The 61980-nt window shown below is 39.7% G+C and overlaps 2 protein-coding genes across 4 annotated transcripts; one reads left to right on the top strand and one right to left on the bottom strand.

The window, feature by feature from the left end:
- The first annotated feature begins 1459 nt into the window (after positions 1-1459).
- On the top strand, positions 1460-14143 carry LOC135509358 (repulsive guidance molecule A-like). Its single transcript, XM_064929956.1, has 4 exons — positions 1460-2081; positions 5359-5477; positions 7936-8453; positions 10873-14143. The coding sequence occupies exons 1-4, from the start codon at positions 2068-2070 to the stop codon at positions 11575-11577; spliced, it is 1356 nt and encodes a 451-aa protein (XP_064786028.1). The 5' UTR covers positions 1460-2067; the 3' UTR covers positions 11578-14143.
- A 5574-nt stretch (positions 14144-19717) lies between these two features.
- On the bottom strand, positions 19718-60923 carry LOC135509357 (chromodomain-helicase-DNA-binding protein 2-like). Of its 3 annotated transcripts, none has more exons than XM_064929953.1 (42): positions 60712-60923; positions 59014-59079; positions 58807-58866; positions 57171-57223; positions 52724-54480; positions 52244-52355; positions 47083-47308; positions 46781-46867; positions 46498-46559; positions 40084-40191; positions 39255-39407; positions 39010-39143; positions 38111-38336; positions 37910-38010; positions 37731-37772; positions 37433-37614; positions 37160-37284; positions 36756-36972; positions 36566-36655; positions 36213-36403; positions 35889-36077; positions 35597-35756; positions 35213-35365; positions 34463-34534; positions 33672-33821; positions 33293-33441; positions 29924-30020; positions 29676-29768; positions 29381-29554; positions 28668-28846; positions 28400-28581; positions 28170-28308; positions 27071-27221; positions 26839-26955; positions 26534-26656; positions 26223-26354; positions 25877-25990; positions 23816-23994; positions 23539-23638; positions 22265-22469; positions 21870-22128; positions 19718-21720 (listed from the first exon to the last, which is right to left on the bottom strand). In XM_064929953.1, the coding sequence occupies exons 6-42, from the start codon at positions 52300-52302 to the stop codon at positions 21429-21431; spliced, it is 5412 nt and encodes a 1803-aa protein (XP_064786025.1). In that variant the 5' UTR covers positions 52303-52355; positions 52724-54480; positions 57171-57223; positions 58807-58866; positions 59014-59079; positions 60712-60923; the 3' UTR covers positions 19718-21428. The 3 variants fall into 3 exon arrangements, with proteins under 3 accessions (XP_064786025.1, XP_064786027.1, XP_064786026.1); XM_064929955.1 differs by having other exon boundaries at positions 28677-28846; XM_064929954.1 differs by lacking the exon at positions 52724-54480.
- Positions 60924-61980: the final 1057 nt, after the last annotated feature.

The raw sequence follows: 61980 nt of genomic DNA, 5'->3' as shown, positions 1-61980 counted from the left end.
CAATGAGCCAGGCGGCCCAAACTGCTGCATATATCTGGTTCTGCTTGTACAGAATGCAAGAGAAGTGACACAATTTCCCTAGTTAATATTGCTTGCTCACATTAATTTATTTTAACTAACTATGCAGGTTTTAAAAAATATACTTGTGTATTGATTTTAAGAAAGGTATTGATGTTTATGGTTAGGTACATTGGGCAACGACAGTGCCTTTTTCACGAATGCGCTTGTTAAATCATCATCCGTTTAGCGAAGTAGGCTGTGATTTGATGATAAACAGGCACCGCATTGATTATTTACAATGCAGGACAAGCTCGTTAAACTAGTAATATTAACTACAATGTGTAGTTATCTTAAGATTTTTTTTTTTAAAGATAAGTTTAATGCTAGCTAGCAACTTACCTTGTCTCCATGCTGCACTCGTGTAACAGGCGTCCAAAAATGCAGATTACCGATTGTTATGAAAACTTGAAATTGGCCCTAATTAATCGCAAACATGTCTAAAATCATGTTTTCACTTGGTCATGATGGGGTATTATGTGTAGATGGGTGAGGGAAAAAATGTTTTAATCCATTTTGAATTCAGGCTGTAACTATATGAACATACTCCATGTCCCCAGTAGGTCAGGTTCAGATGGATAAATGTGATCGACTCAGAAATGTTGCATTATCTACAGTATGACATAGTAGCTGTCCAAGAGAAGCAATATATTTCTCATGTTTGACATGGCATTCAATGCACAAGTTTATGACTCCATTTGAAGAAATGGGCTACTTTCGCTGACATTTTTAGTGGTTCATGTCCAGTAATATGTTCAGATTCATAGGCTACCTGTTTCTGATGCCAGCCCATGCTGGTTATTTTTCTATCTAGCTACATCTGGAAAGAAGGCATAATAGCCTTCACCATTAGAGCTTAGCAAATGTCTGTCCCATGACTCAGTGATATGGTTGACTCCAATCACCTGTTTGATGGATTTTCCTGATCACAGAGCAGTGGAGGCAGTGAGAGCCTTCTCCCTAGAGGGATGGGGTTGGAGCCCGGCCTTGTAATGGCTCTCATGGAGGGGGTGGTCTGGTCACTCTGCTTGAGTTTGATCCTAAAACACAGGTGCAGTGTAATTCCCCTATTCCCCCCTCTATCTTTGATTCTGATCCATCCGTTACCTTCCCGTTTCTAAATTTGGCCATATCCAAAGCTACTTTTTAATATCTAATATATAGTCATGTTGGATTTGGACCCAAGCTCTAGTCATGCTGTGCTACTGTGCCTACTAAAACAGCGTATGCATCATTATTATTGTCGTTTGATAAGATCGTGGTTATAGTGTAGTTATTATAGTGTAATACAGAGTGGTGGGAGGTACGAAATGTGAAGGAGGAGCATGAATCTTAGTTATTGTGGTTTATTAAAATTAGTTGCACCAGTTTATGCATAATATTTGGAGAATAAATACACAGTCTAAACACTCGCAAATCGCCTGAAACGGCGCGAGGTGTCGGGGGACTGAAGAGGGGTCCCAGCGGCGTCATGTAGAGCCGATCATTGTCTCTCACACTTTCTAAGTATCCATTACACAACAGTGAGCAAGGCAAGGAGTCGGGCCAGAGATATCAACAGCCCATGTGAAGCAGCAGCGGTGCCCGGAGGGCTCTTCCTCTCAACGTCAACGAGAACCAACTCAACTAAGATCAGGAATACAAGCGTAGAGATGAGAACAACTGTTAATTATGGTAATATTTTATGAGACGTGAACGTTTATATCGTGGGAATGTTCAGCCAACGGAATGAGGAAGAATAGTATCCAAGTGTATGAGAATCAATGACCTGATCGATCGGGTGCGAATTATTGTGTGCAAAAAATCACTTTGATTTCACACTCCTTATTTGAGACACCTTCGAGGGAAACCATGAATGGAGGTCGGCATTTTCCACCAATTTAAACAACGGTATATGCGAAACATTTGGATTACTTTGCTGCACAACACCTATTTTGGGTGGAATTTCGGACTCGGGACTTCTCGCCTTTGCGCTTTCCTCGCGCTCAGCAGCTAAACTTGGAGGGATCCATGCAGTCGCAAAGGTTGGTATTGGTCGTTTCTCAACAGCGAACAATTAGGCTATTTACAGATTTTTTTCCAGGCTAAAATCCAACTTTATATTTTCGTGGAGGCTTCTCATAATATTTCTGTCAATGGGCCATTTTATTTTGAAAATGTTTGTTTTTGACAGTGGATTTATAGGAGACTACTTCTATTGTGAGGCGTAACGGTAATCCATATTGTGTGTTGATTACCCTTATAATACATTTGCCCGGCATTGTGTGCTACAGACTTTCTTTACATTTTTGGGCAAAAAACGGCAATAGCCTACATAGTAGGCCTACATACTGCAAAAGTGATCTTGCAATGCAAGTTGTCCAGCTGTAATAACATGTTTTAAATGTTATTAGGCCTATAAGCATTGACATAGGGTATGGCATTGCTACACAACTAGGATACTTGTATAGCCTACGGTCTATGGGTTAATGTAAATTCATAATGGTCATAATACGATTCTATTAGACAATATCGTTGGCTTCTCCTCTTTCACAATGCTAAAATCAAACCCTTTACGAATGCATTATTCAGAATAAAATGGAATTGGAAATCTATCAGAAAACTTCCAATCGAGCGCCTATCATATTTGTGTTTTGAATAAATAAAACATAGAACATGGGCTTCTTTATTCGCTGTGATAGAAAGGAAATGGGGTGGTAGGACCTAAAAATGTTGATGACTGACTGACATTTGTGGGCTACAGTTGCACTAAACCGCCAAATAATAGACCTGTGCACACATTTAATGACAGATCAACTTGTCCCGGTACTCATAATGCCATGTGCGTTTGTCATGATGTGAGGTTTGATATCTAGAGTTAATACAGGCGCCATCTGTTGGAAAGTGTGAAGTATCTTCACCGGGTGTCGTATAAGCCAGATCATACAGTATGTGGCTATGGGCCAGACGCATTATCAGTATAGGCCTATCTCCCCGAAATATATAAGGAAACATCTGGAACGCTGTAGTAATTTTATGAATTTAAATCGAAATTTAGGTCTAGGTATTTTAAGCCTAAGGATAGGCCCTACGTTTATATTTCAAGGTCAGTGATGACTAAAATGAAATCAAAACTAATTTTGGCCAATGAGACAACATCTATTTGTTCAATGGACGGGTTTAGCTTGGGGGGGGGGGGGGGGGGGGATTTGGTTTTAGCTGGCCTTGCAGGAGGCATTACATGGGGGCTTTATACTGTAGGTCCCCGTTGAGATGTGATATATTCACTGTAGCCCTACAGTGAAATGTGATTGAGTGTTCCACATGTCGAGGCTACATGTCAGTTACCACACTACAAGTCTAGGCTAAATGTCAGTTACCATACATTGTTAAGCAATCCAAAACATCTTCCAGTCCTTACAGAATATAAGTATGTTAAGAAATAAAGCACTATCAATGTAATATCACTCAAGTGGCACAACTAAATGCCTAAACACATCCATGTAGTTTCAACAAACTATGCCGTTTAATCTGGTTTAATAATCATATTCACTTATAGAACAATGGCTCTCTTTCCAGACAAATAGTTAGTCTGGATGGTGTTTGGGGTTTTCCAGTAGGCTAATGTTCCCATATTTTGTTATCAACCCCAATAGACTAGTATAGCCTACACAGTATGTATTTATGCCTACATAACTTCTTAGCTGGATATTATTCTTAAGTATTCTCATTGAAGTGCAATGGTGCATCAATATGTTCAATGTCTTAGGGCATCAGCCACCTTCATTGCCTGACATTCAGGATTTAAAAAAATTGATCAACATGGTCAGACATATTTTACACCACACAACAGACTTGACTTGCTTCAGTGACATTTCTACTGTCGACCTACAGAGCAAACAGCGTTGTGTAGAGCAGTATTGTACTGATGGGTGGTTGATCAACATGTGTAGTAGTTATTCATACAAGGCCTGGTGCATATTGCCTATTCATTATCCAAATCATGACATAGTGTATAGAACTAATAGACAGACAAATAAAACATTCTTAATGAACATCTGCTTACTTGTTTCTCAATTGTTTGCTGGCTGGCATATGTTTTCTTTCAATTGTGATTTCATAAAGATATTATGTATCATGTTACTAAAAGGCAAAGCATCAATGTTTGCTCCAATTTAAACCATACTAGCCTTCAATGTGTTTGTATCATCTGGATGATCAATTACCAACTATTGTGTTATGGAGGTTTCATTGACAGTGCACCAACCAGCGTAATATATCGTACTAGTTATTTGACACAGCTAAAAGAACACGTTTTGCTTGAGTACCTTTTTTGAGGAGAAATGCTATTATCCGTTTTTGCTGTTTATCTCCATCATTTAAATTAAATTTCAATTCTACACAGATTGTCACGAACAACACCTGACAAGAATTCTGTGTAGAAGTAATTCATTTTTGTAGGGAGTTAGTTTATTTAATCTAAAAGTGTTAAAACAGTGTTTAAAAAATGGTTTGCAATGACTTCCCAACACAATATTAGGTAGGTGTTCCTAATGTTTGGTATACTCAGCGTATAATCAGTCACGTTATCATTGATTATGAGTCTATTAAAGAAATGCCACAAAGACATAACACAATATGAGTCAATAATACAGTATTAGCCTAAAGGGCGTATAGCCTACAGGCTTATAAGTGGTAACTTTTGACATAGCCTATTTGCCATTGTGACGTATATGTTAATTTGTCTTTTGTACTACTATTAGCATGGTTTACAAGGTTAAACATTTTCATAATGGACTATAGGCTAAGTCAAGGCGCAAGAGAAGTGACATTCACCCATGCAGGCTAACCTCTGCCCCAACATAGATTTACGCAACATAGAAATATTAAGTTTAGCATGTTATATAGCAACAAAGCAAAACACTTTTGTTCCCATCAAACTGTCGAGGCCCAACGTGCTATAATGAACAAATCTACACGGTTGAGTTGTAATTTGAGACTCAGGAGGGGACGAAGGCTTTAACAACGGCTCCTCATTGGTCCAGTGAGTAGTATAAACTGCACCTTCTTGACACTCCCTAAATTCAAGATCGATTGCCAGCTTTTACTGTTTGCTGAGGAATTCGAGTGCATTGAATCGGCTCCTAGAAAGAGGGCGAAAGTTACTTCGAGATTTCGAAACAAGTACTTGATCGAGGACATGACTGCATTACGTGACTTCAGATCTCATGTAGCCTACTGCTCCGTGTTATTCAACAAGATAGACGATAGGAATATCTCCTAATTCATTTTTCTTCCACCTTCTTGATTTGATTCGACCAGGGAGAGGAGAGAAGTGCGACCCCGTGCTGGATGGACGGTTATGGGGAAGGGAGTAGCAGGACCTTCGGCGCTTGAAGTCGGCAAGATCCTTGTTTTGTTTCTTTGCCTGTTTCCTTCTGGTAAGACTTTGCAATAGAGATACTATTTAAATCATGCGCGTTAACTGTATTAATATGATTATTATCTAGTTATTACAACCCTTGTTTTGCCCTATGGTAACCATTTGCAGCTCACATAGCTTACTTAAACAACCTGCCATGATGTATAGACATGTACCTACATTATTTGTCAAACGAGACAATTAGTTGAGTTTATCAACAAAAATGGAAGACTGACTTTATAAATTGCATGTCAACACTGGTAAAACATATAATGTCAGAGTCCTGTGGAATCCACAGTGTCGGTACGAACCGCCAATGGTTTCGCGTTTCTTGTGCTCCATGTTGAGGTGGTATATTCGTAATAAAAGAAATCGTCACATGGGAGTAAGACTTTTTTGTTTCTATTGAATAATTTTACACAGCTCAAGCCTATGCTACCCAAGCTGTATAACCCCATAGTTGTGTTATGTTTGGGGGGAGGGGATGGGGTTTACGCATTCTAACCCTCTTTTCTAAAGTAACCTAACGGTACTTGCCTTTTTCCTTTTCTACCAGTATTGCGTCGGTCCAAAGAAAGTGAAGACAAATAGTTCGGGAAATCCATGAATCCCTGAATCCCAGGCGTTAAGCTTATTTTTGGTTGGATGAACAATGAGCAATTCGTAACCATGCTGAGGTTATTTATTATTCGACCTGCATGGATCTTTTTAAGCAACATTAAAACACCTTGATATAACACTGGTTATAATGGTCTTACTTGAGCCCTTCTTCCTTATTATGATATGCAGAAATAGCCTATCTCCATGGCCTCGTAGAAATCAATTTGTTCATTTACCGACTTTTATCAGTTTCTCTTTCAAGTCATTTACCGCCAAACCAAAAAGTGATAATGCAAGTGTTAATTGTTGTTAACGTTTATTCAAGATTAAGATTAGTTTATTGCCACTTATCAGATGCATGATAATAAATGCCTTTTGTTGCTGGGAATGGGAGGAGGGAGTGGTGTGTGCTGTGTGGAGGTTGGAATAGTTGGGGTGGAATGGTAGAGTCATCAGTATTAATAACTGAAAGTGTGACTACAAAGTGTTGTAAAGTCATTGGTCAATAAGTTCTGAGTGAACGTTTGGTGCAGCAAAGTAACATGTAGACTCGTCCTAAACTGAAGTTTGTTTATTAGGGTGAAGTTAGGAGATCCAATTGTATTTGGTATTTGCTATGAATTACATATATTCTTTCCCATGTACCCCCCCCCCATACCATGCCACCCAAAGCAACTTAAATTTCAGGTCATGTCATTTAAGTTCTGGGGAATGCCTGTTGGAAGTTGCATTACTCTTTGATTAAGGCCTTCTGCAATGGACAGGTGGATATCTAATATCCAGTTTGACCTGTGGAATGGTGAGGCCTCTCTTCTGTTCCGCTCTCTGGTCCTGGAGCTAGTTTCTTTCCTGTCTGAACCCCCCCCCCCCCCACACGATACAATCCATTGCTGATGAACAACCTGATCCCCTTACACAGGGCAAATTTATGACTGCTGGTCTCTTCACAATAGCAAAATACATTGAGTTCATTCACTCCCTCCCACATTGGCTCGCACAATATCATCCCCCTTCCAGTTCACCTCAACAATAGCTAAATTCTCAAAATAATAATTTCCTCACTACGTTCTGGCTTTTAGCCATGCAACAGAAGGATGTAGTATAGATGCAAACAATAGGTAGCTGTGAATTTATGCAGTTAACACTTCTGAGTAGCTTGTTTTGACTAATTAATGAGGTGTGTGTTGGTGCTTTTCCTAATGTAGCCCCCAATGTCCCTGTTGAAATCAAATTTGTATGTTTTTTATGACAAGTTTACATACCATGTCTCCCACCATTTTTTTTATGATGCATGATCTTTTGCAGATTCACTGAATCTCTTGGAAAAGGCTAAACTCACTGTGTGCTGTATGAAGTCTCAGTGCAGACTTGATTTGTGTGCATACACATCCCACTGGGCATACACTAGTTGAATCAACGTTGTTTCCACGTCATTTCAATGAAATTACATTGAACCAACATGGAATAGATGTTGAATTGATGTCTGTGCCCAGTGGGATGATGGAGTTGGCAAACTGCAGCCACTTGGAATCCACATATTTGGTGGAATTTTGGTTTTCGTTACACTTGAAGTCAGAGTTATTTGATGGAAATAAATGCTCAATTTGTCTCGAGACACTAAAAAAACATGGAAAAACTCAAAGAATGCTGCAGGGCTTTTTTGGATTATAGGAGTCTAAAGACTGGCCATTGCATAGGTTATTGTTTAAGGGTTTCAAACACACAGATAAGACTGTATAACACCTACTTTTCCTGTTTGTTTAGTACATTAATTGTTCAACACAATGTTTAGTGATTGGATGAACAGTCCATTGTGGGTATTGGTTTGCCATGGTTGTGTGATCTATGGTCCTAATGTTTTCTTCTCCTCTCTACAGTAAGTCTGCAGTGTAAGATCCTCAAGTGTAACTCAGAGTTTTGGGCCTCCACCTCAAGCTCTGGCCCGGAGGAGGAGTTCTGTACGGCACTGCGGGCGTACAACTACTGTGTACGCCGCACCGCACGCACTTGCAGAGGCGACCTGGCCTACCACTCAGCCCAACATGGCATAGAGGACCTCATGAGTCAACACAACTGCTCCAAGGAGGGACCTACAACCCAGCCTCGAGCCCGGACCCCCGCTCCACCCCCACCACCACAGCTCCAGCCTGACAGCCAGGAGCGCTCCGATGGGCCGGAGCAGTGTCACTACGAACGCAGCCTTCCTCGCCATTCCTCGCCACCCAACTACACCCACTGCGGCTTCTTTGGAGACCCACACCTCCGTACCTTCAGCGATGACTTCCAGACCTGCAAGGTGGAGGGAGCCTGGCCACTTATCCATAACAAATACCTGTCTGTTCAGGTGACCAACACACCTGTCGTGCCTGGCTCCTCTGCTACAGCCACCAGCAAGGTGAGAGTAGCCGCTACATCTCTCTATCATCTTGAATCAATGTGATATTGACTGTATGTTGGGTACACCACAGTTACAGTGTCTGGTGATGCTTGACATTGCTACTGATCCAAGTATTCTGTGATTATTTCATTGCTACAGACTGAATCCTTGAAAAGCTACTCTATTGAATTAGAATTTCACAACTTACCTTATCATAGAAATACCAACAGACCTTGCAGAACTGATAACACTGGTCTTCTCACCACTGTGGAGGAGTGTAGACATGCATCTAAGTAGAGAACAAAAATATAGCAAAAAGATACATGTAACTGCCAAAATAATGGAAACACTCGAGCAAATGAAGGATACAAAGTATATTGAAAGCCCGTGCTTGAACACAGGTGTGGTTCCTGAGTTAATTAAGCAATTAACATGCCATCATGCTTAGGGTCATGTACATAAATGTTGAGTATGCAGGCCATTATTTTGGCTACCATAGCCATTTTAGGAAAGGGAAAGTTTTGTTGTCTCCTGAGCAAGGCTGCTACTCCTCTATTTGACCCTTTTCTTACTAAAGAAAGCCCTTTCAGGTAATGGGAAAGAATATTTTTTTGCTTTGTTTGAAACACTGAATGGAATGTTGTTGGACAAATTGTACTGCAGTGATTTATTTGTAAGAGCTCTCAAATCAAGCAATATTATCTTAAGTAAGACCTTCGTATGTAAGAGGTTATGGGCCTCTTTAATGTGACCAGAGAAGTGGGAGCAGCCGTGGGAATGTTTTACTGTGGACTCTGGTTAATGTTTGGATCAGTTCCATCGCAGACCAATAGGCAATACACAGAACAATTGTTGGGATCCTGATAAGGTTTACAAAAGATATGCCAGTATTATACCCGCAGTATAAACATCATGTGGACAGCCAAGTCGAATTTTAGGCCCACCCTATGTGTAGCAGTCCATACCCTAGCATTGTGTGTATGTTAGTTAGAAACTGTTGTTTTAACTAAGTGCTCAAGCCATGCAGGAAACTGCAGATATTTTCTGCACATTAGTTGGCCCTGATACCTCATAAATTATCATTGTTTTGTTTCTACAGTACATTGGACAGCCTGGAGGGCCACCCCAGAAATGTATTTCATTAGAACATGAGGTGAAAACAAAGATCCCTGAGCATTTGTAGTCTGCAAAGTCATTTAATATTAGGTCCACATTTGGTACGATTTTGGCAGTCGTGGTTGTGTGACCAATAGGCCTCCGTGCACTGTATCCTGACTGCAGGGTTTACACTGACATTTTGTCCTCAATCACATAAAGAGAGAGACCAATTTTCCATCATCAGACCTAATGATGCACTTTCAGCATTCTGGCTTTTTTCTGTGTGCTTAAGGTAATGATATTTTTACACAGCTGTACTTGGAAGCAAATTACACAGCTTTTGAAGTTATTCAGTCTGGACAAAGGGAAAACAAGGCAGAAGCCTATGCCACCTGTACAAACAAGACTGGGTATTTCTGTAGCTCTGTTTCATATGGGCTCCTGCTGCAGTGTATGGAATGGTATGTTGTATGCACTACCTTCATTCAAGGGATGGGTTGATGAAACAGTTTGTTTCTTTATGCACAGGGGTTTTGTAGAGTTTTTTTCATGTTCTAAGATCATGTTATGCTTCGAAAAGAGAGGTCAGTGGCAGGTAAAAAAAAAAAACTTTGGGGAATGGGGGATTGTGGGGTGGGTTGGGGGCTGGGTTGGCAGATGACTTGACTGGGTAATAACAGGGCATTTTGGTGCTCTACTTCCTGCCCCCTATTTGAGATCAGAGCCTATCGGCTGTCCCGGGGTCACTTCTGAGACAACGGCTCACTGGCGTCCTAATGAAATCATGCAAGCAGAGAAGTGACCAGCCTTAGTTAATTAGCCACAGAGCAGAGCACGCTCTCCCCTCCTGGCTCAGTGCCACTCCCTGGAGCACAGTTCTGGGGTTCACAGGCAGGTTTTTCACCACTATGAATGGCTCGTCTTTGTGTCTGCACACTGAGGCCCGATTTAACATGGCCTATACCCGTGTTTTCTGAGAGCGTTTACTTTGGCCTCCCCCATGTTGAGGCAGAGCTGAAATGTGACACTGAACTGGTGTAGTGGTGTAGATGAGTCTGCATTATACAAACTACTGGTCTTCTTAATGCCAAAGCAAAAAGATTCCCCTCAGTCATTTGTGTAGCCCTACCACTAACTCTTGTCCACATAAGCATGTAAATATAGAGGTTCCATACAGTTTTTTTTTTAAATTCAACTGCTGTTCAATGATTTAATAATTTGATGTCTATATGTGCCTTGCTATTTTCATCCTCAAAAGGCCTGACACATATTGAAACATATTGGCTATTGTTGTGCTGACTGCTAATTCTAATCTTCTCCCCTCTCTCACTCGGTACAGTTGACAATCATCTTCAAGAACTTTCAGGAGTGTGTGGACCAGAAGATGTACCACGCAGAGACAGACGAGCTGCCTGCGGCGTTCGCCGACGGCTCCAAGAACGGTGGAGACCGCCACGGGGCCAACACGCTGCGCATCGTAGATAAGGTGCCTGGGCAGCATGTGGAGATCCACGCACGCTACATCGGTACAACTATCGTGGTCCGGCAGGTGGGCCGATACCTGACCTTTGCTGTGCGGATGCCAGAGGAAGTAGTGAACTCTGTAGAAGACAGAGACAACCAGGACCTGTATCTCTGCCTGCATGGCTGTCCCGCCAACCAACGTATCGACTTCAGGAAATTCAGGGACCGTGCTGTGGAGGGCCACGGCCTGGTCAAGAGCAGGACGGGCAGCCAGTCCCATGGGTTTACCTATCAGGCTGCCATGGCCAAGTGTAAAGAGCGCCTCCCAGTGGAAGACCTGTACTTCCAGTCTTGTGTGTTTGATCTGCTTTCCTCTGGGGACATCAACTTCACCATGGCTGCCTACTATGCTTTTGAGGACGTGAAAATGCTCCACTCCAACAAGGACAAATATCACATTTTTGAAAAGGATGCTTTTGGGAGTAATGCAGCACCGAGGGGATCAGATATGTTCTCGCTAGTTCTCCTCAACTGTCTGTCTATGTTGTTGTGGATTGAGTGCTGCTGGGTTCATCTATAGTGCCCTGCCAACATCATCCTCATTATGCTAGCTGTCAGTGGGTGTGAAACAAAGCCCTCACCGTGTCATACTTCACCTCTACTGCTCTGTTCTCAGTGGCTGGTGGCCAGTGTAGACAGCAGGGCTGTCCATGCCTCTGAGGGGACACAGCAGCTCATTTGCAATCAAACTCATCCCAGCCCATGCCTTTTGTTGTCACATTGTTGTCATCATGTGTTGACTTACATCTGGGGAAGAGGTGAGCTCTCTGTGCTCCCACCTATCATTGAGTTCATTCAGCTGGTTTAAGGACTGGTCCTTTGATTAAAGGAGCAGTGGTGAGAGAGGAGAGCCCAGGAGCCCCAGCACTTTGGATATCCAGCTGGGATTAAATCCTACATTCCCACTGGGACTGCATGCCTATGGGAAGCAAGACGAGATGATCTCTTACAGAAAGAAGAGTTTGCTGATCTCCTCTCCTCACTTGTGCCAAGCCAGTGGAGCTCTCTGTGGCTCATGGGTCTGGGCTGGAGGACATGACAGGGGCTTTTGTTAATGTCTGTCCAGAAGGAGCTCACTGTTTGATGAGCTTCCAGCTTTGGAAAAGCCGGAGCTTTTTGGAGAAAGTACTCGGGCCAAAAGGATGTCAAAGCAGCGAGTGACAGTCTAGTCTGCTGTGGAGGTTAATAGGTCATAATGCCAGGTCTTTTGTAAGATTGTGTGTGTGTGGTTGTGCCCCTCTGTGGTTTAGTGTGTCCGCCAGAACAGGCTGTCTTGAATATTGGCGTTTAAAGTGTTAATTATGATAAATGTATTTTTTGTATAGGGTGTAATTAAGATGTTCATAAGAAAACAGCCCTTTACAAACTTTACCAAGGGCACAGATAATGCAGAAACCCAGATCACGTTTACAGAGTATATCTCATCCCTTCATTCAACCAATCAACCAACCAACATGTACCATGGCCAAGAAATTAATTTCTACAGGTCTTTTGTGAGTTATTTCTCTTTTTCTAGGCAGTCAACAGTTCCACACAGATGTAGGTATCGTGGCCATGTATTTGGTTTGAGAAAGATAGTCTTTCTGACCACTCTGTAGAGAGCAGAAAGTAGGTCCTGTATCAGAGGAGGCTGGTGGGAGGAGCTATGGGAGGACGGGCTCATTGGACTGGCTGGAATGGAATAGCTGTCAAATCCAAAAGCAGCACCCGGCGTTATACCTATTGCGTACATTCCCATTGGATGCGCCGAGTAGCATTAGTAGAAATCCTATGCAGCTGTTTCAAGTTCGAACACTTGCATGTGTGATGTAGAGCGGGTTAATGCTTGATCTGATTGAATCTAAGTATTTTAACTTTTGATTGTGTAGAATGCTGGAATGTGCTAAATGATCTTAGTGGATCCCAGCCCATGCCTTTTGTTGTCACATTGTTGTCATATATTCAGAGCAGCATATGGCAAAGAAGTTGTCAGTTTTCGGTTTTGAACTGTACCTCTAGTCATATGCAGGACCCGTGTGATGTGCATACATCTACAGTACCATTTTGATTTGTTGTAGTTTTCCAATTGCATTGTTTGTGTTCATAGTAATAATGTCATTCACCAGTAAGCCTAAATCTTGAGGCTGAGGTACTAATACCCCGAATGCCTGCTATTTATGAACAAGACATTTAACCTACATTCTGGTTTGATCTTTATTTTAATTATTTGTTGTATACCGAAGTAAAGCTCAAAGGATACAACCTTGTCAGACGATTTGCTTCATTTTTTCCCTTCCTATTTCATCTCGGTAGAATATATTTAGATTTGACCATTCCCTTAGTACTAATCTATTCAACAACTTAACAAGGTAATATATCCCTACACTGAAGTGTTTGGCAGGCCTAACTACATGTACTGGTGCAGTTTGTTCTTAGTCTGGCAAAAAAAGTTGTTCAAATAAACAAACATGATTGTAACATTGAAACTTGTTTTTATAAATGTAACTTGTATTTTGAGTTTTCTATATGGTTCTACATGTGTAATGTGAGATTGTATATACGTTTGTGTGTAAAATATTGTATATTATCTGTATTGAATTTCACTACAGTTTTGAATATGAGAAAGGGTTTGGTGAATGTAACCTTTTTATTTTAAAATAATTTGATGAAAACGTGAACACCACATCACAAAGCTGTAGGGTCTTTAGGGGATAGTTTTCAGCTATCTATCAATGGCAGGGATCCTATCCTGGTTACTGTAGTTTCAGAGCATTAATTTTCTTGCTCAGGAGCAGACACAATTAACCTGGATTCCATCCAGGTGGATATCTAAAAAGGGAATACAAGAAAGTGTCCCTTTTTTGGTGTTCATGTTTTTAATTTTAAAGCACTTTATGTTCTTTTCACTTAGCTCTTACTTGGTTTGAACTTGATTGTGAATAGAGGTTGTCAGATTTGTAACGGTAGAAAATATGGCATTTAAACACTTGGCCGAATGGCAGAAGCCAGAAAGATCAAACTGTGTTTGTATGTAGGACACAAGCGGTGTGACACACCAACTGTTTATATTGTACATTATTTATTAAATAAAAGATGTGTCTTGCTAACTTTTGGGTGATGTCTCTATGTTGTGGTAAACCTCTTACTTTGTTTCATAGTGATAACGAAACACTGACCAATGAAGAGCTTTTTTTATTTTTATGATCTAGATTTCCAGTGGAGGAGGTTAGGCTACTTGATTTGCTTTGTTACACTGCCACCTGGTGTAAGCATTGTGTAAGGATATGAATACATTAAAAAAACAGCCCTGGGGAGCCCTGACATTCTTATCATACAACAGTGCTTGATAAACCATAATAATCCAGGTGGATGCTTGTAGTGATAGCCATGTATGTTTTATGTATTAGCATAATTGTTGTGGGGAGGATCAAGATCACCAAAGGCAAAGACATGTATTATAATCAGACCGTTTTAGGCTGAGGCCCAATTATAAATGTCAGACTGTTAAGGCTTCCGCATGCTTTGGTTCGTCTGGCGCCGAGCCGAACTCGGCTAGGTGAACGGAACAAGTGCGCTCGCATAATTCCCTTAAAAGACCTTTGCTTGAAAACCATGAAAAGGTGTCAATAGTAGTTTGTCTGTCTTGAGACGCAATAGTCGGTATTGACTTACTCAAAATAGTCAATCTAAGATGACTCTGAAGAAATTTGTTGCGCAATCTTACATTAAAATGTTTGGTGCAGTATTTCTCACGTTAAACATGTGCATGAAAACGAGTCCATCTATCTCAATGACAACACTTAATTGAAGAATTCCTACTATGGACCAACGTTGACTTCAGCTACCGAAATTCGGTTTGCCTCAAGAAATTGTTTGTGTGCAAGAACAGCCGAAAAAAACCCTAGTCTGAGGCCAAAACGAATATATATATACTGATACTGATACTGTGTGTGTGTGTGTGTGTGTGTGTATATATATAGTGCCTTGCAAAAGTATTCGGCCCCCTAGAACTTTGCGACCTTTTGCCACATTTCAGGCTTCAAACATAAAGATCTAAAACTGTATTTTTTTGTGAAGAATCAACAACAAGTGGGACACAATCATGAAGTGGAACGACATTTATTGGATATTTCAAACTTTTTTAACAAATCAAAAACTGAAAAATTGGGCGTGCAAAATTATTCAGCCCCTTTACTTTCAGTGCAGCAAACTCTCTCCAGAAGTTCAGTGAGGATCTCTGAATGATCCAATGTTGACCTAAATGACTAATGATGATAAATACAATCCACCTGTGTGTAATCAAGTCTCCGTATAAATGCACCTGCACTGTGATAGTCTCAGAGGTCCGTTAAAAGCGCAGAGAGCATCATGAAGAACAAGGAACACACCAGGCAGGCCCGAGATACTGTTGTGAAGAAGTTTAAAGCCGGATTTGGATACAAAAAGATTTCCCAAGCTTTAAACATCCCAAGGAGCACTGTGCAAGCGATAATATTGAAATGGAAGGAGTATCAGACCACACAAATCTACCAAGACCTGGCCGTCCCTCTAAACTTTCAGCTCATACAAGGAGAAGACTGATCTGAGATGCAGCCAAGAGGCCCATGATCACTCTGGATGAACTGCAGAGATCTACAGTTGAGGTGGGAGACTCTGTCCATAGGACAACAATCAGTCATATATTGCACAAATCTGGCCTTTATGGAAGAGTGGCAAGAAGAAAGCCATTTCTTAAAGATAGCCATAAAAAGTGTTGTTTAAAGTTTGCCACAAGCCACCTGGGAGACACACCAAACATGTGGAAGAAGGTGCTCTGGTCAGATGAAACCAAAATTGAACTTTTTGGCAACAATGCAAAACGTTATGTTTGGCGTAAAAGCAACACAGCCCATCACCCTGACCACACCATCCCCACTGTCAAACATGGTGGTGGCAGCATCATGGTTTGGGCCTGCTTTTCTTCAGCAGGGACAGGGAAGATGGTTAAAATTGATGGGAAGATGGATGGAGCCAAATACAGGACCATTCTGGAAGAAAACCTGATGGAGACCGCAAAAGACCTGAGACTGGGACGGAGATTTGTCTTCCAACAAGACAATGATCCAAAACATAAAGCAAAATCTACAATGGAATGGTTCAAAAATAAACATATCCAGGTGTAAGAATGGCCAAGTCAAAGTCCAGACCTGAATCCAATCGAGAATCTGTGGAAAGAACTGAAAACTGCTGTTCAAATGCTCTCCATCCAACCTCACTGAGCTCGAGCTGTTTTGCAAGGAGGAATGGGAAAAAAATTCAGTCTCTCGATGTGCAAAACTGATAGAGACATACCCCAAGCGACTTACAGCTGTAATCGCAGCAAAAGGTGGAGCTACAAAGTATTAACTTAAGGGGGCTGAATAATTTTGCACTCCCAATTTTTCAGTTTTTGATTTCTTAAAAAAGTTTGAAATATCCAATAAATGTCATTCCACTTCATGATTGTGTCCCACTTGTTGTTGATTCTTCACAAACACAAAAGGTCGCAAAGTTCAAGGGGGCTGAATACTTTCGCAAGGCACTGTATATATATACACACACACACACACACACAGTATCAGTCAGAAGTTTGGACACTCTCATTCCAGTGTTGTTCTTTCTTTTTACTATTTTCTACATTGTAAAATGATAGAGAAGACATCAAAACTATGAAATAACACATATGGAATAATACATGGAAAAAACAACTATTATAAACAAATCAAAATACTCTCTCAACCAGCTTCATGAGGTAGTCACCTGGAATTCATTTCAATGAACAGGTGTGCCTTGTTAAAAGTGAATTTGTGGAATTTCTTTCCTTTTTTAATGTATTTGAGCCAATCAGTTGTGTTGTGACAAGGTAGGGCTGGTATACATAAGATAGCCCTATTTGGTAAAAGACCAAGTCCGTATCATGGCAAGAACATCTCAAATAAACACAGAAACGACAGTCCCTCGTTACTATACGACATGAAGGTCAGTCAATCCGGAACATTTCAAGAACTTAGGTTCTTCAACTGCAGTCACAAAAACCATCAAGCGCTATGCTGAAACTGGCTCTCATGAGGACTGCCACAGGAAAGGAAGACCTAGAGTTACCTCATTAGAGTTAACTGCGCCTCAGATTGCAGCCCAAATAAATGCTTCACAGAGTTCACACATCTCAACATCAACTGTTCAGAGGACACTGTGTGAATCAGGCCTTCATAGTTGAATTGCTGCAAAGAAACCACTACTAAAGGACACCAATAAGAAGAAGAGACTTGCTTGGGCCAAGAAACACGAGCAACGGTCAATAGACTGGTCAAAATCTGTCCTTTGGTCTGATGAGTCCAGATTTGAGATGTCTTTGTAAGATGCAGAGAAGGTGAACGGATGATCTCTGCATGTGTGGTTCCCATCGTGAAGCATGTGTGATGATGCTTTGCTGGTGACACTGTCAGTGATTTATTTAGAATTCCAGGCACACTCAACCAGCATGGCTACCACAGCATTCTACAGCGATACTCCATCCCATCTGGTTTGTGCTCAGTGTTTTTGTTTTTCAATAGGACAATGACCCAACACAACAAGCTGTGTAAGGGCTATATGACCAAGGAGAGTGATGGAGTGCTGTATCAGATGACCTGCCCTTCACAATCACCCGACCTCAACCCAATTGAGATAGTTTGGGATGAGTTGGACAGCAGAGTGAAGGAAAAGCATATGTGGGAACTTCAAGATTGTTGGAAAAGCATTCCAGGTGAAGCTGGTTGAGAGAATGCCACAAGTGGGCAAAGCTGTCAAGTTAAAGGGTGGCTACCTTGAAGATTCTCAAATATAAAATATATTTAGATTTGCTTAATACTTTTTTGTTACTACATAATGTCATATTTATTATTTCATAGTGCTGTCTTCGCTATTATTCTACAATGTAGTAAATAGAGAAAATAAAGAAACTATTGAATGAGTAGGTGTCCAAAATGTTGACTGGTACACACAGTTGAAGTCGGACGTTTACATACACCGTAGCCAAATACATTTAAACTCAGTTTCACAATTCCTGACATTTAATCTGAGTAAAAATTCTGTTTTAGGTCAGTTAGGATCACCACGTTATTTTAAGAATGTGAAATGTCAGAATAATAGTAGAGAGAATTATTTCTTTCAGCTTTTATTTCTTTCATCACATTCTCAGTGGGTCAGAAGTTTACATACACTCAATTAATATTTGGTAGCATTGCCTTTAAATTGTTTAACTTGGGTCAAACGTTTCAGGTAGCCCTCCACAAGCTTCCCACAATAAGTTGGGTGAATTTTGGCCCATTACTCCTGACAGAGCTGGTGTAACTGAGTCAGGTTTGTAGGCCTCCTTGCTCGTACACGCTTTTTCAGTTCTGCCCACAAAATTTCCATAGGATTGAGGTCAGGGCTTTGTGATGGCAACTCCAATACCTTGACTTTGTTGTCCTTAAGCCATTTTTCCACAACTTTGGATGTGTGCTTGGGGTCATTGTCCATTTGGAAGACCCATTTGCGACCAAGCTTTAACTTCCTGACTGATGTCTTGAGATGTTGCTTCAATATATCCACTTAATTTTCCCCTCATGATGCCATCTATTTTGTGAAGTACACCAGTCCCTCCTGCAGCAAAGCATCCCCACAACAGGATGGAGCCACCGACGTGCTTCACGTTTGGGAAGGTGTTCTTCGGCTTGCAAGCCTCCCCCTTTTTCCTCCAAACATCATGGCCAATATGGCCAAACAGCTATTTTTGTTTCATCAGAACAGAGGACATTTCCCCAAAAAGTACAATCTTTGTCCCTATGTGTAGCTGCAAACCATAGTCTGGCTTTTTTATGGCGGTTTTGGAGCAGTGGATTCTTCTTTGCTGCACAGCCTTTCAGGTTATGGCGATATAGGCCTCGTTTAAATGTGGATATAGATACTTTTGTACCCGTTTACTCCAGCATTTTCGCAAGCTCCTTTGCTGCCGTTTGGGATTGATTTGCACTTTTCGCACCAAAGTACGTTAATTTCTAGGAGAGAATGCGTCTCCTTCCTGAGCGGTATGACGGATGAGAGGTCCCATGGTGTTTATACTTGCCTACTATTGTTAGTACGGATGAACGTGGTACCTTCAGGCGTTTGGAAATTGCTCCCAAGGATGAACCAGACTTGTGGAAGTCTTGGCTGATTTCCCCATGATGTCAAGCAATGAGGCACTGAATTCAAATGTAGTCCTTGAAATTCATCCACAGGTACACCTCCAATTGACTCAAATATTGTCAATTAGCCTATCAGAAGCTTCTAAAGCCATGACAATTTTCTGGATTTTTCCCAAGCTGTTTAAAGGCAGTCGACTTAGTGCATGTACATTTCTGACCCACTGGGATTGTGAAATAATCTGTAAACATCGTTGGAAAAATTACATGTCATGCACAAAGTAGTTGTCCTAACAGACTTGCCAAAACTACAGTTTGTTAACAAGACATGTGGAGTAGTTGAAAAATGCGTTTTAATGACTCCAACCTAAGTGTATGTAAACATCCGACTTCAACTGGACATACATACACAAACTTGTCATAATATAGGCAAGAACTGTCCCAGATGCGAAGCATGCGGATGGACGCCTTTAGGTCTTAGACTATACTGGATGAAAAAACAACAGTGAACATATGTTTTATAATGTAGCAAAGTTTAATACATATGTCTATAAACATATTGACAGTATATTTTACGTGGAGTGGCTTTCTCACAAATATAAATTATTTAGGCTTGTTTTCAAAAACACAACTCCAGGGACTGTAGCGTGGAGAAAAGGAAGGTGGTGTTGGTTGGCTATTCCTTCTATCAGATATGCCCACAGAGGACATAACACTGATTCATCTGTGTAAATCATTTTTCCCAAGATCTTTTGGGGAGTTGCAGAAGAACATGACAAACAATATAATTTTGTTCCTACCACCAGTCTTCGCTTAACAAGCATGTCACGTTACACAATCATCCATAGAGAACAATCTCAAGAAATGCTGCATCATCTCTGTAGAAGAGTACAGTAAATGTCCATAACCCATCCCACTGGGCACACACACTGGTTAAATCAGTTGTTTCCATGTCATTTCAATGAAATTACATTGAATTGACATGTGTCCAGTAGGATATACAGTATGAAAATATACACAGAAATAAGGCACAAATGGAGAAGCACACCAGAAATCATAAGAACCACAGCAGGGCCAGTCTCTGGTTTGGCACTAAAACAGAATGACCAATAACAGCTTGTCATCAACCACATCCGTAAACACTCAAGTGTACCTTAGAAAATCGGTCAGTGGTTACACTGCTGTCACTGTGTCACATAACTATAGAAAATGAAAAAATGATTTCCAGATTCTTCTCAAACATAGCGCAATACTTTTACGGGTTGACTAAGCCAGTAGAGTGCAGTACTAATTGTGCAATGTAAGATGCAAAAGTACCATTCATACATAGGATAGAGAGAAATATGGTTTAAATTGCAAATTCTTTGCACACCTACAAATAAACGGTTAGGGATAGCTTTAACAGTCAGTGTTCTTCTGAAGCTTTGCACAACAAATTACCTTAAATAATGTTTATAAACATGTCCTTCTCATTAGGTCCTTAACTTATTAGCGGGTCAGTGGTTATCATAAACAAAACGACAATGGCAATGAATGTCTTTACAGAAGAATGATTATCAACACTAATGACAAATGCTCATTAAAACACTTTAAATAGCAATTCTGAGAACTAGGTACTGGTGTGACTAACTTACTATTCGTCTTCAATTTAGACAGAAGGATGCACTTATTTTGATTCGGGAAAGAATGGGCATCTCTTTATGAAATGATAGTTTCATAACCAGGTCAAGATGAATAAACATTACTTTTATTATAATGGCATAAAGCTAAACTCAAAAAAATAAAAGTATTTGGGAATAATCCCATACCGCTAACATTTAAAAGGCTAAATACTTCAGACACTTCAATGTTTCCAGATCAGTCATCATCAATTTTTCCCCACATAATAGTCCATAGGACTAACTATCCATAGGCATTCTACAGACTCATCACTAACACTGACTGATTATCTGTCATTTCAACAAAAACATTGCTTAGTGTGATACATATTCCATAATGTTGAACACTTTTCTACATGGGCACAGACACAGATCGTTACCACAATCACACCTGGGGGAGGGATGTGGAGAGTTTGGTGTTTGCTGGTAAACAGAGTACTTGTCAATTCCGTTTCCGACTGAGGTTGTCTGGCCAAGCGAAACAGTGAGTCTCGCCAGCCCAGACCTGTCCTTCAGCAGCACCACTGTGTTCCTCACCTGGAAAACACCTTTCCATTCAGTGACAGGCCTCATGTCTTCCTGTTGTTCCAGTTTAAATCAGCCCCTGCTGCTTTACGCTCTGCAGTCCGCTCTGCGTTTGGCGAGCGTGAGTCCTGGGGGGACTTCTGAGCCTGTGGGGAGCGTGGGTCCAGCAGGGGAGGGGGTTTGTTGTCTGGATAGGGCCGGGTGAAGTGTTCTTGCCCTGTTGGCCCCCTTTGCTCCAGCATCCTCCCCCTGAAGTCCTGGGGATGGCCTCCTCCACTCCTGAAGTCTTGGGGAGGACGGAAGTCATCGCCGCGTCTACGCTTAGCGTCTGGATGTCTGAAGTGAGAGGGATGATGTCTTACAAAGCTTACGACTACAGAGCTACAAGCTACCACAACACTTATGGTTTTAGCATTACATTCCAATACATAATCTAGACATTATTGGGTTTGAAAAGATGAGGCCTAATTGTGAGTGTTTCTCACCTGTCATAATAGGCCCGGCGGTCCCTGTGATCCTGGTCGTTGTCATACTGGTCATATGGCCTCTTCCGCGGGGAGTTGCTGCTGCCGCTACGGTAACTACTACAGCTACTGCGGTAGGAGTCTTCACGTGGATGACGGTCGCCATAGTGATGGTCCTTATACCGATGGGCGTCATATGGATGTTGTCGCTCGCCTTGCCAGGATTGATTGCTATTTCCAGGGTAGTTGTATTTACGATCTCTCTGCCAATCTCCTCGATCTGGAATCATGAGATAAAATACAGTGGGCCATGAGATATGTTGTGCTCATTTCTAAAATTAGAAATCCTCACAATTGCTGCCAAGTTGTAGAATTGTATACTTCAGATTTGATAAGACCAAATAAACAGCTCTTACCATCATTTCCAAAGTGTCTGTTGTTGGATTTGTTATAGCCTTCTCTGTGGTGACCTTGGGGGGATGTGGGAGAGGGGCGAGGCATGCCTGGATGAGACTTAGACGATGGCTGGGTGCCGGTGGAGTCTCGACTGGAACTAGACGCCTCTGCTCTGAAAGACTTCTTCTTGCCCGACGGGTCATCCCCCTTTTTTTTATGCTCCTTCTGAAAATGAGCAAAGGACAATGGAAGGGTTAAGCAGAGGACTGAGCAAAAAGATCAGATAAATGATTGGCTGACTGTACTTGTTACAAAAACCTGAAAGTTTTGATTAGTGCTGAGCGATTAATGCTTTTTGAGGACATTGTGATTCTTAAAAAGTAATCATGGTTTTCAGTTTCAATAAACATAAAAAAATGTATTGTGAAATAATGACAGTATAATAATTTTAGACATTTTAATGGAAATTCCAAAGCAAAGAATTGCAAACATTCAATTGGCAAAACATAGAAGATACTCATTGTCTCCATCAGGTCCACATTGTATAGACATCAATAGAAAAATAGAAAATTACTATGAAATAATAATTAAAAAAAGTCAGTTGTGTATATTATTTTGTTTTTATTTGATGACTACTCTTTTTCATTCCTTAAAAGTAATCATCTCATCTCAGGCACTAACAGTCAGCCAGCCAGGCCATCTAATGTTGTGCACTCCCAATACCGAACAGTCTTTAGTAATCCTATATAACTAGCCTGCTCATGCCGCAGCTGTTTTGGCAAAATAGTTTCACTATTTCTTCAAAGTGTCTCTGTCCCTCTTGTCGTTATGTTGTGTACATTGTGCTCACATGCGTTCTGTGTGAATCTGACGTAACGGGTGTAAAAGTGTATCTGTCCAGAGATCTGTATACAATGACGAGATGTTCATGTCTATGCCCTAATAATGCTAGTCGTCATCCGAAAGGCAGGCTAAAAGTTCAGGTCCAAAATAAGCCCACAGAAACGCATTGGGTTTATTTTGGACAGATTTGGTGAGAGTGTAACCCTCTGGCTTCGCCTCTTTCTGTCTGATCCGTCTACGAGCTGGGAAAAAAAATGGCTCAACGGCCACTGGAGTTGATTACCACGTTTCTGCGCTAAACTAGGTTGAATATTTAGGCTCACAAAAAAAAATGGAATTCAAATAATTGAACCGCTGCCGGGCAATTAGTTGTTTAATAACCAGAAAAAAAGCGAACGATCGGTTTACCACTCAGCACTAGTTGATACTGGGAGAAAAGAGATCAGCTCACCTCCTCCTCCTGAGACCGCTTCTTCTGAGCCATCTTGTACAGCTTGTGAAGCTTCCTCGCTCCGAACTCTGTGAACTTGGACACAAAAATCCAGAGATTCCTGCCAAACAAAGAGAGACATCTTAGTAAGAGTTACCCTTAATATGGAGAACGATTTTAATGAAACTCAAATGGTATCAGAATTAAAAACATAAGACTGACCTAAATGACCACGGAGTAGGTTTCATAATCAAACCTTCAATGCAAACAACTATCTTGTGGTTGAATGAGGGCTTACCGACGCCATGTTTTGACATGCTCTGGGTCGCTGTAGGCTTTAAGGCACTCAGTGATGCGGTCTCCTATCTTCAGCAGGCAGGTGCGTGTGTGTTGGAGCTGCTCCTGAACAGACAGGCCCTCGTCAGGCTTATCCAGCTGTTTCAGAGCCTTCTTCACCGGCCTCATGCGCTCCTTACACTGGACAGACACACAGTTTACTCAGCTAAGTAAAAGTGAGCTCTTAGTCAAAAATGATCCATATGTTTCAATTATCCTCCTCTGTACAGGTGAAAGGATCTGAATTTGATCCAGTTTGCTACAGCAGGACAATAATCCTGCAGCAACAGTAAATGTTAATTATTATGTGGATTATAATTAATGGACATTTTTGTAGGGATTTAAACATTTTTTTGTGAGGGCAAATCAAGTCAGATTTCAAAGTTGAAATTGCAAACTTTAGAAGCCTTATAAAAACTAAAACACACTACAAGTTTGCATTTCCTGCTGTGCAGAACAATTCTCAATAACAAAAGAGTGATCAAATGAAGATCTTACATTTGTAACGACACCTCCATTATGCTTGACACGTTAAATGGCTTATGGTTGGCGGCAGGTAGCCTAGCGGTTCAGAGTGTTGGGCCGGAAACTGAAAGGCCACTTGTTCGAATCCCCAAGCCGACTTGGTGAAAAATCTGGTGTGTGTAATTGCTCTTATAAGTTGCTCTGGATAAAAGCGTCTGCTAAATGACTAGTTTGGCTCCTGAAAGCCATGGTATGAGACAATTTACCAACATTATGACGCAAAACTAATTGTTTACTATTCTAATTACATTGGTAACCAGTTTATAATAGCAACAAGGCACCTCAGGGGTTGTGTTTTATGGCCGATATACCACTGCTAAGAACAGCCCGTAGTTGTGGTCATATAACCACACCTACTCCGGGCCTTATTGCTTAAAACCTGTTGCGACTCTAGGGGCAGTATTTTCATTTTTGGATAAAAAAACGTTTCCGTTTTAAACAAGCTATTTTGTCACGAAAAGATACGACTATGCATATAATTGACAGCTTTGGATAGAAAACACTGACGTTTCCAAAACTGCAAAGATATTGTCTGTGAGTGCAACAGAACTGATGTTACAGGCAAAATCCAGATAAAAATCTAATCAGGAAGTGCTGCATTTTTTGAAACCGCCTCATGCCAATGACTCCTTATATGGCTGTGAATGAGCTACAAATGAGCTTACATTTTCTACGTATTCCCCAAGGTGTCTACAGCATTGTGATGTCTTTTTACGCATTTATGTTAAAGAATAGCCGTAAGGGACCACATTTAGCAAGTGGTCATATGATGGCTCCCGCAGAAAATCTTGAGTAAAGTACACAAGTAGCCATTTCTCCAATCGCTTCTTATGAGAAACCAATTGTCCCGACGGATATATCATCGAATAGATATGTGAAAAACACCTTGAGGATTGATTCTAAACAACGTTTGCCATGTTTCTGTCGATATTATGGAGCTAATTTGGAAAAAAGTTCAGCGTTTTCGTGACTGCATTTTCCGGTCGATTTCTCAGCCAAACGTGAAGATCAAACGGAGCTATTTCGCCTACAAAAATAATATTTTTGGAAAAAAGGAACATTTGCTATCTAACTGGGAGTCTCCTGAGTGAAAACATCTGAAGTTCTTCAAAGGTAAATGATTTAATTTGATTGCTTTTCTTATTTTCGTGAAAATGTTGCCTGCTGGTAGCAGAGCCTAGCCATAGCATTATGCCATGATAAACTTACACAAATGCTTGTCTAGCGTTGGCTGTAACGCATATTTTGAAAATCTGAGATGACAGTGTAATTAACAAAAGGCTAAGCTGTGTCTCAATATATTTCATTTGAGATTTTCATGAATAGGAAGATTTGTCTGCTGCGTTATGCTAATTATTTTGAGGCTATGGATATGCTACCGCATGCGGGTTTGAGAGTCATGAGAAGTTAAATGTTATTAACACCTACATTAGTCTTGTATGTAGTGAATAATATATCCTTATGTCCATGTCAGCAGGGACATGGTGTAATAACTCACAATGCTGAAGGTCTCCTGGTCCAGCTCGTCGTCATCCTCTCCGATGGGAACAGGGTCACTTCCAGCAGTAATATGGACCGGCCCCTGGGGCTTCTTCCCTTTGGCTCCTTTAGCCTGAAACACAGACAAACAACAGACACCACTCAGCAGGGCAACACAGATCTTCACACAAACACCTGCACAGCCATACTTCAACCTGCTGGTCAAAGAACAATCTGATAACCTAATCTGTTCATCCACCCATCTAACAAAAGTTCCCCATTTGTTCAGACACAGGAAAGGTTAGTGGGTGTGAAATTTTATACTACCGCAGCACAATGCATAAAGTTCACGACTGCTAAAGTACCTTTTCTTTTTTTGTCTTGGGACGTTTGTCTTTTTCCACATCTTTTTTAGGAGTTCCCTGTTTTTCTTTGTTCTCTTTGTTATCCTTTTTCTTCTGTCTCTTCTTTGAGGGAGTTTTTTCTGTCCCGTCATCCTGGTTAAATAAAGAGCAGAAAGGTAAATAAGTAAACCAGTTCTGGTGGATTACAAAGACTGCATCATGTTGCCATTGTGTTCTCTATCCCGGTATTCTGTAACCCACAGGAAATTCCCTTGTAAAAAGGCAGGTGGGTTTTATAGGCAGGTTGTGCTGGGTCTTTCGAGGTGACTTACCCTCACCTCCCCTTCCTCGGAGGGGTTGTCTGACAGGCGAGGGGAGGAAATGTAATTTCCCTGCTCATCTTTAGGGGCCTTGTTCTCCTTCTTCACCCGAGGCTTCCTCTGCTTCACTTTGACCTGGGGGGGATATGATCAGCCAAGGGGATATGTGCTCTATTGTGAAGAGACCAATACCAGACAGAATGTAAGGAAGAGCATTATTGAATGGATTTGCATATAGATAATCCAAGGGGTTCAGATGCATAGGCATTACCATTCCCTATGGTCCTGATAAACAGAGCAGCGAGGTCTTTGCTTACCTCGTCCTTAGTGACTTCTTTACTGTCCACTTCTTTCTTCAACGTCTTCAGAAGATAGTCCACTCTGCCCTGCAACTGCTTCCCTTGGGGTTTCTTATCTGGGTCATCGGGGAGAATCTGGAATACAGATTTTAATACAATTTGTTACCAGAAGAATAAAATGCACCCACACCGCTTTACTGAGTTCCACAGCTATCTGAGAAATATTTGATTCTGATATTCTGATGGTTACCTTGTCTGCAAGTTTGAGATCCGGATCGGTCTTCATCAGATCCCAGTTGCCGTAGCCATGCTCATAGACCCCCAGCAACAGTTGAGTGTCATCCTGCAGATCCCAGTCCACGTCAAAGTGTGGCACCTTCACTCTGCAAGTCAGTTGGAACCTATGGCAGGAAGAGGAGGAGAGGTGGTCAAACCCTCTGCTACTACTGCTGCCCATCAAGATAATGCTCTGGTGTCTGCATCAGTTGTTACAACTTTAACCCTTTACAGTTGTAGGAATTGGCCTATATGGATAGGGATACATTGAAATGTTTCTAACAGGAAAAAAATATGGAACAATTAAAAGGGAACCATGGTAGCAATTAAAAGGGAACAGTTAGGAGATTATGGTAAATTATTAGACTAGAGGTACAGACAACAGTTCACCTGACAAGACAATCCAAACACTACACTGTTTTTTTGTGGATTTTACATTTACTGTATTAGACGTATTTGTTGATAACGAAATCTGAAAATACTCAGTCAGTAACATGGTAAGATTTTTCTTAGAAAATTTGGGGTAGTTGCAACATAAGACAAAGAAATGGTTTGAATGAGAGATCAAACTGGTGTCTCCAGGTAGTCTAACACCTCTCCAAAGTGTGCACAGTTCCTAAGTAATTTCAATGCACTTTTATGACTCAAAGAAAAGTCTTTAAAAAATGTCTCTTTTTTTTTTTTTAAATTGAGCTCTCCTAGCTGTGCCGTTGATGAACTAGAGTAAGCACACTAATTGTTTTGAACACAGCCCTAAAACCCCCCATCACAAAATTACTGTTGTTTACGCAGTTCAAAATCTAGTACAAAATCGCAATCTGCAAATTCAATTTGCACGTAGAGGCTCAAGTTCAGAACGGCTGTCAGTCAAAACCCATACAGAGCTGTGAAGCGGAGACCCTACGCTCTGTCGTCATGTATAGCATGTTACTGTACAGCTACTGTGTTTTGATTTACTCACATCAGTGTCCAAATCTACCATTTTCAACTCGTATAGGAATATTTATTTTCTCTGCATATTCATCTGATAAAATGATTCACATGCCTCAGATATACCTGCAATGGTATCTTACTTGTTTCTCTCAGCAGGATTAGCTGGCACAACTTTGTGCAATGGCTCAAACTCCTCCTCATGCTGAATGATGGACTTGGCATTAACCTGCACTCCTGAGATTTTGATGTTTATACCTCTGCGCTTCCCAGGACCTTTGGCTAAAGGAACAGGGTATACATGAGTAAAAACAACACTTGTTAGCCATAATTCCCCAAAAACTGAGTCATGCAGACAGTCAGAATGTCACACCTTCACTGGGGTTCTCTTTGAGGTGCTCTTCGTGCTCTTGGACAGCAGTCACACAGCTGTTGTGGATCAGCTCTCCCAGTCTCTTCAGGTCTGCCTGGGATTTTTCCACCAGCTCAGAGTCCCGGGCAATGCACTCTAGCCTTTCAAGCGGAGCTGCAAATTTCTTGTAAGCCTTGATGAACCTGATAAAGGAAAGAGTAAAACATTAAACTTAACTATTTAATGAAACTTTGAGAAACCATTTGGTTTAATGTATAAAGACACCTACATACTGTACCTGCGGATCTCTGCATCAGTAAAACCCTCCACGTTGTTCTTGCGGGCTCTGGGCCTGCCTCTCCTCTTTGGCTTCTTGTCATCGCCGCTGTCGTCCGTCTCGCTCTCAGAGCCTGAGGAACGGTGCTTCAGCTTGGAGCCAATGTCACTGTCACTGTCATTAGCATGGGGCTGCAAGACACAAGACAACCTTCAGACACAACAAGCAAAACCTAATTCCTACTGAATGTAGTTGCCAAGTGGCTTTTAGTGTTATGGATACTTCTAAATGCTTAAATTATGTGCTTTTACAATAAGAAATAAAATCATAATCAAATCTAATCATCAATAATGATAATTTATCTCCATATTGAATCATTTCGAGATGACTCTTCCATGCATTTAGATCTTCAACAGGAGAGGATATTGTGATAGAAAGACCCACTGAAATAAAACCTAATGATTTATTAAGGGAAGCTTCTTATGCGGTAGATTCACACACAGTGGAATCACCTACACCGAGGCAGGCAGTAAAAACCTCATTACTCATAACCACCCCATCATATCCCCCTGACTGAGATCAGTAGAGTACACAGCTCAGCAGCACACTAGGAAAGCCCCTTCACACACACAGCCAACTGTGCTGCACCATGTAGCAGTCACATCGTGCGCCTGTTCTAGAGAGAAGACCTAACGTGAGATGTTTGTGTGTTCTCTCCTGCTTACCCTCTTGTTGGAGCTCCTGCTCCTGGGCAGCATGTAGATGTCCTCCATCTCCTTCTGCTTCTGCTCCTCCTCCAGCTTCCTCCTCTGGTCCTCAGGGATGATGTCGTCCCAGTCAGGTACCGTCCGCTCCACCAGGTCTGGAGCACTCTCCTCCATGTTGGAGAAGTTGGCCACCTGGAGGAACACAGAACATATGTACTGTCAGACTGGGAGTAGAGTGGCTAGTGTAGTAGCTAAAGATATTCCTGCAGATTTGGTCCAAATCAGGCTCAGAGTTGGATCAACTACTAGGTACCTTGAACTGAGAGAGAAGCTCATCTGTGGCACTGGATCCGTGGTCGCTTTCTCTGGTTTCAGCCAACCGCAAGATCTCATCAATATCCATCTCCTGCAAGGGCCAAAAGAGAACAGCACAAGGTAAATTACAAATAACACAGACATTTGGCAAATATGGAAGTATTAAAATCTGTCATTAATACTCTTACGAATTACCGGTTTCAACACTTTTCAAAGCACATAATCAATAGAAATGTGTCTATGTACCGTAGGTTCAGTCTCCTCTCCTTCTGCCTCTTTGAATAGATCTTCAGCTCCAAACTTCAGGATGGCAGTCAACTCATCTTTGTTGAATGGGTTGGAACTGTGAAAAGAAGTTGAGGTTGTTAACTTCACTAGGGTAGGGGGCAGCATTCGGAATTTTGGATGAAAAGCGTGCCCAAAATAAACTGCCTGCTACTCAGGCCCAGAAGCTAGGATACACATAATTAGATAGAAAACACTAACCTTTCCAAAACTGTTAAAATAATGTCTGTAAGTATAACAGAACTGATATGGCAGACGAAAACCCAAGGAAAATCCAACCAGGAAGTACTATTATTTTGAAAGGCTATTTTTCCATTGAAAGCCTATGCACCATACAAAGACTTTGGACCCAGTTCACGAGCTCTATGGCTTCTTCTACATGTGGCCAGTCTTTAGGCATTGTTTCAGACTTTTACTCTGAAAAATTAGGGAGATACAGCACTTTCAATCAGTGGCCAGTGGAAATTTCCATACATCAGCCATGCTCCTGATGGGGAACTCACCTTTCTTGTTTCTCTTTGTCTATTGACAAAGCTTTTGTCCGGTTTAAATATTATTGATTACTTATGACAAAAACTGGAGGATTGGTTTTAAACATCGTTTGGCATGTTTCTACTAACTTTTATTGTACATTTCTTTTTACCTTTCGACTGGACTTAGTGCACGCTCCTTAACTTCTCTAGGGTAGGGGGCAGCATTCGGAATTTTGGATGAAAAGCATGCCCATATTAAACTGCCTGCTACTCGGGCCCAGAAGATATGATATGCTGGTAGATTTGGATAGAACACACTAAAAACTTTCCAAAACTGTTAAAATAGTGTCTGAGTATAACAGGACTGATTTGGCAGGCAAAAACCTAAGAAAAATCCATTCAGGAAATAGTTTTTTTGTTGTTGTAGTTTTCTATTCAATGCTATTGCAGTATCCATTGACTTAGGACTCACATTGCAGTTCCTATGCCTTCCACTAGATGTCAACAGTCTTTAGAAATAGTTTCAGGCTTGTATTCTGAAAAAATAGGGAGTAAGGGGAGTCGGAATGAGTGGACCCTGCCGTGTCACAGAGCTTTTTCATGCGTGATACCGAGAGAGTACCTTTTTTTTTTACCGTTTATATTGACAACGTTATTGTCCGGTTGAAATATTATCGATTATTTAGGCTAAAAAACAACCTGAGGATTGAATATAAACATCGTTTGACATGTTTCTATGAACTTCACGGATACAATTTGGATATTTTGTCTGCGTTTGAGCCTGTGTATTACTGAAGAAAACCCACGAACAAAACTGAAGTTTTTGGATATAAGAAGACTATCGAACAAAAGGAACATTTATTAAGTAAATTAATGTCTTCTGAGTGCAACCATATGAAGATCATCAAAGGTAAGGGATTAATTTTCTCTCTATTTCTGAATTGTGTAACTCTTCTACTTCGCTGGTTACTGTTTGTAATGATTTGTCTGCTGGGCTATGTTCTCAAATAATTGTAAGGTATGCTTTTGCCGTAAAGCATTTTAACAATCTGACACAGTGGTTGGATTCACAAGAAGTTCATCTTTAAACCTATGTAAAATATGTTTTGTTTTCTAAATTTTTATAATGAATATTTCTGTATTTGAATTTGGAGCTCTGCAATCTCACTTGATGTTGGCCAGGTGGGATTCTAGCGTCCCACATACCCTAGAGAGGTTAATTAAGCATTCAGATTACTGGACAAAAAGCTCAAACAAAAAGGAGGTTTTTGGTCATAAAGAGGGACATTATCGAACAAAATGAACATTTATTGTCTAACATGGAGACATGGGAGTGCCACCAGATGAAGATCAAAGGTAAGTGATTAATTGTAATGCTATTTCTGACTTTTGTGAGCCCCTCTCCTTGGCTGGAAAATGGCTGTATGGGTTTCTGTGGCTAGGTGCTGACCTAACATAATCGCAAAGTGTGCTTTCGCCATAAAGCCTTTTTGAAATCTGACACAGCGGTTGCATTAAAACCTCTCTGGGATATGTGGGACCGTAGCGTCCCACCTGGCCAACATCCAGTGAAAATGCAGAGCGCCAAAATCAAATAAATTACTATAAAAATGTAACTTTGATGAAATCACACATTCAATATACCAAATTAAAGCTACACTTGTTGTGAATACAGCCAACGTGTCAGATTTCAAAGATGCTTTACGGCGAAGGCAAACAATGCTATTATCTGAGGATAGCACCCCAGTAAACAAAAAAAAGAAAAGCATATTTCAACCCTGCAGGCGCGACACAAAACACAGAAATAAAAATATATAATTCATGCCTTCTGTTATATAATATATAATTCACGAGCTTCTTCTGTTGGCACTCCAATATGTCCCATAAACATCACAAATGGTCCTTTTGTTCGATTAATTCTGTCGATATATATCCAAAATGTCCATTTATTTGGTGCGTTTGATCCAGAAAAACACTTGTTCTAACTTGCGCAACGTTACTACAACATATCTCAAAAGTTACCTGGCCTCGGGGTTTCGTCTGCCAAATAAGTTCTGTAATACTCACAGACATGAATCAAACAGTTTTAGAAACTTCAGTGGTTTCTATCCAAATCCACTAATAATACATATCTTATCTTCTGGGGATGAGTAGCAGGCAGTTGAATTTGGGCATGCTTTTCATCCAAAATTCTGAATGCTGCCCCCTATCATAGAGGAGTTAAGGAGAAGTTTCTTTATTTGTATGTTTAACACTGCGTTGTATCATTTATCAATGTTTATGATGAGTATTTCTGTAATTTGATGTGGCTCTCTGCACTTTCACCGGATGTTTGTTTGAGACAATGCATTTCAGAACATAATGCACCAATGTAAACTGCGACTTTTGGATATAAATATGAACTTTATCGAAAAAAACATATATGTATTGTGTAACATGAAGTCCTATGACTGCCATCTGATGAAGAGTAAAGGTTAGTGATTAATTTAATTGCCATTTCTGACTTTTGTGAGCCCTCTCCTTGGCAGGAAAATGGTTCTCTGTGACTAGGTGCTGACCTAACAATCGAATGGTGTGCTTTCTCAGTAAAGCCTTTTTGAAATCGGACACTGTGGTTGGATTTACAAGAAGTTTCTTTAAAATGGTGTATAATACTTGTATATTTGAGGAATTTTAATTATGGGATTTCTGTTGTTTTGAATTTGGCACCCTGCAATTTCACTGGCTGTTGTCGAGGTGGGACGCTAGCTGTGTACCAGAGAGGTTAAGAATATGAGGAATCTCATGTTTTCAGAAGTTACTCGTCAAACATAAAGCTATATCCAGACTAACAAATTCCATGTTAAAGTTTCCCTACTTAGAATTTCCAGAGTTGTTATCCAGTACAGTTCGACCAGTGGTGTCCATTCTCTGAATGACAAGATGGTCCAAAACCATCTTCTTCTTGGCTCGCTCAATAATGTCTTCCTCCACAGATCCCTTTGTGACCAAGCGATAGATATTCACCTGTTCATTGAGACAAGGAGATATTTCAATCAAATGTTAATTGGTCACATTCCATATATATAGCAGATGTTATTGCAGGCGTAGCGATATGCTTGTGTCTTACTTGGAAAGTTGGCAAAGACCTACATTTCCATGACAACTCTGCTCAAGTTAGCAGAATCAAGTCAGCTTGTGCTTAGCCAAGCCTGCCCTCCATACTAATGAATCAATATGGGTCTATTTGTGGTTACCTGTTTCTTCTGGCCAATCCTGTGAGCCCTGGCCTGAGCCTGCAGGTCGTTCTGGGGATTCCAGTCAGAGTCAAAGATGACCACAGTGTCTGCAGATGCCAGGTTGATCCCCAGCCCTCCAGCCCTGGTGGACAGCAGGAAACAGAAGTCCTGGACAGAGAGGAGAAATTATTTTATTTTTTAAACTAACCACCTTACATAGTGCATCACAGCCGACCTGATGAACATCGCAAAGGGATTAAATGCTTGAAGTTGAAAAACATGTCAAGCGTGATAATTGTTAGTGTTGCCTTTTTCTTTTTTTATTTTACCTTTATTTTACTAGGCAAGTCAGTTAAGAACAAATTCTTATTTTCAATGACGGCCTAGGAACAGTGGGTTAACTGCCTGTTCAGGGGCAGAACCACAGATGTACCTTGTCAGCTCGGGGATTTGAACTTGCAACCTTTCGGTTACTAGTCCAACGCTCTAACCACTAGGCTACCCTGCCGCCCGCTTTAATTGTATGGGTAATTAGATATGTTGTTATCACTTCTTAAAGAAAAGTTTTTTTCTTAACAGAATATCATAATTTCGACGTGGAAAATCCTAACATTCAAAGAAAATGAGATTCTAGTATCAATATGGTAATCTTGACAATATATACACATCTCCTTGCGCATAATCATTCACAGAGTAACTGAAACATAACAACTAAGCCCTGACGCAGATACAGAGCTGACATAAACACTGAAATTATCAACCCCGCCAATCTGCAACAGCTAAAACATCACATAGTTCCGATTACATACCTCAGAGCCTTCAGCATTAAAGTGGTCAAGTGCCTGTTTTCGTATTTCTCCCTTTATGGAACCGTCCAGGCGCTGAGAAGAGGGAAGGAGAGAGACCTCAAACCTTGGAACCTTGCCGAAACTCCCTCCGCCCTAAGATGCCACTGAGCAACGCTCAGCTATACATGCCATTATACGATCCATCAGGCAAGCAGCATATTGTCAAAGAGCAATACAGCAGTAAAGCTATGTCTACAGTGATTTAACCATGCTAAAGCCCAGCATGAAGACAGTGGGCACTCTGGCTTTGGGGACCAGTCAGTCCCCATCAAAAATAACTTGAGGATAAAAATAACCATATATACTATCAGTCTGCCAGTGCATGTATGCTGCAAAACTAACACATGAGCCGGTTAACACCAGAGTTGACACCAACACTGCTCCAATATCTCAACAGCTCCTCTACTGTTAACGCCTTCACTAAGTCAATATAATAAATATGGAATAACATTTTTTTTAATTTCACCTTTATTTAACCAGGTAGGCTAGTTGAGAACAAGTTCTCATTTGCAACTGCGACCTGGCCAAGATAAAGCATAGCAGTTTGAAACATACAACAACACAGAGTTACACATGGAATAAACAAAACATAATCGAGATGTAAAAGAACTAACAAGGAGAAGTGATACTAAATACAAGAACAACAGGAGGAAGACTACTGAAGGTTTGGACTTGCTGCCTTGCCATCCCCTGGGCTGTGTTATACCCTACCTGGAATGGGTAACGCTTCAGGGCCAGGTACTCAGCCAGAATGTCCAACATCCGCACCATCTGGGAGAAGATGAGGACTCGGTTGCCCCTCTCCCGAAGTCTGGTCAGCAGCTTGTCTAGTAGCACCAGCTTCCCACTGCCCCTCACCAATGCCTGAGATTCACACAAGGTAAGAGGTCAAATCTGTTCTCCACCGCTAAACAAACCAATACATTAGTGTGGGTTGCATGGAATCATGCTATTTTAATCTATGTATTTCTCAAAATTCAAAACAGCAAAAACAGAGGAGATAATAAGTTCACAGTCATATCATTTGCAAGATAAAGACTAATTCACATAACACACCTTTAATGCGTTGAGTTGAGCTCTTATTGCTGGTCCTACCTGCAGGTGCTCCTGTTGAGTGTCACACTCTTCCTCGGGCTGCCTGATGAGGAAACCATGGTTAGTGCACTTCTTCAGCTCCATGACGATGTTGAGGAATCCAGAGGAGCTGCCTCGGGTGCCTTTCTGCAAGGCTCTGAAGTTCCTGGTCAGAATCCACCTGAAACAATCACAAAACACATCACCAGTTAAGTTCAATGACAAGGAGTAAGACAGTTTAGATACTGCTCAAATAAACTGTCCAGACTGGCAAACATTGATAGAGAGAAAAGCTACATATGAGGGAACATACTTGTAGTACTGCTTCTGCACGGCGGACATGTCCACACGGAGGATCTGTTCTACCTTGGCAGGCAGGGATTTCTCCACATCCTTCTTGACACGCCTCAGGAGGAAGGGCTCAAGGACTTTGTGGAGGCTCTGGTAGCCATTGTCAGTCCCTTTACCATGGTCGCTTTCAAAATCCTCCCAATTCTCAAACCTTCAGGAGGGGGAAAAGTACAATTGGATTGGGATAAGATTACTGTAAATTAATATAAATGTATAGGCTGTTCTTCTCAAAGTCAGAATTTGCCAAAGTTTATCTGATGTATTTAATAATAAAATAAGTACATACTTGTCAGGCATGAGGAAGTGCAGAAGGGACCACAGCTCTTTGAGAGAGTTCTGCAGTGGGGTCCCTGTGATTAGAAGTCTGTGGTTGGACCGGAACTCGATCAGGGTTTTGTACAGCAGGGAGTCATCATTCTTCAGCCTGTGAGCTTCGTCCACACCCAGGAAGGCCCAGTTTATGTTCCCCAACACGGCCTATGGACAGATCACACCAATAGAGTCAGCAGAGAGTTGCATTCAAAGAATTCACTTTTTATTTCCATAAAAATGTGTACTATTTTGGCAAGTACAAATCCAAGCTCATTTCTAAACATATTTGTATGAAAATACTTCCAAGCAATACTACTGATGCCTTACCTTGTCTTTCAGTAGAATTTCATACGTAGTTATAAGTGCATTGAACTTTATTCTCTTCGTCTGATGGCATACCCACTCATAGTCACGGATCTGTCCAACACAAAAGCAAAGCATTGGGGAACATTTACTTTTAGTTGGGCACAAGATCAAAACGTTTCTTTAGAGTTCTGTAAAGAGCAGATTTCCATACCGATTTCCTGCTCATCACATCTCCCAGGTAGACCACCACGTTCATGTCGGGGGCCCAGGTGTCAAACTCTCTCTGCCAGGAGGTGAGGGTGGATAAGGGCACCACCACCAGAGAGGGCCCATACAGCTGGTGCTGGTGGAACAGGTAGGAAAGGAATGAGATGGTCTGGATGGTTTTCCCCAGACCCATCTCATCAGCCAGGATCACACTATTGCACCTGAAAAACACCGACCATGGAGTCTTAGTGCACATTTGTGTTTTTACAAAAATGACATTCAAACTATCTAAATGGCAGGTAATTGACAGTACACCTCAGTAAAGCATCAGTATAACCACTGAATGTGATGTTCCAAACCATAATAATCTGTTTCTCAATACAGCATTCCTCGTGACTTGACGTGTACCTGCACCAGGAGTGAGCCAGCCAGTTCAGTCCATCTAGTTGGTAATCTCTCAGCAGCAGGTTCTCATCCCCAATGTACAATGGCTGGTTCTTCAGTGCAACAAATCTGGGCCTCTGTTTCAGCACCTGAAATTAGAGTAAGAAAATCACTGCACTGTTCTAAAATGACAATAGCTGTAGCGTTTGTGTTCTAGCTGATAGTCAACTTTAAATAAAACATTTGTGATATGATATCATGTGCAATCCATCTAGTTAGGACACTTTCCTCACTCACTTTGCAGTCTTTGGAGGGGACTGTTTTGCTGGAATTCCTGTTGGTGAAGCTGTCTATACAGTGCTGGAACTTCTTCCCCAGCAGAGCTCCATCCTCCCAGCTGCACTCTGAATAGGGCAGGCCCATCCACTTACACAGGTACTCTGGCTCATTGGACGACGACGCATTCTTGTGGCTGTGAGCTGATACACAGTGAAAACAACATCTTTAGTTGAAGTGCTTTTCAGAATCAAAATGTGCTGAGTATGATAATGATGAAGATATGATCATGATAATGTTGAGGATATGAGGAACTTACAGGGGAAATCTGACGGTCCCTGTGTCTTCCCTATTTTAGTCGCTGAAAATAAATGTTTTTTGATAAGCAAGAGGTTAAGTCTTGTAATAATCACATTTTGTCAAACAAATCTAATTTAATTGTTGAACCATTGCTTCAAGTCAATGAAGACTAATTTCAAAAAGGAGTTCTTATTTTACCAATGACTCTTTCCAAAATTTGGAACTGCTTATTTAAGTCAGTGGTTAGCTCTTGTTGGCAGTTGTAGTATTCTGAATCCTCGGGGGATGCTTTGTTCAACCTTTGGAAGACAATCAGTGTCAGTAAGTAACAGAATTCATCAACAGCGAAAGGTAAAACGGCAGTGGGTGTGTAGCTATGTGTACAAAACAAACCCTCACCAAGCATTGAGCTCATTGTTTTTCTTCTTGAAGTTCTCTAGTTTCTTCAGTCCCTTGACCTTCTGTTGAGTGAGGGAGTCGATGCTCTCCCAGGTGTTGTGGATATAGGACCAGCCTTTCCACTTGATCAGGTAATGGGTCTCTCCTTCATCCTTCTCAGAGTCAAAGTCTGCTCCGGGGTCCCCATTTTCCTCCACAGCATACTGGGTAGTGGAAGCCCCACAGGCTAAAATAGATATACGTACAACATTCTGACATAAATATTTTCAATATCTGATTTTTATTCACAGTTTAAATTCCTAACCAGGTAGCAGCCTCTAGTAAACATGTCTCGTCTATCAGGGTAATATCATCACCTCTTCTGTGAGCCACAAGATTTTTTGCCTCCTCTTTCAACACCTGCTGGCAATGTCTAACTGGATGGGTTATGTCACGCCCTGGTCTTAGTATTTTGTGTTTTCTTTATTTATTTGGTCAGGCCAGGGTGTGACATGGGTTTTGGTATGTGGTGTGTTTTGTCTTGGGGGTTTTCATAGGTATTGTGATTGTGGCTTAGTGGGGTTTTCTAGCATAGTCTATGGCTGTCTGAAGTGGTTCTCAGAGGCAGGTGTTTATCGTTGTCTCTGATTGGGAACCATATTTAGGCAGCCATATTCTTTGAGTGTTTCGTGGGTGATTGTTCCTGTCTTGTGTTAGTTTGCACCAGTTTAGGCTGTTTCGGTTTTCACGTTAAGTTTATTGTTTTGTATTGATTCGTGTTTCCTTTGTTTCATTAAACATGAATCTCAATAGCCACGCCGCATTTTGGTCTGACTCTCCATCGCATGAAGAAAACCGTTACAGGTTAACACAATACAGGTGAGATACCGACAATAAGATACCAAGTGAGGATGCATCACCTCCTTTTTTGCCTGTTCTGGTGTCCATGATCTTCTCAATGGTCTCGCTGTCATCTTCCGGCTCCACCTCAGCTCCCTCCATCTCTATCAAGTCGTCAGAATCTGTCTCAAAGTCATTCAGGTCCTCCTTGTAACTGGAACAAACCAACACAACGCATGTAATGCAAAGTAATGTGACAGAAGCAATGTGGAACAGCAACACTTTCCTTCATATTTCAGATTGAACTAGTGAAACAATGACATACCTGACTTTGGCCGCCACCCTTCGCCGGGTTTGTCTCTTTGGGGTATCTTCATCATCGTCATCATCATCTTCCTCCACAGATGACTCTTGTTTCCTGGTTTTCCTTCCCTTTGGAGGCTGCTGTTTTTTGACTGTAGATGATTTGGTCTGTGGTCTAAAATAGAGTCAAATACACACATGAATCCCACTCTGCAAGACACCCTACTTACTAGTTTTTCCACTAACAGCTCTAGCTGACGATAATCCCTCCTAACAACCTGACTCACACCAATGGCCTTGAGACAGCTTCTAAACCTCCGACCTCAGCAATATGAATAATATTGGTGATAAGGTTACAGGTGAACATCTTCATTAAATGCCTTTAGAGCACTAAGTGTTCAATTGGGGGAAATCATAAAGTCAACCCACAAAAGTGACACTGCAAAAACACTAATAAGACATCGCCCGATTTTTGGGCCATGTAGCTGGTATGTTAGCGAGCTTTCATCAGAACATCATTTTGGTTGACTTTGGGATTTTGACCAAGTATTTTTTCATCATTCTTCTGAGTCTAAATTCAATTATTCACAGCAATATAGAAAAGTAGAATGCATATCATAGTTGATACAACATTAAATGCTCAGTAATAAATACATAGAAAGTTTCACAATTATCAGATTTGAATTTACAGATTTCATATTTTGTTAGTGACTGAAGGCTAAAAAGAAGCCCAGTCATACAGTACTTTGAAAGCCAAAAAAACACTAATATAGCTAGTTTCTGATTTCACACAATGGAAATGAAAGTGTACAGATAAGTTGTCTGAAGACCAGACTTCACTATATCCTTACCTTCTAGCAGGAAGTCGTCTGGATCTAACTTTCTCTTCCTGCTCACTGTCTGCACTGCTGGCATCCTCCTCCTGCTCCTCCTCCGAGTCATCACTCTTCCAGGTATTTCTTACAACACAGAAATACCAAAGGTTCACCTTATGGGCTTATTATGAGTCTACACCTGGCTTAGGGTGATCTGGTTAGCCAGGTTTGATGAGATATCTAAACAAACTAAAGTTCTGAAGACCACCTCAGTCTGGCCGGAACTCCTAATGACCCACTTTAAAACGAGCACAAACGCATGAAAATAGAAAGGACACAATACTGACAGCACAGAAAATAATTTGGCAACATAATGACAAATACAAACACCACTAAATTGAACGATACAACTAAATAAATGGCTCGCACTTACATCTAAATAGTCATGGGATACTAATTAGGTGTGACCAATTATTCGACTGGTCGATTGTTTGGTCAACAGGCTGTTGATCAACAACAACAAAAATTGTTGAGCAGTAGAAAATATACACACACTATTATTTTATGGCACACGAGACACCCGTCGTATGCGCACCCATCTCAGTGAACTAATCCATTGCGGAGGCTGTGGACGCCTCTGAAGGGTCGGGAATTTGTTATGTCCCCCCCACTTTGAAAACCAGTGGCGCCCCTGCCTTTAGATAACCACTCAGCGTGAAAAAGGGAAAAATGTCATGCTCTGATCCAGTGTAAACTTCAGAAAATAGGCATGCCTACCTGATTACTTCTTATCCCTTGCACAAATAGCCTATAGCTGTGTCTGTCCCGAGCTCACTGGCTGTTGCAAGGAGATTCAGGCTGGACCCAAGTTATTAGTTGTTTCAAGTTTTTTGCAGACAGGTCATGCATAGCCACTGTGATTTATAGGATAATTGTTTTTTAAATCTGGATATTTTCTACCTGCAGGCTGCAATATTTTTATTTGTTGGCTTTATTGGCTGGTTTTACATAGTTGGCAATAGAAGTTACTTTTTAGGTTCGTATTATTTTCATTACTTGGATAGAATTTGATCCATATGGATAGAATCTTTGAATACGAAGATGTTATTATAAATTAAATGTAACTGCTCCAGGAAAATGTGCATATGAAAACCATAACTGGCACACAGATCAGTAGAGATGGTAAGAAATTGGCATTCCACATGAGAAGGTTTACAGACTCCTCGTGTAGCTTATTACGGGCAATTTCAGGAGCGTAACGGCAGAATCTGCAAAAGCCAGAAGGAGTGGGAGGAGGATCGTCGGGAAAGCTTAAGTTTTTTGTTCTTCTGGTTCTTGATCTCTGTCTCCCACTTGAGTCATTTGTGTCTTATTTTATCAAACAATGAGCTTAAAGCATCAGACAAGCTCAATGCATATATAGTTGATTTTATTAAAACACATAGGGTGTGTCTATATTTGGAAAAATACATGTTTAAAAACTTAGACCAATCGATTGGTCGAAAGAACAGACAACCTTTGGTTGACCAAGATTTGTTTTAGTCGGGGACAGCTTTGGCTGTTGCGGTGACCGTATTACTGCCACACTGGTGTCACGAGTCATGAAGACAGTCAAATTCCACATGACCGTTTAGTCACTAATTAGGCTTCTCCAAGCTATGATGCTGATGCAGGTCATTGGTAGCCTACCAAACTTGCTGCCTGGTACTAAGCACTCTGACATCAATGCAAATGTATTATAAAATCTAATAAAAACACTTCATGAGAGCATGTCTCATTTTGCACAACATTTCTAAAGGCTGTGTAATTGTGGGGGAAAACAGAGTGATGGCCGTTAATAAAAAGAGGATCCCATAAGCTTTCTATAGGCTAGGCCTACTAAATGTATTTATCAACCTCCTAATAGTTAGAACATTGCATTTATTTACTACAGGATTATAGCCTACCTGGCTGGATTAAAAATAAACCATGGGGAAAAGCATCCTCCATTCGCTATTTAAGTGCCTGTTTAGATAAAGGTGCATGATAATGGTCCATTCTAAATCATAACCAAATGTCACACATATATTACTTAGTATATGTAAAGACAAGATTGAATCAAGAATAGTCTGATGGGTGACAATATTAGCCAATCACTTGTGAATTATATATTATCACTTGTGAATGATGCCCAGCATAAGAAACAATGCCATTCTTTTGCGACTTGTTCTAATCATAGTCGCCGATTTCATGTAGCCTAGCCCATAGGCCTATATATGTTTTGATATTTTGTCAACGAAAAGATGCTCGACTATGCATATAATTGACAGCTTTGGAAAGAAGACACTGACGTTTCCAAAACTACAAAGATAGTCTGAGTGCCACAGAACTGATGTTACAGGCGAAACCCAGATAAAAATCCAACCAGGAAGTGCCGCATTTTTTGAAACCGCCTCATGCTAATGACTCCTTATATGGCTGTGAATGAGCTTACGTTTTCCACAGCATTGTGATGTCTTTTTAGGCATCTCCCTTGAAGAATGGCTGTAAGGGACCATATATGGCATGTGGTCACATGGTGTCTCCCGCAGAAAACCTTGCGTAAAATACTGAGGTAGCCATTCTCCCAATCGCTTCTTATGAGAAACCAACTGCCTCGACGGATATATTATCGAATATATATGTTAAAAACACCTTGAGGATGGATCCTAAACAACGTTTGCCGTGTTTGTGGATATTATGTAGCTAATTTTGAAAAAAAGTTTGGCGTTATAGTTGTAGCATTTTTTGGTCGATTTCTCAGCCAAGCATGGTGAAGAAACGGGAGCTTTTTCGCCTACAAAAATAATCTTTTTGGAAAAAAGGAACATTTGCTATCTAGCTGGGAGTCTCCTGAGTGAAAGCATCCGAAGTTCTTCCAAGGTAAATGATTTCATTTGGTTGCTTTTCTTATTTTTGTGAAAATGTTGCCTGCTGCCAGCAGAGCATAGCATAGCATTATGCCATGATAAACTTACACAAATGCTTGTCTAGCGTTGGCTGTAACGCATATTTTGAAAATCTGAGATGACAGTGTTGTTAACAAAAGGCTAAGCTTGTGTTTGAATATATTCATTTCATTTGCGATTTTCATGAATAGGAAACGTTTCTAGGTGTATTTATGTCCGTTGCTTTATGCTATTGCGTTTGAGGCAATGATTACGCCCCCGGATACGGGTTTGCTCGTCGCAACTGGTTAATCCGCTTTACAAGGGGTGTAGAGCCGAACTGGCAAAAAAGAAACATCCCTTTTTCAGGACCCTGTCTTTCAAAGAGAATTCATATAAATCCAAATAACTTCAGATCTTCATTGTAAAGGGTTTAAACACTGTTTCCCATGCTTGTTCAATGAACCATAAACAATTAATGAGCATGCACCTGTGGAATAGTCACAAAGACATTAACAGCTTACAGACGGTAGGCCATTAAGGTCAGTTATGACAACGTAGGACACTAAAGAGGCCTTTCTACTGACTCTGAAAACACCAAAAGGAAGATGCCTAGGGTTCCTGCTCATCTGCATGAACATGCCTTAGGCATGCTGCAAGGAGGCATGAGGACTGCAGGTGAGGCCAGTGCAATAAATTGCAATGTTCGTAGTGTGAGACGCCGAAGACAGCACTACAGGGGAGACAGGACAGACAGCTGATTGTCCTCACAGCGGCAGGCCATGTTTAACACTTGCATAGGATCGGTACATCCGAACATCACACCTGAGGGACAGGTACAGGATGGCAACAACAACTGCCTGAGTTACACCAGGAACGCACAATCCCCCCATCAGTGCTCAGACTGTCCGCAATAGGCTGAGAGAGGCTGGACTGAGGGCTTGTAGGCCTGTTGTAAGGCAGGTCCTCACCAGACATCACCAGCAACAACGTTACCTATGGGCACAAACCAACCTTCGCTGGACCAGACAGGACTGGCAAAAAGTCCTCTTCACCGACGAGTCGTGGTTTTGTCTCACCAGGGGTGATGGTCGGATTCGCGTTTATCATCGAGGGAATAAGCGTTACACCGGAGCGGGATCGATTTGGTGGTGGAGGGTCCGTCATGGTCTGGGGCAGTATTTCACAGCATCATCAGACTGAGCTTGCCTGTGATGACAACAATCTCAACGCTGTGCGTTACAGGGAAGACACCCTCCTCCCTCATGTGGTACCCTTCCTGCAGGTTCATCCTTTCTTGACCCTCCAGCATGACAATGCCTCCAGCCATACTGCTCGTTCTGTGCATGATTTCCTGCAAGACAGGAATGTCAGTGTTCTGCAATGGCCAGCGAAGAGCCCGGATCTCAATCCCATTGAGCACGTCTGGGACCTGTTGGATCGGCGGGTGAGGGCTGGAGCCATTCCCCCCAGAAATGTCCAGGAACTTGCCTTGATGGAAGAGAGGTAACATCTCACAGCAAGAACTGGAAAATCTGTTGCAGTCCATGAGGAGATGCACTGCAGTACTTAATGCAGCTGGTGGCCACACCAGATACTGACTAACTTTTGATTTTGACTAGGGACACATTAGTCCATTTCGGTTAGTCACATGTCTGTGGAACTTGTTCAGTTCAGGTCTCAGTTGTTCAATCTTGTTATGTTCATACAAATATTTACACATGTTAAGTTTGCTGAAATTAAATGCAGTTGACATTTTTTTCTTTGCTGAGTTTATGAGCAACGCGTGAGATTCAAGTTTTGGTCAAGATAACTTTCACTATAAATTTGCACCTTTAAAATAAAAGCATTACATACATAATTGCATTTGCGGTCACTTTTGATAATGGTGCTTTCCGCTAATGGAACAGTTATGCTTATAGCTCAATACCATGTGTGCAATGCTGCGCTTATAATGTGAAGAAATAGCCTAATAGTTTATCAACATTTTGAGTTAAGTTCTGATCTGTTGCGTCAGCCAGAATCAAAAAACATATTTTATGCATGTTAGTGGTTGTATTAACTTGGGATCTATTGCATCCCACAACTGTCCCAGATTGTTTGGAATATTTATTTCTCGCACAGAATAGGTCAACTTTTGCACTATGGTGGAATAGTAGTTTAACATAGGCTAGTGCTTTTAGGCCTACTCATCTTGTTGGCTGACGAAAAGCAAATGTGAACAGTTCATCCAATATCTTCAATATGCATAAGGATATGTGCAGTTGTGTCCCCGATGTGTCGGTCTTAACTTGTAGCCTGTAAGAAAGACCCGATCACGTGACTGAAAGCCGTGTGATTGAGAGACACTTCAGATTGTGCAGCACACTCTGGTAGAAGGGCAGAACGCAGCACTCCAGGCCACAAAAGACAGATTTTTTTAGGGTGCATTACGGCCACAAAGGAGATGCCAGCATGAAGTTTTACGCATTATCAAGAACTTGTCAAATTGTGAATGCGAGACTGACAAATGATGTACAAGCTGAGCAAAAACCAAAGCAGAGCTCACACCTTTCAAGTGACTTAAAAAAAGTCAATCAAGTCTAGTCATGCAGCCTTATGTAACAGTATAACTTTAGACCGTCCCCTCGCCCATACCCGGGCGCGAACCAGGGACCCTGTGCACACATCCGTTACACTTACAATGTATTAAAAATCAAACATATAGCCCAATGTTAGTAGAACAACTAAAGTTAGATTAATAAATTAAGCATATATGAGTAACCATTTCTTTGTTAACCGCTCAACACAGAAAAGCCATCCACACTCTCTCAAATTGTTTGGAGAAAATGTATATTTTATTCAGCTTTGTTCAATTGTATTCTTCATACAATAAAATAATGCCATGGAATTATAAGCAAATCTTGTCTGCTAAATGAACTAGTGTAGCCCACAGCCATTTGGCATAGCTACATCAGGGCCTAACAAAGACAACTCAGAGTATCCTTTTCTTTTCTTCTGAAATAAGACTACATTTTCTTCATATCATGCTTCTTTAGACCTGACTAAAATAAATAATGGATTTAACGTTTAGGCTATTTTACATGGATTTATTAGACTTTTTAAGATGGAAGCCAGGAGATGCTGTATGTGTTTATGTTAATTAATGGTCAATTACCATGAGACCATTTGCTTGACAATCACAAGCTGACAAAAATGTGACTGCCACAGTCCTAGATACTATACATGTACATGATATCAAACAACAATGTGAGTCAAGACTATAGCAGAGAGTCTAATTGGATGACAGCAAGTGTATTTTGGGATAGCCAGTAAGGCAAACTTATGCTATAGACAACTGACCACTTCCAATTGCTTTGACGATTAGCCTACATCATGATTCAAATGATTTCTTGTGTTATTATAAATGGCATAACTTTGAGCAGCATGACACAATATAGTACATTTATCTCTTGACATGATAGATTTTAGTTGATAAGAATAATCAAAATACAGAAGAAATTGAAATGAAAAGAAATAAACATCAAATAATCTCAATACTCACTCTTTCTTTTTTTGTCGTGTTGCTTTTCTTTTAGGACTTTCACCTTCTGAGTCACTGCTACCCTGCAATTGTGTTGAAATTGATTACATTTCAATGAGATATTAGGCTTTGCCGTTAAGGGTTGCAGCTACAGTGAATGAGACACCAATAAATCTACACGATATACACTAGATTTTGCAACTTCTGCATGTGCAAACCCCTTTGAGGAAAAAAATACATTTTTAGTGGAGTCGGACTTTTAGTACATGGACATGTTCAGTATATTTCATGTTGCACTTCTTACCCCGGCTCCAATATTGAGACGAGCAGGTTCTTGCCTGCTGCGATTTGATCGCCTGACCCCATAGACATCTGGATGCTCTTCCCACATCTGGAATCAAAAACCAAATTGGATCATTGCATCTTTGCCTCCACTTTCTCCTTGACATTTTCAGTCTCCATCTGAATTGAGGCATTACTCCCTTTCTAAATATGCAGTGTCCATGCATCAACGCTGTTGTGTAATATATTTGTTTCCAAAACTTCAAGGGCCTTTCAGCCCTACATAATACAACCAGTTTGGAGTACAGGCCCTGCTTTGTTTACCTTCTTTACATCTGCCAGATTGTCTCTCTTTTTAACTGGTGGTTTGTCGTTGACCTCTGCGGAGGCTTGCTGGGATTCACTCTGAGACCCAGACTGGCTCCCAGATTCAGAGGAACTGTTGGACTCTCCAGAGTGGTGCGATCTTCTCCTCTCCCTGCCCTGTTCACTCTCCGACTGACTCCCAGACTCCGACCCAGAGTGGTTTGATTCTTCAGAGGCCGAATTGCTATAGTATCAAAAATATGGAGTTTGTGTAAATAAAACATTCCTGCACTACTTATACAAAAAATAAATAGATTAAAAAAATTATATTCAATTCTCTGGCAGCAGCTCTGATGAACATTCCAGCTGTGTAATGATCATGCTTATTAATCAGCTTCTTGATATGCCACATCTGTCAGGTGGATGGATTACCTTGTCAAAGGAGAAATGTTCACTAACTAGATGTAAACAAATTTGTGCACAATTTGAGAAAAATAAGCTTTTTGTGTGTATGGACAAATTGTGGGATTTTTTATTTAATCTCATGAAACATTGGATCAACACTTGTTGCACTAATATTTTTGTTCAGTATAGTATTCACCCTTTTATAGTGGTGGATTTTAATTTGGGAAGCTATACAATAATTTCCTTTTCAATAAAAAGCCAATTTTATGAACAGTTTCACTGACCTCCCACCTATTGTTAAACACTGATTTGGCTCAACAAATTAGGATCACTTTATTAATCCAATTGTACACAAGGTCTAATGGAAATTTGACTCTTGCTTCATCCCAACCCCTATAAAAAAGACACATACAGGTTGACGAGATCAGAGCAGGGGGCTGCCACACTGCGTACCCATGGAGCAGTTGTGGTGGGTTAAGTGACTTGCTCAAGGGCACAGCAGCAGGCAATGGAATCTAGGTTTAGTATGTAGGACATGTTAACCTAGGCCAGGGGTATTCAACTATTACCCTTCAAGATACAGAGCCTGCTGGTTGTCTGTTCAACCTGATAATTAACAGCACCCACCTGGTGTCCAGGGTCTAAATCAGTCCCTGATTAGAGGGGAACAATGAAAAAAACAGAGTGGAACCTGAGTTTGAGGTACAGAGTTGAGTTTGCGGGACATTGGCCTATACCACAAAGTAGAAAAAGCTGCGGAATGTGTAACATGTTAAATATAGAGTCCCTTTAGTAGTGAAAAGACTACACACAACGCTAATGCCTTTAGTGGAGAGGAAACCGAAGACTCATAGCACCATAGTGTGCTCAGAGTAACCTTGTCATAACAAGCCCATTCTCTCCACCTCAAACCAATCCTCTTACACGGATCTTTAAAAATACTTAACCCCATGCAAGAGAACCTGCTGGAGGTCACCTAGAACAGTGGTTATCAATCTGGGGTGCATATTATTATTGTCATGCTGAAAAACCTTTCCACAATATTTAAAAAGTTTCCTAGACTAAAAATTCTCTTTGCATTCATTCAATTCCTAAAATAGCCTACAAATCTTCACATACAACTATAACCTGTTGTAAAACAGTAGAGGGCGCCAAATAAGTCTGTTTGCCAATGCCACACGAGGGCTGCGATCAGCACGTTTTTACGTTCTGGGACGTTCAATTTCAGAAATGGTGCTGTACTTTACGATCAGTTGAAAAACAGGGCGGGGTTGTGGTTTGGGGAACGCTGTTAGTATGGCCACTGCCCTTTAAAGACATCACTCATTGCTTCAAGCCACACCCACCAAAACGGGAGCAAACGTACCTCAAAAGTCTGTTCTAGACAGTTTTGGTTCAGTACAAACCGTTCAGCAAACGTTCAAGCAAACTGAACGCACCTCAGTACACAGGGCCAACAGTGACTCAACCAAACAACATGAAGCACCTACTGAGATTCTGTCAAACAACCAATTATAACATCTAGATCTGAAATAATATTCACCTCAAGAGCACATCACAACCTATATAATTTGTCAATGCAAACATACATTAGTTAAATTACGTAAACAATGACAAAACCATGCCCTGATTCATTGAAAACACTCCACATTATTAGTGATCTAACCAAATATTCCATATTCATGCTGTATTTTAGCTTGAAAAAGTTACATGCAACTAATAAAAGATTATTCAATTTAAATTGAATTTCATAAGGAAATCAGAACAAATCACTGCAACGTGTATTTATTTAACTGTAATTCTTACATCATAAACACAGCAAATTACACAAGGGAGTAAACCGGTCTATGCCCCACATTGCATCAGTTAAATTTGCCATGATGGAATGTGCAGTACCCTGAATAGACTATAGGGGGTACCTAATTCCAGATCAAATCCACAGTCAAGACGACCTTGAATGGTTCAGACATGGAGTCGGCTGCTAGAATAGAACGAAGGAAAACAATCTTCATATGAAGCCATGCTTTAATACCATTGTTTAGTCACTTATCATAATTTCTGTAGTTAAATGAATACAATTAATAACTACAGGGTAAATTAGGAAAGCCTATAATTAATATTATATATCTTAATGAAATGTTTATATAAACATTCAGATACGAAAAAAGGGGGGAAGGATTTGAATAAATTCTTATTGTGATATCAAAAGGTATTGGATTGTGATATTAAAAAGGTATTGTAATGTATCCACCACTCAGTCACCCAGCAACAAATGCTCAAACCCCTTCCTCTAGTGAGAACGAAGCAAGCGCATGAGTGGGTGACTCCCTCCATTTAGTTAGGTCAGACATGGGCGGGACAAAAAATGTAACTGAACTGCTACAGGCTGGTGGGTTGCTAGGTGAGGAATGAGCCAATCCCAGCTCAAAAGACAAGGACCTGACCTTTGAAACACTTCCTGTTCCCGTTCCTGTAGTTCTGAGCATAGTTCTAATGCAGAAAGTCAGTCTATGCAGCACAAAGCAAGAGCCATTTTGTGACTTAAAAGTGGACTCCACTTCATGCAACACATTTTAAAATAACATTTAATAGTGATCTGCTCTCACAGTGCATCTTGCTTCTATGTGATTGAAAATAATATTCTATCAGGACAAGAGCAGTCAAAAGTGTGGTAGATTAGGATTTTAGGACATACTAACTGTGCATGTTACTAAAATGGCTGCCAACAGGACAGCAAATGCACAGCATTTCTTGGTTGACAGCATGCCTTCATGTCATGTTTTTCTGACCCATTATCAATTACATTCAGGACTAGGGGCAGTTAGCTGAAAAGTTTGCATTTGACAAATGCAATGCTTATCTCTTGAGCAACCCAACCAGGCCTGTAGTTGAAGCATTCATGAAAGCCTATGGTTGTAGTAGATGTCAGTGACATCTGACAAGTTACAAAAACTGGCCCAAATGTCAAAATATAGGCCATGTAATAGATGACAAATATGAGGTTGGCCCTATTAGGCTTTAATTGTGATATGCAGTCACCAATTATACATTGGCCTACACATGACATTAGTAACGTCCATGACTTAAGTCTAAAACTATCATTGGTGGACCAGAGGTGTGAGCAATGTGCACTTACCATCCCCCAGAGTATGAAATTATTTAAATATAAATGGAAAACTATATTGTCAGATCTTATGTTAAACTCAAGACTACCATTAGATTATGCAAGCAAGAATGATTATTTGACAGTACAGACATGACTATCTCCCACATGGCATCAAAATAAACTGAGCACATGAGGTCCTTTAAGAAGATGCAGCACTTTTTATTGATGATGAAATTACATTGTTTTGTGTTCCTTCTGTTTCCAACACAGAGATAATACATTTCAAACATTTGAATCCCAACTTTAGATTATACCTTTATCGGTCAAATAAAATGAATTCTTAAGTCCGTGAGACCATGAAAACATCTGCAATACATGATGTTTACCATCTTGACACTTTGCTTCTGATACCATGGAACAGCTATTAGGAACTCATAATCAGCAACACAGTTGATGTTGTACAAACTTCAAAACTAGTGCACAAGCACAGCTGAATTGAAAGGGTTATTGAGCATTGAGGACATCACTCAATTTAAATCAGAATAAGCTGTCCTATAAAATCTAAAATGTAGTTGGAGCATTACCACATAGTTGAAATTCTATTCATAGTCAACAAATCAATTAGTGAACACCTAAGGTGTGCAAAATTCAACATGTCAATGGTTAGTCAGATGTGTGCACTTGATGATCCCTTCAGAAAAATAGAGATTCATTGATGCCAATAATAATCCTGAATTAAATGGAAAAAATCATCAATAACATTGTTTCCCCATATAAGTTAACGTGAATACATACTTTCAGTATAAACCTAATTGAATAACTATTTGAAATGGCTATACATAAACATGTAAAAGTGAAATAAAAAAACATTAACTGTACAAGAGGACTGACTATCAGTGAAACTAATATTGAGCTTCCCTTTCTTGCTGAGAAACACATGAAGTTCTGAGAACAAGATATCCAGGAGGTAAATAGATCAACAGGCCAAATAGAAACTACAATATTGTGAACATATATTGTGAATTCAGTCAAGAGTGATTGTATAGCCTACTATACATTAAACAGTTCTAATTAAAACAATAGTTTATGATTTAGGCTACCAAAATGTCTAAGTTAACATTTGTTTTAGTAGTCAACTGTTTTAAATGAAGACAAAGGTGTCTTTAAAACTTAAACTGCATAACGTTAGTTGTCTATGCAGATGAAACAAATGATAATGCGCATTAGATATTAATTTGAATATTCCCCTCAGCCCCATATGTTAACATTAGTAAATTAGAGGTTTCAATTTTTTTTTTAAAGAATAAGCATTGTATGTTCAAATGGTGCAATGCAGTATCGACTAATAAGACAAGGTCATATTACAATGTAACGATGGAACAACACATATTGATATCATGCATTTGTTCTTGGGGAAGAAACCATAAACTTCTAGTTTGTATACATGCGGGCAAACATGTAATTCAAAGAGCCTGAAAGTTCAGTATTTAGTGTAACAAATGCTAAGACAAATTAGGGTGTGGCTATTAAAAACCAAGGTCATTGATTTGAAACTGGTACAAATCGGGACAACTAAAGTAGCAAATATGTTCACATGTGATCAACCATGCTTGTCAAGGTAAACAATCAAGACAGATGTCAAAAAAGTGAAAATATAGAAGATCGTACCTTGATGCGTTGCTTTGAGTCGAACCTTCATCTTCTTGCTTTTTATTCTTATTCTTCATCGTCGTTTTATCTTGAAAACGTTTGATTTGATGATCTTATGTCCTGGTATTGACTGTCAAAAGTTAGAGGGATGGACCATTATAAAACTCCCATAAGATTGTTTCTGCTCAGAGGACAGTAAAAACCTTCACGTTATGAAATAAGCCATCAGCATTGTGTCTGACGTTTAAAACTGGTATTATTTATATTACTATATACATTATCGATTAATAAATGACAACTGATGACATCCTGTGATTAAAAAAAAGAGCCAAGTGTTGAGTTTATTTCAATTAGATTCACCGATCGAGCCACATGCACAAATTCTAACTGCGTCACCAAACAAAGGACGCCTAACTGTGATAAATGAAAAAACAATCTAACTGTGATAAATGAAAAAAACAATCGATTGTAGGTAGGTATTATAAAACGTCAACATACCTATTCCATGTACAGGAAGGTATAATGAAGTTAGATTCACATCCGCAAAAGCAGACTTTAATACTTATGACATTAAAATTAAAATAAATGCAATTTAAAAAGGTTGAATGAAAATAAACAGGCACAAAAAAAACTAAATGGTGATAATAGGATAATGAAACCTTACAAAAGTGATACTGAGACGAAATGCTAGAGCTCTTCACAGAGCACACTAAAAATGGAGGGGCGCCATGGCTGCCAAACCTAGGCAGAGAAAACAACGACTCGCGCCTACACGCTGCAAAACGGATCTACACGACGAAAAACGCATTAAATACCGCAGAAAACCGAATTCACTGTTCACTATAGTAACATGTTTTCTTTTAAGTAAAACAAATATTAATAGCGCGTCATATTCGAGCTTGATTTCATGAAAAAGAAAAGGTCTGACGAAAGCCCAGTTAATTGTTCCCTTTCCCAAGGCTCATCCGCCATCTAGAGCTCCTTCCTAGCTCTGAAAGCTTTGCCTTTGATTGACGTTATTTCCATTTACCCCACACTCAGGTGATGTCCAAAAGTCCCACCCCCTTAATTTTGTATAAAAACGGCTAAACTATATTACATTTTTATATATTTTTAAAATTTAGTTTCTTCACTTCAAGAGGATATCATTTGACAAAGTTAGATACATATTGAAACAAAAGTGGGTTTAAAGTTGAACAATAATATTTAAAACACTGAGACCATCACTTCCTGTTCAGACAGGAAATAAGACTTCAGGGGCCATTTTAGACGCAAAGAACCTTGGACACCATTTCAGTTCTTGCCAAAAGCTCTGTTTTAACTCTTTGTATTATGTAGAGCTGCAGTGTATAACTTTTATTGGTTTAATTAATAGTCTGGATTAACCAGCCACTTCACCATGGACTGCATCAATCACAATAAGCCATACCCTTTAACTTGACTTCAGTATTAAAAAAAAATCTAATCACGCAAATCAGATTTTGTGGACAGAAGTCCTACCTAGAGTGTATAAATGGTACCCAAAGTGTATGATGTAATTAATTTGAAAGGAAATTATCCAACCAGGGATGTAGTGTTACACAAAGGTAAATTGCTAAGCAATGCTCGAGATGGAGACAAGTAAACGTAAACACTTCAGCAAAAAACTTTTGCGTAATAGGTGTGTGAAGATTCCCAAAATAAAAAGTTGCGTAAACTGTGTTACTTGCGTTTACCTTCTACTACATCCCTCGATCCTACGTAAAGGTAGTAATTACTAGCTAGCACTATTTATGTAATTTAAAATTGTATCCCTTGCATTAAGAAGCCCCAGAAAATACCAGACAGGTCATTACATTTTTGTGAAATTGATTCGAAGTTTGTATTTAGAATTTTCACATTTAGAAAATAGACAATATAGTCTGGTAACAATCTTGGGTAGCATATTGACCAATGAAAGAGTCAGAATAGTGAAAAAACATTGTTTTATTTAATATAAATAACAGCGCATTAGGAAATCACAGAAGTACAAAAGTACTCTAATTGAATGCAGTAAAAGCAACTATTACAATAGCCTATTCAAACAACTGAGTCCAAAGAATCCCCAGCACAAGAGTCCATGTGAAAGTTTAAGTAATTCCAATTGACACAGTCAAATAAAATCCAGAAAAATCCAAGCAGTCAGCTTTTCAAAAAATCCAATTAGCTCCCAAATCCCAGTCGCCATCTTGATGACAAAGCAGTTTTCTCCACTTCAATGTCCAGTAGAATTGGGTCTTTAATGGAATTAAGAAAAAGATGAAATGAGTAAAAAAAAAAAAATATATATATACTACATTTAATTAATAATGAACTATTGTCCAAACCCATCAAGTGGATTTTTTTGGGCCAAAATAGCATCAATAACTCCACAAAAGATTCAAATTCTGAATAGCTAGCTAAAAGTCAAGTTGGTAATGAAACCCAGAAATTTAAAATGTCTGTACATTACTGCAGTATGCGGTAACAAATATCACAATTCGAATCAATGAAAAAAATATTATAATAATAAAAATATATCTAAGAGCAATTAAGGGCTGAATCCTTGCTCCCCATACATAACATGTAATTTGCAAACAGATTGGACAAAATATAAATATTTCAGAATTTTGACCTATTTGCCCAAATGGCATTGTGTGCTTTTTATCGCTTTTAAAACACCAACAGAGATGCTCATGCTTTTCAAACATGAACCGAAGACAATGAAGTGAATAAATATATGGAATACTAAAAGTAATGCAAGTGTTCTAGTATGAACCTCAAAACTATCTGAACTGGGAAAGTCGGGAACACAACAACTATTTCCTACGTGGGAGCTTGTTGTGATCGGTTTTGGATGTCGGAAACTCGTAATTATGGCGATTCAGGGAGCTTTACAGAAGTATCCCAATCCTGAGTTTCCGATAATTCCGAGAGCACATGAACGTAGCATTATGCAATTTAATAGCAACCATTCAACACATTTTAGAGTTGAACAATTGGAAACAACAAAAGACAAAACAGGAAATACAACAAAATTGCATGCACAAGTAAAAGCCAAGCAAATGGAATGTTCTAACACATCTGTTAATTGAAACATATGACCTTTCACTATTTGAATGTGGATCATGTAAATTAGTTATTTTTCAAAATTATCAGAAAAACGAATTATGCCATGGTTTGTGATCTACTTCTGGAATTGCACCATGCTCTTTAGATGTTACCAATTTATTTGATAACATTAACTTGATACAGTTTATTATTATTTTGCTGTCAGGCTAGGCAAAACTACTTAAACTGTCCATTAGGGGGCCCACCAGAATCACATTGAGTACACGTTGGCATGAGTTAATCTCATAATCTTGCAAAATTCCTTTTCCAACACTTTTGGACAACTGACATTGCTGAACCATTAACGGTTGTATCTAAACTATTGCAGCTTGATTTGTAAACAAAACACAAAACTACAAAAATAGTAATCATGCATGAGCTAAACTGCACAAAATATGCTAAATGTGCTTCCTCTGCATGCACCCTGCCTCCAAAATTTCCAAACATGACCAACAGAGATTCACCAAGGAAGAGATAAAATCTACATGTGGTATGAGAATAAAACCATATTTTTCTCAAAATGGATTACACATTCATATGAACCAAGAAAAACAAGGGGCAGGTTCCGACCCAAGATGTCAGTTCTTGACCAGCAGGTAACAACAAAGTTAGTTTTTGGAGGATCCTGCCAAGACAACTGAGTTTCCGTTGAACATTTAGTTTGACATTATCATTCAGTGGACAGTAGGGCCATGCACAGAAATCCATTAGTAGAGGTTGGTTGGGTCTAATTAATATAGGGTTAGTCCCCGTTTCATATTTTACTAAAGAAAAGAGACTGGATTTTTTAATTATTTAACTAGGCAAGTCAGTTAAGAACAAATTCTTATTTACAATGACGGCCTACCGGGGAACAGTGCCGCTGATCTGTCTTTTCAGGGGCAGAATGACAGATTTTTACCTTGAAAGCTCGGGGATTTGATCCAGCAACCTTTTGTTACTGGCCCAATACTCTAACCACTAGGCTACCTGTCGCCCCAAATGTATCACAGAAGACAGTGTGGCCTAAGTGTAACAGTTTCACTATTTTCTAACATAATGGTAGTAGTATCTAGGTTACTTTATTATACCAGATGAGACAATAAGAGTACTATAGAATAATAGTCTAAGCATTGTCAGAATGCACTGACCTTACCATAGAGATGAAGAGAAAAATATTTTCTGATTAAGTTTGTTAAAAGAAAAAGAGACTAAAGGATAGATTTGGGCAGTTGTAAATAATCATAGTTCATGATGGGCTGGCATATGTCACAGGCATGAAAATAATCCGGGAATTTTTGAAAGATGGAGGAACTCTTAAAGAAGCTATCAAGAATGAATGGAAACGTTCAGCTACTAGGGAAGATATGCTGCTTCTAGGGGGAGTATGGGCATATTTTATGCAAAAACATTTTTTTAAAGGGGAGGAGTCTGTCTTGAATTATTGTGATATGATAAAATGCCCTTGTACAAGGCTTCTTATACCAAAAGGGAGAGATGAGCAACTTTAAACTGATTTAGCTAGTGTTCTAACTTTCACCGGAATACACATCTTTCAATAATACTGGAAGATGAGGTACAATTCCATGGTGGGAGATCTCTGTTGATCTCAATTGGTTACAATCATTGCTCTAAATTATATATAACTGGGAACCCTACTACCATTACCAATAAATAGACCTACCTCTGGATTGTTATTTGCGCTAAAGATCACAACCTTTACTTAAATAATTATGCAACAGAGGTAAAAATGTTTAAGAAATCGATTTAGAAAGTGTTGAAAGTATTGAAAGTGTTATAGCAGATATTTGAAGAAACATTCCATTTGTTACAGCACAGATCAAAAGACATGACTTACACATAGCTGTCTTCTTATTTCATTGGGAGGGAATGACAGTTCAGGCCTTGATTCTGTTAGGGATAAGAGGTGAAATTAGGTGACCAACAAATACAACAGGCCATGAGTTGTGGTCAACTCTGGAATTAATTCCAAATCTAGCTTGGATTAAGTCAATGCAAACCAAAGATATGTTCCCCAAAATGTCACCTCTGAAATGATCAGGTTTCTTGGAGCTGTGCTGTATACTCCGGTCAAGCAGTGTCAGCTAGCAAAAACGTTTTATTATTTTACATTTAGATGACTCGCCAAGATGAAATTACTAAATTCTGCAACCCCAGTTTACGAGTTATGACATATTACTTTTCACCTTTTGAAACATAATTTAAAGATTTCATATATTTCATGACATTTTGTGTATTATCAATAATGATAAACATGTATTGTTATGAACAGAATACTAAAATGGCATCTTCTTGATTGTTAATGTAGCTAATTTGACCATCTGTCAACATTAGCAAGCTAGCTACTTTTTTATAGCAATTTTAGCTAGCTTATTTGCTAGCATCTTAGTATAAAACTTACTACATAAACTCATCTCATTCATCCCGACTTCTGAAGAACATCAGGCTTAAGTCATATAGCAACTTCAACAACTTGTAAATACTAGTTTCCAAGGAGCACTTGAACAGAGACTTTCATGATCATACGTTTTAGGTCTAGGCATGATTGAGTTGAGCCAGATGAATAGGCATATTTTAAAAATACATGTAATTTGCTGTGTTCTTTAATTGTCTGAGATCATACATTTACCCATTACCTAGCTAGCTATTTTTCCCTTCTGATGTATGGATGTCAGTTACAGTTCTCCCCAAAAGGATAAACAGCACATTTTGCAAGCACTTAACATAGACCTTGTGCACTGCAATGTAACAATATGCACCCAGAATCAAATTTCGAAAATATGTCACAAATCGCAAACGTAACAGGAACCCTCTTAGCTTTGAAGCAATGTCATGTTAGCATCACGAGCTAAACGTAAGTGAATTATGTTGCCCTCTTGTGGTCGTAACGAGCACAACAGTGCCGGCAAGTGTTCACTTATACGTTAAAAAAATAATTGACAAATCATATTAACTCTTTCTTGTTATATTGTCATGATACCATTATAAGTAACAAAGCAATGGAAATAAAACATGAAGCAGACTACATTTCTTGAGGAAAATGACTGACGCCACCCAGTCACATTAGTTTATTTTGCAAGCTATAGAACACAATATTTGTCAAAAGTAGGTTTTTAAGGAGCTTAGAGTTAAGTCTGATTTGTGTTTTCATTTTTGCCAAGGAAAATCTGGTATTGTAGTATCGAGATACTCGTGACTACTTTCTTGTGTTTATTTTGTTCTTCTTTCAAATATTGAATGGGCGCAGACTAATGCCAAGTGTGTACATAATGCAAATGTTTTGTTACAATGTACTCGTTTTAGGATTCAAGGTTTATTAAACACTTCCATATCATCTTTCACGTTAAACATTTTATTTCCCTCTTTTTTTCCTTAATGTTATTGTGCGTCATGCATTTAATGTTAAATGTGTCATGCAGTCAGGTTTTATTATCTGCTCAGTCTTTAATTAAAAGGAAACATTTTATACTTACAAGTATTGGTCATTCCAATCCCCCAAGTCATAAATATGGTCGACCATCCGGATGACAAACCTTCAAAAATACAAATACAAAAGTGAAAACAGGCCAACAGCCCAACCTATTGGTAAGTCTTATATGACAGTAAGGAGAATCATACTCGCTTAATTAAACACTCATGGTTAAATCATTAATTTTCATAAAATACCCTCACAAACTTACATTTTTTTTCAAATATCAAAACATTGGTATTCTTCTTTCAGACCATTTTTCTAACTTCAGTGGTTCCTGAAACAAATAAAATAGGAGAATGGATTATCATAACATGTCAGATTAAAACAATTATAATGTCACTAAATATGGCAGAATGCCATCAAATTATCTGATAGAGATTATACACATCTTTACGGAATTGTATATTCAAATATGTCACTACAAATGCTACAGAGGCAACCATTTACATGACTTTAAGTGGGTAAAAAAAAAATCTACTATCTACCCATAATTCATTGTTGATATAAAACCATTTGTATTAAGGCAACTGATCTGCATTTACACATTTCAAATGCATGCATGTCAAAAAATACTATACATTCATCAAGAAAAACATAAATATGCATTGTGGCCATTGATCCAATTACTTGTGTGTGTGTGTGTATCAAAATTGAGACAATTTGTAAGAATTGTTATTGGAATACTAAGATTAAAGTATTTTTTTTTACCAATTTATGACCACCATATAGATGATATCTATACATATTTTTTAAATCTAGTATCTCTAAACAGAAAGACTTTTATACTTTCTCAGCCCCAGAGACCTTTATGTTAAGCTTTAATTAAGGTGATAACAGCATCAATTTGATTACATTAAATATCTATGAAACCAATCTCATCCTCACTGTATGAACATATTTCAATAATCTGGCCAGGACAGCATAAGGTTTTGGGTCTTGGAAAAGGGTGCATTTCTAAATAATTATTCTATGAATTGTGATAAAGTGAATAGTTTTGTATTTGTCAAGTGTGAAAAAAACTAAAGTTACTCCCAAATCTCATCTTGATAACAGCTGGAAACAACCTAAAAACGATGTATGACATTTTTTCAGTGGCTTTTATTTCCATTCTGTACCACAACGAGTTAAAAGGCAACACCCTATTTTACATTTTCGAAAAATAGCTTATATACGCTCCTCAAGACATGGCAGTTTCATTTGAACATAATAAACCATTGGTGTTATATGTATAGAAAGTACATAAAACCCATTATCGAACATATTGATTTATCCTAATTTTAATTAATTATTAATTGCTGTTAAAATTAGCCAACATATTACGTTATGCCTAACTACCTGTCTGGAATGTTTTTCAACAAGTAACTCCTAAACCTGGCAATAAAGCCTTTTTAAATATATATATATATATTTTTTTCAATTAATTGTTGTACGGAAAAACATCGACATTCACTCATAATATATTATCTCTTGAAATCACAATAAAATGATTCATACTTTCATCTTACTCTCGACCCACTCAAATAAAACATGTATGTTAATTAAAGTGTACTCAATTTAGTTAAATTTTCCTCTGTCCATTTCAGACAAGGGCATATGCCCTTTCAAGGACAAAGCACATTTTAAATGCGTAGGTTCGCGAACTCGAAAGTGTACCCAATCATATAGGTTTCTTTATATTTGATTTAGGCTAACACAACACATTTTTCTCTACTCATCCCACGAATTAGAATTTCAACCGCACCGACATCCAGTCTGAAAATCGTTTTTCCTTTTCATTCTTGGCAGGGGACCCCACCATGGCCATTTTTACAACAGACTATCGAACCCTCGCTCTTACCACCATATTGCCACATCTTCTAACCGCGCCTTTACATGGGAAAACTGTGTTTTTATTTCAGATACTTACCCACATGTGAGACGGGCGCTATCCCTTGTCTTCTACCGCGCGGCCGCCGCATTTCTTTCTGATTTTCGTATTTTATCGGGAACTTCTCCCTGACAGTTGTGCTTCTCTCTGCCATGCTGTGCTGTTCTGTAGGCTCGTCTCTTCGGTCTGTCCTTCTCACTACGTCTGCCTGAACTGTTATCCTGTTCAATACAGCTCTGCCCCCTCTTTTTCAACATAAGCGCATACAACTTCCTCTGAAACACACCAGCATCCTGGGTAGCAGAGCCTCTGCGCGGAAGGTTTACATTATTACAATTAATATATTAATTGAAGTCAATATGCAACATTGTGCTCAACGTTTTGAAATGCATCTAATGTTAGTTACAAGGAGGAAGGGTACATTGTTGCAAGATTCCCCTACATTACCCAAATATGTATTCTCAAAGGCTTATTTATGTATGTTATGCATTTAAATACACATTTTGTGTGCCTCCTAAGAAATGTGTTTATGAAGACCATTTAAAGGCAAGATGTAAACAAACTTCAGTAGTGAAATAATTTGTAGTTTTGAATATCAAACACAGTTTTGTTTTAATTCCTTCTGTCCTGTATATGTCACTAAACATTTCAGCACACTTACTACATCACCTGTTGCATAGCCCTATATTCACCTCAATAATTATTGAACAGTGTACACACACACACACACACACACACACACACACACACACACACACACACACACACACACACACACACACACACACACACACACACAGATAGATAGTCAAAATATACCCGGGTCAACTAATGTAGACTCAAAAGGGAGTTCAACAAATGAACTGCTATCACATTTGTAATTGTTTACCAAAGATGGGGTGATACAATTGCTAATATTGATAATGACTTGTATTGATATCACCAATAATATGCATTGACCATGTTATAATCACTTGCATACAGATATAACTGAATAATTCATGGATAGACTGTAACTGCATTGCTTTGCAAGAAGCAGCAATAACATCAACGCCATTTTGAATGTCCTGTTCAGTGTTCAGTCCTTGGTACTCCACCCCCATCACCAACCAATAAGATGAAAGCCAGAATAGCTCTTGCTGTTTTGCAGTGGAAGATGTTCTTTAAAAAGAACCACAGCCTAGCAACAAGCGCTGTAAACCCTCCCTGCTTGGGAGGATCACTGATCTCGCCAGGCTGAATAACCCCCAAAAAACATTGTACAAATCATGCTTTATACTATTAGATAGTGATCATCCCAAAGAGAGG

Source organism: Oncorhynchus masou, chromosome 22 (genome assembly GCF_036934945.1).
Source record: "Oncorhynchus masou masou isolate Uvic2021 chromosome 22, UVic_Omas_1.1, whole genome shotgun sequence".
Classification (NCBI taxonomy): domain Eukaryota; kingdom Metazoa; phylum Chordata; class Actinopteri; order Salmoniformes; family Salmonidae; genus Oncorhynchus; species Oncorhynchus masou.
The sequence above is the reverse complement of the archived record's forward strand: the minus strand, read 5'-3'. Positions and strand labels throughout refer to the sequence as shown.

Coding starts and splice junctions, on each gene's coding strand:
- LOC135509358 (XM_064929956.1), top strand. Junction 5,478..7,935: donor TCTTTGCCTGTTTCCTTCTG/GTAAGACTTTGC, acceptor TCCTCTCTACAG/TAAGTCTGCAGTGTAAGATC. Junction 8,454..10,872: donor CTGCTACAGCCACCAGCAAG/GTGAGAGTAGCC, acceptor CACTCGGTACAG/TTGACAATCATCTTCAAGAA.
- LOC135509357 (XM_064929953.1), bottom strand. CDS start 52,302: ATGAAGAATAAGAATAAAAAGCAAGAAGATGAAGGTTCGACTCAAAGC. Junction 36,656..36,755: donor ATGTGATGAGCAGGAAATCG/GTATGGAAATCT, acceptor TGTGTTGGACAG/ATCCGTGACTATGAGTGGGT. Junction 28,847..29,380: donor GCAGGAGCTCCAACAAGAGG/GTAAGCAGGAGA, acceptor TGTGTCTTGCAG/CCCCATGCTAATGACAGTGA.